Source organism: Phyllobates terribilis, unplaced genomic scaffold (genome assembly GCF_046119375.1).
Source record: "Phyllobates terribilis strain yellow unplaced genomic scaffold, ASM4611937v1 Scaffold_9__5_contigs__length_417890890, whole genome shotgun sequence".
NCBI classification, from domain to species: Eukaryota; Metazoa; Chordata; class Amphibia; order Anura; family Dendrobatidae; genus Phyllobates; species Phyllobates terribilis.
Genome location: NW_027362769.1, coordinates 320,848,961 through 320,921,049, shown reverse-complemented (window position 1 = coordinate 320,921,049; position 72,089 = coordinate 320,848,961). Strand labels below are relative to the sequence as shown.

General features: G+C 44.8%; 2 protein-coding genes across 2 annotated transcripts; one reads left to right on the top strand and one right to left on the bottom strand.

Annotated features, from left to right (window-relative positions):
* Positions 1 to 9,584: 9,584 nt before the first annotated feature.
* ZP2 (zona pellucida glycoprotein 2) lies at positions 9,585 to 16,766 on the bottom strand. Its single transcript, XM_073645772.1, has 17 exons — positions 16,718 to 16,766; positions 15,252 to 15,338; positions 14,544 to 14,629; positions 13,935 to 14,072; positions 13,643 to 13,681; positions 12,834 to 13,004; positions 12,666 to 12,762; positions 12,344 to 12,525; positions 12,156 to 12,273; positions 11,898 to 12,076; positions 11,062 to 11,153; positions 10,787 to 10,914; positions 10,520 to 10,709; positions 10,141 to 10,276; positions 9,933 to 10,029; positions 9,773 to 9,862; positions 9,585 to 9,700 (listed from the first exon to the last, which is right to left on the bottom strand). Exons 1-17 carry the CDS (start codon positions 16,728 to 16,730, stop codon positions 9,585 to 9,587), a joined length of 1,959 nt encoding a protein of 652 aa, XP_073501873.1. The 5' UTR covers positions 16,731 to 16,766.
* Positions 16,767 to 30,695: 13,929 nt separating this feature from the next.
* Positions 30,696 to 69,772, top strand: ANKS4B (ankyrin repeat and sterile alpha motif domain containing 4B). Its single transcript, XM_073647958.1, has 2 exons — positions 30,696 to 30,961; positions 64,269 to 69,772. The coding sequence occupies exons 1-2, from the start codon at positions 30,798 to 30,800 to the stop codon at positions 65,332 to 65,334; spliced, it is 1,230 nt and encodes a 409-aa protein (XP_073504059.1). The 5' UTR covers positions 30,696 to 30,797; the 3' UTR covers positions 65,335 to 69,772.
* The last annotated feature ends 2,317 nt before the right edge of the window (positions 69,773 to 72,089 follow it).

Here is a 72,089-nt window from a genome sequence, read left to right as displayed (position 1 = left end):
CACCTCCACAGCACAGTAAAGGCAGGAGAGGCATGGCTCATATAGACCTCAACTCCCTATGCCATTTTGGTGGCCATCTTAGATGGAGGAGGACCAAAACACCTGTGTCCACAGAGAAGGCAGCAGGAAGAAAACGGAGGCTGGTAGGATGACTATACTTGACAAATGTATGATCACGTTTTAGCGGCAGGGTATTGGGTCAATTAGTCAAGCAGGCAGGATCTGATTCAGGAAGCCCGTGGTTTGAGCACCATGAATCATGACAGGTTCCCTTTAAAGACAGAAAGGGCCATGTATGCACTTACACAGTAGTTTTCTCATTATGGGCCCCCCGCCCTTAGTGGTCTCGTTCATCAAGATACTCCTTGGCCATGAAAAGCGTATGATGCCAAAAACAGCGTCCACCACACAGTATGATACCCCTGTCACAGCAACAATGGGGATTTGGGGGGTGGGGGAGCAGCCTCATGTCACAGATGAATGCCATCAGAGGGAATGAGGTTACAGACCAGTTAAGAGTATGACAAGATTCTCCGGGTTTTTTATTTTTAGATGGCAATACATATTTATACAGTATCTTTTGGAGCATAGCAGAGAGATTAGATACAAAATGTAAACATCGTATAGGTTGTATTAACAGCTTACTACTGATTGTTCAACTACATAGAATTAATTATAACCATAGTCTCAGAAATTCAACATAAAACTCTTCTGGACACACCATATTAAACCGAAAATTGACCACCACCACGCCCTTCCAAATAAAATTTCCCCACATAAACAGCATAATGACCCTATAGACTAGAGGCAGCTGATATTAGTGGTATGTTATGGATTTAAAAAAAAAAATAAAAATAAAAAAAATAAAAAAAAAACCCACAAAATTAAAAGGCGTTTGATTTTGATTACAGATTGGAGCTTTGAATCACTCATAGTCTGTGTGCCCCTTTGCATGGAACAAGCTGTGTCCAGCAGCTGGCACCTTCCTGTAACAGCAGCAACCCAGAGATCATGCCATTTAAATGGCAGTGATTGTTAGTCACCGACAGCAGCCATTAAATGGCAAGATTTGTGATGCACAAGGCTGTGTAACTACCAATTTTTTCCCTCCTGAAAGCTTAGCCTATAAGATTACTCTACCCCCTTGATGAGAGCCATATCTATCCTGGTGATAGTGAGCAGACGCTAAAGTCGGACCACTCATGAGAACAGGGGTTTCATGTCCCCATTTGACTAGAGTGGTAGGTGACGCGCCCCCTGGGCCGTGGGGGTACCCGGAGCCGGGCCTGTAGACGCTGGGGGGTGTAGTCATCGTGGCGGTGACCCGGTCCGTGACCCAGGGCGGTCAAACCAAGGGTAGTCTGTGTGTGTCTGTTATATATAGTCCGACTACGCCACCTGTGGAATGCGGTTAGTGGGAACCGCCGCTGCGGAGCAGTCCACTGAAGCTGATGGTGTGTGCAGCAAGGTGATGTAACTCCCCACAGGAAGAGTGTAGCTTCAGGGCAGCGTGTGTAGATGATGGTGGTTATGGTGCAGGTAGTCAGTAATAAGACGGAGTCAGATAGTGCAGTCCCAGGGTCTTTACTCACGATTATAGCAGTTCCAGTTACAGGCGCCAGTGCAAGGCCCACGGCGTCCTGTGTTCACGCAGTGAGGGGTTCAGCCGACCCTCAGGTATCTCCAGAGTATTTAGCAAGACCCCCTTCTGTGTGTCCTTTCTCTGGCCTCCTTTCCTTGTACCTCACATCTAGCGGTACTTCTGTCCGGTATCCTCGGGCCTTAGCGGGCGACGTATGTTCCGTCCCCTGGGTCCTATGTGGCTACTTTCCTAGTGGCTGGTGTGGACGGCCTGCTGTACCTAAAGTCCTGCAGCCTCCGGTTCCCAGTTGAGCACTGTAATCTCTGCTGGTTGGGGGACCCGGTTCCCCTTCTCTGGCCTGACCCCCCTACTCTTCTAGTAGCGACAGGCATACGGGTGGCTTGCTGCACGGCCCGTACCCCTAGGGTCCCTTCGGTTCCTGGAGCCTTCCTGCTCCCTGTCCTCTCTTCTCCTTCCAGGCTCAGGCCTCCTGACTAGGCCCGCCTGTGGAGCAGAGCTCATGCAGAGCCTCTCCTCCTGTCACTTCTCCTCAGACTGTCTGACTGGAACTCAACACTGATCTAAGATGGTTCCTCCCTCTTATACCTCCTACTCCAGTGCTCCCAAGATCTACGTCCTCCACCCACCCACTACATAGTTCCCCCTCTCTAGGTTGTTCCTCCCCACTCCAGCCAGGGATCAGGGACACTTGTGCTCTACTGTAGGAGCATTATCGCCCTGTCCCCCGGAAATGTGGTGCAGTGGATGTAGTGTTAGGGTCCTGAGCCATACTCCTTCCTTACCTGAGAGTGAGATACCACACCTCTGGTTGAGATGCAATACCTCTGTGGCGATCGAACCCTCAGGGGCGCCACACACCCCCCTGGTAAAACACAGCACGTCCGCGGGCTGGAACAGAGTAAAAACAATTTTAAAGACATGCAAAATTTTAGGACATGTCCGCATACAAGATCATAAGCAATTCTTCTTCCCTTTATGGGAGGCATACCTCTTTAACGTTGCTGCAAAACATTATAAGTGCACTTTTAATAACACTTCCCTTCACATATAAAACATCATAAAACTTTTCTCTAGTATAAGCACATTGGTGTATATAAAACATTCTCCTTCATAAACACTTTTTAAAAAGGTTACAGTATTATTTGCAACCAGGTGTCCATTTTTCCTGTAAAGTGCAAACTTGCAAACACGAACATGAGGGACCCGTCCCAAACCCTCAACGAAGGCCCTGGGGTGGCTGCAGGGCTTAGACGATCCAGAAGCTGGAACTCGTCTTCGGCCACCTCCAACGGGTTTTTGTTCTGAGGTTACTCGTTGTAATTTTTCTTATAAAACCAATAAGGGGCACTTTAAGAGGTGCAACTATTTACAAAAGGTGGCTGTTCCCAGTCCTCAGCCGGTCAGTCTTTGGACCCGTTACGGGTAACATCACAAGAGTTAACTGGCAGTGTCCCTGCATACCCTGACGGGTAACTATTTACAATAACAGTTCAGTCCCACTTACTGTGCTTCAGTAAGGGTGCTCCCTTTCGGGGAGGCTCTGGTCCACCGCAGGCTGACCCAGCCAGGTCTTCAGCACGGTAGGGTGTTGTCTCCACCCGGTGGACATTGAGAGCATACCAGCCCCTCTCGCCTCGGTGCCTGGTGTAGATGACGTGATCACCAGGGTACAGGTCTGGGGTGTGAGCGCCCGGGATAAGCGGTTCCGGCAGGGGGACCAGGGACGGTGCAGCGCCAGCTGCGTCCGAGACAGGGACATCACTCCCACCCGCTCCCGCGACCGCTTCAGCTCGGCCTATCACCTCCCGATCCATGAGCAGCTCCGCCAGGGCCTGGGCGCCGCCGATCACTTGAAGAGCCGCCCCCGGTATGTATGGCATTGATAACGGCATTACCGTGGCAGCGGCCACGCCTGAAGTTCCCTCCATATTGGGCGTCTTCTTCCCCCCTAGTGAACCGTGGCCTACCTTCTTTGACTTTGCTTCCATAGGCCGCAGTTCCGCAGGCGATGGTCTCCTTTTAGGACCTGGCGTCGCACGCGTCTGACGTCAGCGCTCGCTGGGGCTCCTTCCAGGACCTGGCGCTGCGTCAGTGCGTGGGGAGGGGCTTTGGACTTCATGCATTTTCAGCGATCACGCCCCTCTTCTTCCCACGCGGCGACCCGAAAATGGCGGACAATGGTGGGAAAACGGCATCAGATGGCGGGAAATCTTCACCACGGTATGCGACACAGTCTGTAAAGGCGCACAGTACCCGGTGGCAACGGGCACGAAATCCTGCCAACTACGCCAAAGTTGACGCGCCCCCTGGGCCATGGGGGTACCCAGAGCCGGGCCTGTAGACGCTGGGGGTTGTAGTCACCGTGGCGGTGACCCAGTCCATGACCCAGGGCGGTCAAACCAAGGGTAGTCTGTGTGTCTGTTATATATAGTCCGACTACGGCACTTGTGGAATGCGGTTAGTGGGAACCGCCGCTGCAGAGCAGTCAACTGAAGCTGATGGTGTGTGCCGCAAGGTGATGTAGCTCCCCACCGGAAGAGTGTAGCTCCAGGGCAGCGTGTGTAGATGATGGTGGTTATGGTGCAGGTAGTCCGTAATAACACGGAGTCAGATAGTGCAGTCCCAGGGTCCTTACTCACGATTATAGTAGTTCCAGTTACAGGCACCACTGCAAGGCCCACGGCGTCCTGTGTTCACGCAGTGAGGGGTTCAGCCGACCCTCAGGTATCTCCAGAGTATTTATCAGGACCCCCTTCTGTGTGTCCTTTCTCTGGCCTCCTTTCCTTGTACCTCACACCTAGCGGCACTTCTGTCCAGTGTCCTCGGGCCTTAAGGGCGACGTATGTTCCGTCCCCTGAGTCCTATGTGGCTACTTTCCTAGTGGCTGGTGTGGACGGCCTACTGTACCTAAAGTCCTGCAGCCTCCGGTTCCCAGTTGAGCCCTGTAGTTTCTGCTGGTTGGGGGACCCCTCCCCCTACTCTTCCAGTAGCGGCGGGTTTACGGGTGGCTTGCTGCACGGCCCATACCCCTTGAGTCCCTTCGGTTCCTGGAGCCTTCCTGCTCCCTGTCCTCTCTTCTCCTTCCAGGCTCAGGCCTCCTGACTAGGCCCGCCTGTGGAGCAGAGCCTCTGCTCCTGTCACTTCTCAGATTGTCTGACTGTAACACACTGATCTAAGATGGTTCCTCTCTCTTATACCTCCTACTCCAGTGCTCCCAGGATCTACGTCCTCCACCCACCCACTACATAGTTTCCCCTCTCTAGGTTGTTCCTCCCCACTCCAGCCAGGGATCAGGGACACTTGTGCTCTACTGTAGGAGCATTATCGCCCTGTCGCCCGGAAATGTGGTGCAGTGGATGTAGTGTTAGGGTCCTGAGCCATACTCCTTCCTTACCTGAGAGTGAGATACCACACCTCTGGGTGAGATGCAATACCTCTGTGGCGACCGAACCCTCAGGGGCGCCACATAGGCAATAGTGATGAGCGAGCATGCGCGCCACTGCTCAGTACTTGCCCGAGCATCTCAGTACTCGAGTTGCTCGGAGCTCGCCGAGTACTTGCGAGATGCTCTGGCGGGAGCTTGGGTCCCCGTCCTACATGTCTGGTGCTATTTAGAGCACCAATCATGCAGGGATTGTCTGCCACTCACTGTAATGCCACAGCCATGGTGGTTGTGGCATTACAGTGATTGCCCAAATTGATGGGAACAGTGTTCACAGTGAAACATGAAACGCCAGCAATTCAGCGGCATACACCGGTACCTGACAATTTAGAACAGAAAGAATAGAGCATCACACATAATATCTATCTAATCTATGTGACTGACATGTTTCTAAGTACAGTGACAGTGTTGGTCACTGTACTTGTCATTTAGTGTTAAAATAAATGATTTATTAAAAAAAAAAAAGAGGCATGGGGTTCCCCATAATTTTAGTCTCTAGCGGAGGTTAAGCAGACGGCTGGGGAGATGTTTGAAGCCTGGGAAGGAGGGTAATACCCACGGAGCTTCCCAAGCTACTATTATCAGGCCCCAGCTGAATACCTAGCCCTTACTAGCTATTAAAATGGGGGACCACAAAAAAAAAAATAAATAAAAGGGGGCCCCCCCTATTTTAATAGCTAGCAAAGGCTAGGCAGACAGCTGGGGGCTGATATTCATAGCCCAGGAAGGGTGCCATGAATATTGGCCACTTCCCAGGCTAGAAACCAGCCGTCAGCCGTCCCAGACATGGCGCATCCATAGGATGCTCCAATTCTGGCACTTAGCCTCGCTCTTCCCACGGCCCTGTAGCGGTTGGAGTGGGGTAATAGGGCTGGGGTTAATGCCAGCTGGCATCAAGCCCAGGTTAGTAATGGAGAGGCGTCTATATGACACCCCCATTACTAACCCCATAGTGAAAAGGTAAAAAAAAAAAAAAACAAAAACACCCAGACTAAAGTCCTTTAGTTGAAATAAAGACACAATACTTTAATGTTCTAAATTAAACTGTACTTTTCGTATTGCCCATTCCAGCTGAAGCCAGTGATCTCCTGCAATAAAAGTAAAATAATAAACTAACCTCATCCTTACCATGGTTCCCAGGACAGCTTCAGCTCTGCTACATTGACATGACAGGCTGGATCGCAGCAGAACGCTGCCATCCAGCTTGCCATGCTGCAGACACTGAGCAGCTCCTCAGGGTCTGACTGATGGCATCCAGATGAGCTGAGTTCATGTCCAATGAACTCGACTCACCTCATGCACGTCCTTGACAGCGTGGGAGAATTCTCCTGCGCTCACCGCTTGAGCAGGAGAGTTCTCCCACGCTGGGATGGCATTGAGATGACAGGCTGGATCGCAGCTGAGCGCTGCCATCCAGCTTGTCATCCTTCAGAGACACTGCAGAGCGCAGGCATGCTTGTGCTCTGCAGTGTCTCTGAAAGATGACAAGCTGGATGGCAGTGTTTTGCTACCATCCAGCCTGCCATCTCAATGCCATCCCAGCATGGGAGAATTCTCCTGCTCAAGCGGTGACATCATTTGCCAGCACCGCTTGAGCAGGAGAATTCTCCCACGCTGTCAGTGACGTGCATGAGGTGAGCTGAGTTCATTGGACATGAACTCGGCTCATCTGGATGCCATCACAGCCAGACACTGAGGAGGTTGGTTTATTATTTTATTTTTATTGCATGAGATAGTTGGCTTCAGCTGGAATGGGCAATACAGCAAGTAGGGTTTAATTTAGAACATTAATTGAAATAAGACACATTCCTTTAAAGGACTTTACTCTGGGCGTTTTAAAAAAAAAATAAAACAGAAATAAAACATACTTTCACTATGGGGTTAGTAATGGGGGCGTCTCCAGTTTCCCATAGACTTACATTGGGCTCGTTGCTCGGGTCGAGCACCCGAGAATTCTAATGTGCTGGACCTGAGCATTTTAGTGCTCGCTCATCACTAGTAGTCAAACATACATACTGCTACTCCATTCAAGTTATGGGATTGCTCAATCTAAGTAAAGTTTTTCCTTGCGGCGAGTGACACGTGTTAAGCACGTCAAGGTGAGGAGACTGAGCTGCAATGCGCCTCTGGGAACTAGCCTTCCTCTCTGAAGAGAGAATCTGCATAAGTGCCCACGATGCAGAAATGATGCTGATTTTTTCTGCATCTCCCTGGCTGGAAAAACACATGCATGGTAGAAGCGTTTGTCAAGTGTTTTTGTATGCAGGCTATCAAGCGCTTTCCCTAGCGATTTTAGCATCATTTGGAAAAGTGCTTGACAACTTGGTCACACTATATAAATCCATGCAACCGGCATGATTTTATATAGTGTGAGCAAGTTAATAGTGGGAAAAAAAAAATAATTTATACTCACCTTCTCATGAAGACCCCACCGTCTTCTCTCCGGTGCGTCTGGTGTCTTGGTTGGCTCGCAGTGGTATAAAAGGACCTTCCATGACGGCATTAAGTCATGTGACAGGTCACGCAACTGCCGACTTCTGCGGTATAGTGACCTGTCACATGACTAAATTACATCATGGAAGGTCCTTTTACACCAGCGCGAGCCACGATGCACCGGAGAGAAGACTGCTGGCCATCAGAAGGTGATTATAATGTATATTTAAGAACTTTTTTTTAACAGGTACCATGGTACCCAGGTCTGGATTAGAGTCTCCTCCTGTCCAGACCCGGGTACCATCCGCACATTGAATCGCTTAATATCTGCATGTGGTCATGCGGATGTTAAGTGACTCAATGCAAGTCAATGGCAGCAATTACGCCGAGTTTCCACAAAAATAATGGACATGCTGCGGATTTTTCTGCAATGATAATCCACAGCGGAAATTTGCACAGCATATGCGGATCATTGGGGACCATGGGGCACGTATTACCAAGAGTTTTCGCTGTGGAAATTCTGCGGCAAAACGCTTGAAACACAGTGGGCACGCAGCCAAAGAGCACTAGAACTCTAGTGCCACCCATAGGGAGTAAATCCTAAAAGTCAATATTGACCCTTTAACGAGCCTTGTCACATGACTTGGTTTTTATCCTAAGACCAGAAATTCAATTTGCAGACAGTGTTTCAGGGTACTGCCCCTCATCAGTGCAAAGTGTGAGTTCTGGTTTGGCTGGGTGAGGGGCGTCAGACCAATATCTAAGAAGTAATGTTTCTCCTTGCAGAGAGTGACATGCTAAACACGTCAAGGGATTGTGGAAGTCGCTGCTCTCCAGTAGTCCCATAGCCTAGTTCACGCTAAGTATGCATGCATACCAGGCCAGTCACATGGTGGAGCAACAGCCCCTCTGTTCTTGTGATTAGTAGGGCTGCAAGGGTCAGATGTTTAAGGGCAGGGGAAAATTGTTGTCATGGCCATTTGAGAACCACAAGTCCAACTATACAATTAGCAAGTTCAGAATTTATAACTTTTCCTGCTTCTTCTAAATCTCATATAGACCCCATTTGAGTGGCAAAATGTAATTAAGTGGGGTCATCAATTGCAGCCACAGAAGGTGCGACCGGGTGTGTGGAGTCAGGGAGGCCATTGATGCCAAGATGTATATTGTGGTAAAGAGTCACTGGCTCCCTGCACCCCAATAATTATACTCAGCCAGTCAGGGAACAGCAGCTGACATCATATGATACCACCATCATGGGCTGCAGGAGGAGGCTACTGCTTGCCATGGAAGTGGAGGGTTATATTAAAATAAAATTATGAGTTGTAAAGATACATCGCCAGGTCAGGGGTCATTACATCTGATCAACATGTGCCCACCCCTTTAAAGTTTTGCATTGGGGCCCATAAGACGCCACTGGGGATTGTGTTTTTTGGCAGATGGGACAAGGGCATGTTTGCATATTCAAGACTGGCTTAGATCTAGGCACCATTTAAAAGCGTGTGATGTTAGTGTGGGCACAGCCACAGCATGCACGGGTCTGTTTTACAGACTTAGGCTTCCTTCAAACATTATTTCTTTGCCAAAACATGGAGTGATACAGAACAGGTGTCAATTTTGCAATTAGTTTTCTATGCAAGTTACACTCCTGATTTTCACACAGAGACTGGTGAAAAATATTAACCAAAATAGTGGTGTGAATGAGGCTAAAGTGTGCTTTTTTCAATACTGCTAGTAGTACCTAGCATGTGGATCAATCTGTAAAAGTGGATATGACTTGCTAGTATGTGAGTGTGTCCAACCAGTTACACTGACCCTTCCTGCATGTACATGCATCTACTCAACTGAAGTTGAGCCACTGTTAGAGATGTCTTACCTCCGTAGAGAACAAGATGGACATTAAGGCCAACATGCTAAAGTTTATCTGGCAATTTTAATTTGCTCCTCAACTCCTGGGCTTTGACTATTAAACAGTCCACAGCACTTTGGTGGACAACCATCTTAACCTTATGTAAAAACTTAATATTCTAGGTAAAATATCAACCCTAAACTATCACAAAAGACACAACTCATTTTTGTTACAACACAGCAAAATAGCCCTTTAATTCAAGGCTTTGATTTCCATCGGAAACTAATCAACAAAGCAACTAGAAAAATCACGGCAACCAGAGCGAAGGCAGGCAGCACTCCAATAGTAACTTGCTTAACAACATCTTGTTCATCTAGAAGGAACAGAAAGTAATTACTTATTTTCAATTAAACAGATCAGGCCAAACTGCAGGGCAAAATCTTACCATTAAAATTCAGGGAAGGCTCAGAATCCAACAGCAATATAGGACCAGGAAGGCTGGCCAAGTTAGAGTGCCTGTTCAGGAAGAGTTCATCTAGAAAGAAGAGTTCTCATCAGTATCTAGGCGTCATGTATGTGCACAAGTAGGCATTAAGAACACTTACCCCTTCTTCTCCTCCTGCCTGGGAGACACCTCTTAGTGCAGAGTTGAGAGTCTGGAGAATTGATGTTGCATATAATGGCACTGCAGTGAAAGTAGACCTATGAACAATAACTACAGATTAATAGATGTCTTAACGAGGGCCATGGATCTGGTATATATAACAATTCTCCAAGTCATTTCATGGAAAGGCTTTATAGTCTGATACTTACCAGATTGGTTGATAGGTCTCCACCCTGCATAAAAGCAAATGCCTTCACTTCAAACCGTTTGTGGTGTGTAGCTTTTGGCACAGCAGCATCAACAGGATGAAAGATTGTGAGATAGTTGTCTTTACTTTCTTGGCAACTATAAAAAAAAAAAAAAAAAAAAAAAAAAAAAAAAAAAAGTCAGAGTTGTGAAGTTGGGCAAAAGGAAACAGTTTTCCCTCAGAGGGCCAATAACAAAGCTTGAAGAGGCTTTATCGTACATTACAAGTGCAAACACTGAGCAAAGTTGTGTTGAGGAATCCTGCCACCACCTCTGTTCCCATTAAGACTTTGGTCAAGAAATCCAGATCTTTAGACAGTCAAATGTATCTGAATTACATACCCATCAACTATGACATTCCACTGGGGTAAAGCATTGGCATCTTGAGACATTGTTGCCCAGCAGTCATCCAAGACTAGCTCAATGTTTGGATCATTGCGATTCAGAACCTGCACTTCTAAGAAGATTGGATCACGCAAGACCTTCACAATGGGATATTGATCTTCACTATAGGGTCTCTGGTAAGACAGATCTTGAGAGAAAAATATATCTGTTGGCTTGTGCTGCAAGTATACTTACGCAAGAGGTGATCTTATTTAAAGGTCATACCTGGGTAGATATTGATCTCAAATAGAAGAGGGCCATCATTTCTGGTGGAAACTGGGGGTGGTAGAGTGACCACACTTGCATTAATAGTTTTCAAGTCAGAGCCATTGTAGAAACACCAGACAGTCTCCCTGTTGAAAATACAGTTTGCAATACATTGAGTAGACTTACATGGCATTTACAAATTACTTTTGCTCAGCGCCAATCCACTTACTGAAAAGTTACATGAAGTTTCTCGTGTTTGTAAGCAAAAGTTATTGATGATCTCTAGACAATACCTTAATTCACTGTCTCTTGAGATCATCCTAGGTGGCAAGTCCTTCCATAGGGCACTGACTTCATTTTCATAGAAGAGCCTTCCACCTACAACCTAAAGTTACATGTAATGTAGCAGATTCAGTGCATTTGTAACCAAAATCCAGAAGTGGACTAGTTAGATTGATACAGAACAGGATGGTTTTACAAAGGCAAACTAGGGCAAGTTTTAGCACAAGAGTAATAAAAACAGATACTGAGCTTTATTAAAGTAGTCTATTTAAATACCAAGGAGCCAATTCAATTGTTTTTGTATAGGTTTGTATAGTGTGAAAAAGTCTCCACCATGGGTAGGATTAATACATTCCAGATGTTTCACCTAAGTCACTTATAAAGTTGGAGCTTTTTTTGCTCAATTGTACTCTAGACCCTCAGTTTTATGCCAGAAATTTGGCACAATGACTTTAGTGCAAAATGCAGCATATTTGGCACCCAAGAGTTTAGTTTACTGTATGCAAGAGTCATGAACTGCATGTGCCATGTTGAAGAGTTTGCCATTCATTGCACCAATGTCACAAGACAAAGAAAAGTGAGCAAGTTAAACTGGGTGCAAAACCTTTTACACAGGCAGATTTCTTATCAGTAATGGAGTGCTAGAAAATGTAGCAAGTCAACTCTGATTTGCCCATTTTAGAAAAGCCAGGAGGTAATCCATGTCAACGACTAGATGTCTATACAATGGCCAATTTCTGTTTGACTAGAGGTTTGTACATTTTCTCCCTCCATACCTTTTGTGGGACAATTTCACATCCTCAACTCAAATAACCAGATGCAGCAAGTCTTGTAAACCACATTTTACCTGTTTAGTAGTACCACAGCTACTTAAAGGAAATTTAAATAAGATTCTGCTGCTGGTCCTGTCCTGTGGCTGGCACATACGATCTCTTATAGTGACCGTGTTCAAGTCCAAACTGGGTTTTGTGCTTGATGCAAAGACTTCAATTTCCATGAAACCATCTTTTGTGCACGCAGCCATTCCTGGTTAGAGGAGTAGTAGTTATTTAAAGCCATTAATCAGATTCACAAACCACTTGAGCCTCTTACTTACGAGAACTACTGGTGTTGTCGACAAAACACTCAAGACTTAGTGTCATCGGTACATTCAGCTCATCAATAATAAATGTCAGTGTTAGAGATGGTAAGCGATAAGAATTCCCTCCAGGGACTGTTGTAGACTACAGAAATATGAGAGATTAATATGGTTTATCAAATGTCACCACCAATAACAGTCTCAATTTACAGTACCTGCAGTTTAGTTAGAGCAATGTTCATCTGGACACCATTTCTAGTGTCCAGGGTTATTCCTTGTTTTTGAAGTGCAGAGGTGGTCAAGGGAATGTCTTGGTCAGACACAGCAATGTGCTGGAGATAACCATCAAAATGAGGAATCTGTATAGTCATGTGAGTTTTATTGCATGTTGGAGGTCCTAGGTTATAAGATTGAATTATTTTAGTATGCACCTTGTATTTCTATAGGGCTAAAGTTACACCCTTGTAAGATTGAATGTTAAACTATCAGTAGACCCATCACTATTCATGGAATATAGCAAGTAGGGTAGCCGATTACCTCTCGCACAAATAATTTTCACATCAATGGTAATCTTTGGGTTGCGCCTCTCCTGGAGGAGCAAAATGTTTCCACGGTAGAACTTTTGACCTTGAAACTAAGGATTTAGAATAGTCAGTAAAACCACGTGATTTCATTTCAGTCACTGACTCTTAGTACTAGACTTACAATGACTTCTTGAATTCCAAAGGCATCAAATCTACAGCGGATCATTAGGAAATTTCTATCACTTGTCAGGGTATATCCATAAGCATTAGCAGCCGCCACATTGACTTTTACGAGTGTGCCATTATGAATTCCAATGGTCCATGATGATGCTGGAGATGGTGTACTGATTATCTACAGAAGCAGGTGCACAAGAGAACTGCTTAGAAGTTACGAAAGACAACTAACTGCAAGTTAACCTGCAAAGAGGGAATATCTCTGTAGGTGGTGGCTACAGAAAGTTACTCCCTTTTGCTAGTTTATCATAACTGACAATATGAAGCATGTATAGGTTGCACAGGTAGTCCACATCAAGGATGAAATGTCCATACATTTGGAGATTGATTTAATTTCTGAAAAGTGCACTGTACATTTCAGTTACTGAGAGATCCTGGCTAATCTTCAGTGATTGAAACATTGGGTGATGTAAGGGGCCATTCTCACTTCAAGATTGTGAATGAACATTCCTAGGAAAGCTCATTACAGTTTAAAGAGGTTGCTGATCACCCAAACAAAATCATTTGTTGGATGAAGATTTTTTTTGGTTTGAACCAAAGAATTGTTCTTGGCAGATCATCCTGCACAGGACTGTGCACTGCCAAGAACAATAGCAGCCTGTTCTCTGAATTACTGTTTCAGATTGCATCTATAGTGCAGTCTGCCAGTGTGAACGGGATACTAAGTGAATCCCAATTGGAAAATGTTTAGTAATCTTAATAAGATCAGGCAATGTAAACCCACTTCAAGTTTACCCATCAGCCCACAAACCCTACCTCATCGTCAAAGCCAGTCAGCGTCCTTGGAATCATTGCCTGGAATAAAGTGTAATTTGACAGTAAGTTTAGGATATAATGAAACAAAGCTTAGAAATTATTAACTCTGCTTAGGGGTTTAGGAGATTATATACCAGAAAAGTTCTGATCACTCAAAATATAACCAGTAAATAGACCACCTGAGTATTGGGAAGATTTCTCAGAACTTGGGTTTTGTCTCCCAATAGTGCCAGTTAAGATCTAAACTTTGATCATCAATACCAAGAGATGGGATAAAGTTAAATCCATTTACCATAATATAGTCCTTGGTACATGTTATAATTGGTGTCATGTAGTCAGAGTCAGCCTGGTCACCATTACAAGATATTTGGTAGACCGTCTTATTAGCCATGTGCTCGTACAAGGATATGTGGGCAACACGTCTTCCAGTCTAAAAGAAAACTCAGTTAGTTGTTGAATTAGCGCAACTGAAAAAATAAGTGTGAAACCATGACCACATTATTAATATGAAGACCACATTTGGCCAATACACCCTCCCCCACACCTGAGAAGATGGACTAATGTCTCAGGTAGCTGTGTTTTAGCATCTGTATCACTGGTGCAAGTCATGGTCCAACTGAGTCTTGATCAGGATACCAATTCAGTTAGGATTACTCCAGTGGACTTTAGGAAAAGCCTCCAAAAGTCTGTAATCTACAGTTGCCCATATGCCGTTTTGCATATGGATTTACAATAGGGTTGTTCTGTAGTATTCAATTTAGTTGTAAATTGTGAAGCCTGAAGAGTAATAGACATGCTGCAGATTTCAAGATCTGCACGTAGAAGATGTAGACAGGATTTTTAAAGTGTTACAGGAACTTCTGCTGTACCTTCACCACAATATATCAAATGGCAATACTACCTCATGGTTCACACATTTTTCAGGGATGGTCAACAAGCTGCCAAGAGGAGAGAGGTGACAGGCATCCACTTCAAATCCTGAAGAATCTGTTTAGTTAAATGTTTAAGTATTAGCGAACGTGCCGACAAAACGCAAGTCCTACCTCGGTAGAGTATGCAAGAACCTAGTGCTAGACTTTATAAGAGGGTTGGGTGCAAGATCTCCCCCTGTATGAATATAGCCCCTCTAAAGACCCATCAAAAAAAAAAAAAAAAAAAAAGACACCCCATGGCCAACCCAACCTATGGTATATCCATTAAATCTTAGCTGTAAGAACGGTTGTACTGGTAAGAAGCCAGGCACCTAGCATGTAATGTCCAACTGTGGTGCATGTCGCAGGCCAGGCAAACCATCCTTCATGACCTCCATTAGGAGAGCATGCATATTTGGTGTGTACAAACAGTGGGTATACAGGTTGGTGGAGGTCACCTGTGCAGTATACCAGAGTGTGGCCCTACACAAGCTTCACCCTAGGTGCCTACACTAAATATGGTTCCCCCCAAGTCAGAAGCAATATATGTATCACACATTCTCCTGCAATTACAGAATATTCATATGCATTTGTTATTTAAATGCAGATTGGGAATATGCATAGTTTTATTTGCAGGTTTCCCTCCAAGAATTGGAATATTAAAGAAAAAGCCCGAGAACATATTTATAGCTACCTACCCACAACATGGAGTCTCTGCCATTCAAGCTGCTTAACATCTTTAGGTTTCTTTATTAAAATCTCACCCTCCAGACAGTAAGTTGCACCTAGAATAAAAGAGTGTTCATTACAAAACAGATTGCACACTTTGAAATTGGAACTGCTGATAAGAGGTAGCCTGAACCACTTGCCTTCTCAATTTTACTAAAGAAAAAAAACAAACTTTACACATGGATGTCTGAATTAGGCCTAAGGCCTCATTCACATGTCCATATTCAAACTTATGAGAAAAGAACAAAAACCATATCAGTGGTTTGCATGTAAGGGATAAATAAGGCTTCCCCTATTCTAGGCAATGTCTCTTCTCCCATTAGGTCCAGGACATCTCGATTAAAAACTGACTAGCTGAATCCTAAGGTTCATATAGAAACAGGAAGTCAGTTTCCCTTGCATGAGTCATCAGACACTGCAAAAGTCCCTGGTGAGGGGTTGGGATGAAAAGCAGCATCAAGAAACCTCCTGTTTCTACATAGAACAGAGTTGTCTGAGTAGAAGGGAAAAAAAAAAAAACCCACACAATTGTAAGTACACAGTGCTATACAAGTATGACTGCAATAAAAACTGATGGGAGTGTCTCTTTAAATTAGAGGCAGCATATCAATGCCAGCTGTGTGCTGTAAGTGGTTTTTTTTTTTCAGATTCATTGGCTTTTATTTGCACTTTTCATCCATAATACTGGAAAAAAGATGGACATATGAAAAGCCGCATAGACTATAATGGGTACTTGTATCTGTAAAAAGACAGATATCTGAATGCGGCTGAACAGTGTCAACATTGGCCATTAGTGCGTATTGTACAAAGACTCTCTACATTGCTGCAAGTCACCAGTTCCTGTTTTGTTTGTTTTTTGCCTGGATAAACCACATTAATATCTCAGGACTTTGTGATGTTATCACATGGCATAGTAACCCCTTCATGACCAGAGCATTTTCCATTTTTTTGCTCCCCTTCTTTCCAGAGCCATGTATAAATCAGCTGACACATGAACGATTCAGTGAGGGCTCGGCGCGGACGTGGTGCGTACTATTACGGAAGGGGTTAATACCATGCATATTTTACTTCGTAAGCCACAGTCAGGGTGTGACAAGGCTCGCTGACAAGCAGCTGGATGTGCATCGGAGGACACATTCAGCTGAAAGCTACTGTGGTGCAGAGACCCGCCAAGTCCCTGCATTGCAATACATGCTGCCGGCCATTCCGAGGCCAGCAGGCGGCTCATGGCAGTAATGTTATATGGCAGGCACGCCGATGTCAGCAGAAATTATATTAAACAGTGGATGAAAGTTTAGAAGTCTCTTTTATACAGTTAACTAAAGTTTCCAGGAATCAAAATTACCTGGGACGCAGATTTTAAAAACCCACAGCGTTTCAATATTATGTGCTGAAATTGTTGTGGATGGGACAGACACAAATCATGGCCATTTACCTGGAAAATCCATGGCCTTCAGAGCATCAGACCAGACAAACAGAAAACACAGAAGTGAGAACCTGGAAGAGATCAAATTAGAGAAGTTATTAAACTAGACCTGAGAGCTTGCAGATATATTTTTCTGGTTAGCCAATAAAGATATCACTTGGAGAATACTTTTGTCATTTTTTCCATAAAAGTATTTACATACAATTTTTGGCTAACATGGTACCGGTATATAACTTTGTATTGTACATCAAACTAGACCGTAAAAAGACTAAATTACAACCTCAGTATTTCATGAACAGCACATTACCTCATCACAAAATGCTTAAAATTCAGCATATGCATATTAGGACTTTTAATCCGGCACCCCATCAGGGCAACCTAACCCCAAGTCTCCCACAGCAGACACAGCTCCACCAAAACAGAAACTCAACTGAGCATGTGATGACCCCAACCGCAGGAAGCTTATATGAGCTCCATGTTCCAGGTCAGGTGCAAACAATTAGCTCACAAGCCATGACTCCAAATTAATTTATCATCATCCCATTTGGAAATGTCCTTGGCAATAAAGCTTTTTAGGCTGCATTCACACATAGCGGTCATGCTGCGGTTGAAAACATCAGCAGTCTGGTGCCGCTGCAGACTTTCAACTGATTCCCAGCATAATCACTTAGATCCCATTGCACTTTTTTGTGTAGTTTTTGATATTTTTGACCTGTTTTTCATTTGCACCTTTTCTTCTATATTATATGCATTCGCTTGTTTTTTGTTTTTTTTTTGCTCGTCATTGTTGACAGGGTTTTTTTTTTTTTTTTAAAAAAAAAGCTCCAAAATGTTTATGCAAATGTACTCCAGTCCCCCCTTGGATTGATTTTATGCACATCTGAAATTTTTAAGCTAAAAAGTTGCCAAAAAGCTTAAAGACAAAAATAAAAAAATTAATGAACCGCGCGTGCCATTTTGAAGAATTTGGCAGAAAAAAAAGTCACCGAATACCACAAGGCAAAAAAAAAGAAAAATAATGATGAAATCGGGCCCTGGATCTTGCAGGGAAACAGCTGTTCCATCGGCCAGACCACCCAACCGTTCACAGTTCCCCCATATTAAGTATTTGTTCATTGAAACTGCATAACCATTGTGTGTGAATGCAATCTTAGGGTTCATGCAGATGTCCAATTTTTTCCTCGGACCGAGTGGTCCCCTAAAAATACTGGAGACATGTCCAATTTTGATCCGAGGGGCAGATCAAAATCGGCAATGCAAGTCTATGGGTCCATGAAAATCAAGCCGCACTCGGATAAAATCTGAGTGTGGTTCAATTTTTTCATGAACTGTCAGAAAGGAGAAGGTGGAAAAATGTTCTATAAATTTTTTCTCCATGTATGAGAAAAACTAGTGGAATCCGAATGGGTCTAAATTTCTGTGACTTGCAATTCGACCCTATTTACCTGAATTACCCTGTGACACAGCAGCGCCGCATAGTGATCTTTAGCAGTGTGACCTGTGTCAATGCCAAAGCCACCAGTAGCCTCAGCTGTGGGGCTTGCTCGCTCACATGAGCATATACATCAGACAAGTGCTATCTGATCTTTTTTGGGATAGCACTTTGACCAATGTTATACTATGGGGCAGTGCAGATCAGTGTTTTTTTCTCTTTTTTCTCATACTGATTCTGAAATTGGATTGCACACACCCATTCAAGTCTATGGGTGCGTGGGAAACATCGGACTGCACTCATATGATATCCGAGGGAAGTTAGTTTTCAGCAGACTCACACAATGGAGAAGATGGAGACATTTTGTTCTCCATCTTCTCACTTGTGCTACGATTCTTTCATACGAAATAATCGTATCACACTAAGCTGACACAAAGTTTGATCCGACTGTCATTAACATAACCGATCTGATTCTCTTGGAGGAAAGTGTCTACGCTCGTGTGACCCCGGCCTTAATCAAGAGCTATATGGTGACATGTATTGCATTGCGACTTTACATGTAATGATTTCCTATGATGCTGTATTGCAACCTACCGTGACTGCGGCAAATTGCAAATGATTCTAATTGTGTTTGGTTTTCTGTCGTTGGTCGAAAGTTACACGTGTCCTACTTGCCACAAACTAGAGTGCAAGTAATATGTGACTGCGACTTGTCTGTATTTTTTGTTTTTTTACAGCAAACTCACAGTACTAAAATAGTCCCAGGACAGCAAATCACAGTCAAGTTGCGCAATTGTTTTTGGTCGTGCGACTTGACTGAGTATAGCTCCCACACAACACGTCATGGGGCTACACGGTGACTTTGGCCACAACACAGATTGCTGTCTACTGCTGCTAGATCATAGCATAATGCATGTGATTGGGGGGACATTGAGACCTGCCAGGTGCCGCGGTCAGCAAGATGCAAAAAAAATTCAACTGATTCAGATTGTTTTGTGACTTGCTTCTTGCCGTATGTTGTGGATCATAATGGGACATACCTCCATCTTTGCCTTTGCAACCTATTTCATGGCCAAAATCACCCTGTAGCCACAGCCTTATTTTTACTATACTGAGCGTATGTTTCCACGTTCAGATTTTTGATGCAGTTTTTAAAAATCTAAGCCAAAATTTAAAAAAAAAAAAAGATGAGAAATTTACTAATGGTTTTACATTGTTGACTTTTGGTGTGCACCATAATTTGCGACTTTCTACAGTTTTCAGCAGCTCCCGTAAACTTTTGGAAAAGCAGATGGGAGAGTTGGAGAGGGTGCTGTTTGACACAATTACTACAGTGCCAGAAAATGACATAAATGACAGGACACATTATCGTCAGCTCAATTTCGGTGTAGGTTTTTTCTTTTTTCAGTGCACGAAAGGCCAGAGATGCTCCTAATTTCATAAGAGTGTACGAGTGCTATCTGTGGTTTTCATGGATAGCACTCGTACCTGTGATAGTCCATGGGGCCATTCACATGTCCATGATTTTTCATAGACCGAGCAGACTGTGGAAAATTTCAGACATGTCCAATTTTAATTTGCGGGTTGGATTAAAATCAGCCATGTAGCTCTATAGGCAGCATGGTGGCTCAGTGGTTAGCACTGTTGCTTTGCAGCACTGGGGTCTTGGGTTCAAATCCCACCAAGGATAAAATTTGTAAGGAGTTTGCATGTTCTCACCATGTTTGTGTGGGCTTCCTCCTACACTCCAAAGACATACTGATAGGAAGTTTGGATTGTGAGCCCCAATGGGGACAGTGATGATAATGTCTGTGGAATATGAAGGTTCTATATAAGCATAATGATAAATACATTAATTATTTCTCCCCAAGGACTTTTCCTTACAAGCATCATTCCCCTGCTGATCCACTCCTAGCTTTGTCTGCATAAAAACATCATGGTATATTTTCACTGAGTATTTTTACATGGATTTATCTGCTTGAAAAATCCTTGCTAGACAAAACATGTTTTGAGGAAAGCTTTGGTATGGCTTTCTGACACGTTTTTTGTGTATGGATTTTTTTCTGCTTCAGTTGATTCAGTAGTCAAATTTGGAGGAATTTTCAAAATGGAAAAAGAAGCAATGACCTCCATGAGCATTGTACAACCCCTGGCAAAAATTATGGAATCACCAGGCTCGGAGGATGTTCATTCAGTTGTTTAATGTTGCTGAAAAAAAGCAGATCACGGACATGGCACAAAATTGAAGTAATTTCAAATGGCAACTTTAGGGCTTTAAAAAACACTAAAAGAAATCAAGATAAAAAATGTGGTACTCAGTAAAGGTATTTTTTTGCAGACCAAGCAGAGGGAAAACATTATGGAATCACTTAATTCTGAGGAAAAAATTATGGAATCATGAAAAACAAACACACAAAAGAACACTCCAATACATCACTAGTATTTTGTTGCACTACCTCTGGTTTTAATAACAGCTTGCAGTCTCTGAGGCATGGACTTAGTGAGTGACAAACAGTACTCTTCATCAATCTGGCTCCAACTTTCTCTGATTGCTGTTGCCAGATCATCTTTGTAGGTTAGAGCCTTGTCATGGACCGTTTTCCTCAACTTCCACCAAAGATTTTCAATTGGATTGAGATCCGGACTATTTGCAGGCCATGACATTGACCTTATGTGTCTTCTTTCAAGGAATGTTTTCACAGTTTTTGCTCTATGGCAGGATGCATTATCATCTTGAAAAATGATGTCATCATCCCCAAACATCCTTTCAATTGATGGGATAAGAAAACTGTCCAAAATATCAATGTAAACTTGGGCATTTATTGAAGACTAGATGGTGGCCCGATTCTAACGCATCGGGTATTCTAGAATAGGTATGCGGCCGACCGGGCGCAAGCAGTAGAGCGGTGTTTACATTTGGCGCCAAAATCGCTGATTGGTCGAGGCTGGTAACCGCGACCAATCAGCAAAGCGGTGTTAAAATTTGGCGCCTATATCGCAGATTGGTCACGGCCGGCGCTCGCGACTAATCAGCAGAGCGGGGTTTAAATTTGGCGCCAATAATACTGATGGGTCGCGTTCTCTGGCCGCGACCAATCAGCAGAGCGGGGTTTAAATTTGGCGCCAATACTGCTGATTGGTCGCGGCCGGTGACCGCGACCAATCAGCAGAGCGTTGTTTAAATTTGGCACCAAAATTGCTGATTGGTCGCGGCCGGCCATCGCGACCAATCAGCAGAGCGGGGTTTACATTTGGCGCCAAAATCGCTGATTGGTCACGCCCGGCGGTCGCGACCAATCAGCAGAGCGGGGTTTAAATTTTGCGCCAAAATCGCTGATTGGTCGCGGCTGGCGGTAGCGACCAATCAGCAGAGCGGTGTTTCAATTTGCCACCAAAATCGCTGATTGGTCGGGGCCGGCCACCGCGACCAATCAGCAGAGCGGGGTTTAAATTTGCCGCCCATGTCGATGATTGGTCGGGGCCGGCCACCGCGACCAATCAGCAGAGCGCTGTTTAAATTTGGCGCCAATCTCGCTGATTGGTCGCAGCTGGAGTCTGCGACCAATCAGCAGAGCGTTGTTTAAATTTGGCGCCAAGCTCGCTGATTGGTCGCGAGCGGAGAGCGCGACCAATCAGCGAATCGTATTGGTGAGGACCGGGGAGCGGAATCGTATTGGTGAGGACCGGGGAGCACCGCTGCCTGTGCAGGTACTTCCGCTGCGAGCAGCTGGGAGATGAGCTACTGCTCGTAGCAGAAGCATCCCGACCGGCGGCGCCGCTCCTCGGTCCTCCGTTCACACTTGCCGTCGGGAGATCATAGCGCTGTTTAAATTAGGCGCCAATCTCGCTGATTGGTCACGGTCGGCTGGCGGCCGCAACCAATCAGCAGAGCGCTGTTTAAATTTGGCGCCAATCTCGCTGATTGGTCGCGGATGGCAACCGCAACCAATCAGCAGAGCACTGTTTAAATTTGGCGCCAATCTCGCTGATTGGTCGCGGCTGGAGTCCGCGACCAATCAGCAGAGCGTTGTTTAAATTTGGCGCCAATCTCGCTGATTGGTCGCGACTGGAGTCCGCGACCAATCAGCAGAGCGTTGTTTAAATTTGGCGCCAATCTCGCTGATTGGTCGCGTCTGGCGTCCGCGACCAATCAGCAGAGCGTTGTTTAAATTTGGCGCCAAGCTCGCTGATTGGTCGCGGGCGGAGAGCGCGACCAATCAGCGAATCGTATTGGTGAGGACCGGGGAGCGGAATCGTATTGGTGAGGACCGGGGAGCGCCGCTGCCTGTGCGGATACTTCCGCTGCGAGAAGCCGGGACATGAGCGACTGCTCGCAGCAGAAGTATCCCCACCCGCAGCACCGCTCCCCGGTCCTCCCTTGACACGCTAGCCGCTGATGTCCCCACAGTATCCGCATGGTGTTACAAAGGTCCGGACATTTGTGTTAAAAATCGCTGATTGGTCGCTGGCGCTGCCCGAGACCAATCACCGATTTGGGCGCCAAATTTAAACATCGTCCGCGACCAATCACCGATTTGGGTGCAACATTTAAATAGCGTCCGCGACCAATCAGCACAGCGGTGTTTAAATGTGGAGCCAAGATCGGTGATTGGTCGCGGCCGAGATTTAAATTTGGCGCCCAAATCAGTGATTGGTCGCGGGCAGCGTCCGCGACCAATCAGCACAGTAGTGTTTAACTTTTGCGGTAAGATCAGTGATTGGTCGGGTCCGAAGACCGCGACCAATCATCGAATCGTCTTGGTGAGGACCGGGGAGCGGCGCTGCCTGTGTGGGTACTTCCGCAGCGAGAACCCGGGACATGAGCGGGCGCTCGCAGCAGAAGTATCCCGACCCGCAGCGCCGCTCCCCGGTCCTCCCTTCCGCATGGAGGTCAGCGACGCCGGCGGTCCTTCCGCTGCTACCGGCCGGGAGATGAGCGCCTCCAGGGGAGGAGTCCTGAGGAGATAATTTGCATATTTCCACTGCATTTTTGGGGTAAGTGAAGAGTCTCCGCGAGCTCAAAGAACACTGGATTTTGGCTGTTGGAGCTGAAAAGAGGACATCGGCGCGTGCATTTTGAAGCATTTTTCACTGTTTTCAGAACATTAACAGTAAGAACATGGAAGAGTCCAGGAGCCATTTGGTGAGCTGCATATCCTGCTACATGTTCACAGACTTGCCAGTGGAAAAGCCAAACTTCACATGCCAGAAATGCAAGCTTGTGTCCCTGTTGGAGGAAAAGTTGCGAAATCTAGAAGAGAGGTTAACTACCTTGAAAATCATTAAGGAAGGTGAAGAGTTCTTAGACAGAGCAGAATTATCTCTTCATGATTCAGAAAGAGAAGAAATTCGAACTGCACCTGACGAAACAAAGGAATGGAAGCATGTGACCCACAGAAGCAGGAGGATCAAGAGGCAGTCAGCACCCATACTGCTCAGGAACCAGTACCAGGCTCTCACGCAGGAGAACCTTGAAGAAATACAGCAAGATAAGACTTTGCCAGCAATGAATAACCTTGTAAGTCCTCAGAATCCTCCTGGATGGAGAAAGAAGAATGTTGTGAAGAAAAAACGAAGAGTGGTGGTCATGGGGGATTCCCTGTTAAGAGGAACAGAGGCCGCTATCTGCAGACCAGACATAACCTCAAGAGAAATGTGCTGTCTTCCTGGAGCAAAAATTAAAGATGTGTCTGACAGGATATCAAGACTCTTCAGACCTACAGATCACTACCCATTCCTGCTAATACATGTGGGGACAAATGACACCGCAAGAAAGGACCTGGAAACCATCTGCAGTGACTTTGAAGACTTAGGCAAGAAAGTGAAAGAATTGGGAGCGCAGGTGGTCTTCTCATCCATCCTCCCAGTGGATGACCATGGAACAATGAGGTGGAATAAGATTCTACAGGTGAACAACTGGCTACGTCGATGGTGCCGTCAACAAGGATTTGGATTTCTGGATCACGGGATGAATTACCTATACGATGGACTACTTGCTAGAGATGGGGTGCACCTTACGAAGACTGGAAAACATGTATTTGGAAGTCGCCTTGCTACACTCATCAGGAGAGCTTTAAACTAGAACAATGTGGGAAGGGAAGCAAAAGGCCAGAAAAAGCCATACAGCTGACAAATACTATTGAGATCTCTGCTACTGGAAGTGGAAAGAAAGAACAAAGACAAAAAAATCTAAATAAAAATATGGGAGGAAGAGAAACCAATCACAAACTAAAATGTTTTTATACAAATGCACAAAGCATGGGCAACAAACAAGGAGAATTGGAACTACTAATGCAGGAAAAGAAATATGATGTCATTGGAATCACTGAAACTTGGTGGGATGATACACATGATTGGAATAAAAGGCTAAAAGGATACAACTTATTTGCAAGAAACAGAATTGATAAACGAGGAGGAGGTGTCGCATTGTATGTTAGAAAAGCGTATATCTGCACAGAGATTGAAGCTTCAGAGACTGGGAGTTCTGTGGAAACTGTTTGGGTAAGAATACAAGGAGAGAACAATGGAAAGGACACCATTGTAGGCATTTACTACAGGCCACCTGGGCAAGCTGAAGATATGGATGAACTCTTTATGTATCAAATGACCAAGTTCTCAAAAAAATATGACGTAGTGGTCATGGGAGGTTTCAACTATCCAGACATTTGTTGGGAATCTCTCTCAAGTAAAACTAACAGGTCAAGCAAATTCTTATCCTCTCTTGCTGACAACTTTATCTTCCAAAAGGTAGGGGAGAAAACAAGGGTATCTGCTACTTTGGATCTAATCCTTATAAACAGGGAGGAAATGGTTGAGGAGGTAAAGGTGGCTGGGACCCTAGGAGGCAGCGATCATGCTATTATAGAATTTTGGATAACTAGAGGAGGAAGACATGTGAAGACTCAAACTTCAAGGTTAGATTTTAGAAAGGCAGATTTTAAGAGACTCAGAAAGAGAATAGGAGGGATCCAATGGCTGGATGTCCTTAAGGACAAAAATGTCCAGGAAGGATGGGAAATTTTTAAAAATGAGATTCTCAAAGCACAATCGTTAACAATCCCGAAAAGTAGGAAGAATGGGAAGCATTTAAGGAAACCAGGATGGATGAACACAGAACTTAAACACATGCTAAAAAGAAAGAAAGAAATGTTTATTAAATGGAAAGAGGGAGGCATATCTAAAGAAGATTATAATGCAGTCTGCAGATCCTGCAGGGCACGTATCAGGTTAGCTAAAGCTGACAATGAATTAAGGCTTGCAAGAGATGTCAAAAGCAATAAAAAAGGATTTTGGTGGTATGTCAAAAGTAAAAGAAAAGTCAAAGATGCTATAGGATTTTTACAGGATGAAAATGGAGAAATGGTAAGAGAGGATGTTGAGAAGGCCGAACTTTTTAATTCCTATTTTGCATCTGTTTTCTCTCAGAAAGAAAATGTAACATCAACTGATTTTCACTGTCCTTTTAAAGGAATAGAAGAATCCAAGTTATCTGTAAACAGAAAGATTGTGAGGGAATATTTAGCTAACATAAATGAGTTCAAGTCTCCAGGTCCAGATGAATTACACCCCAGAGTACTGAAGGAGATCGTAGAAGAAATTTTAGAACCACTCTCCATAATCTTTGAAAATTCTTGGAGAACAGGAGAAGTCCCAGAAGACTGGAGAAGAGCAAATGTTGTTGCTATCTTCAAAAAGGGGAAGAAGGTGGACCCAGGGAACTATAGGCCGGTGAGTCTGACTTCTATACCAGGAAAGATCTTTGAACAAATTATTAAACATCATGTATGTAAGTACCTGGATAAGAATGAAGTGATTAACCAGAGTCAGCATGGGTTTGTAACTAACAAGTCATGTCAGACTAACTTAATTTCCTTCTATGACAGAATCACTGACTGGGTGGATCAGGGAAATGCTGTAGATATAGTATATCTTGACTTCAGCAAAGCATTTGACAAAGTATCTCACACCATCCTTATTGAAAAAATGACCAAGTATGCAATGGACCAGGCAACTGTTAGGTGGATTCATAACTGGCTTAGTGATCGGACTCAAAGGGTGGTTGTAAATGGCTTCACATCCAGCTGGATGAATGTCTCAAGTGGGATACCACAGGGCTCTGTCCTGGGACCTGTATTGTTCAACATCTTCATCAATGATTTAGATGAAGGAATTGAGGGTAAACTGATTAAATTTGCTGATGACACAAAGCTAGGAGGGATAGCTAATACTAGAGAAGAGAGAGAGAGGATTCAAAAAGACCTAAATAAACTGGAGCAGTGGGCAGCAACCAACAGAATGGTTTTTAACAGGGAAAAATGCAAAGTACTACATCTGGGCAATAAAAATGAAAAAAGCATATACAGAATGGGAGGAATAGAGCTAAGCAACAGTACATGTGAAAAAGACTTAGGTATACTAATAGATCATAGACTGAACATGAGTCAACAGTGTGATGCAGCAGCAAAAAAGGCAAATACAATTCTGGGATGTATTAACAGAAGCATACAGTCTAGATCACGTGAAGTCATTATCGGTCTTTACTTCTCTTTGGTCAGACCTCATCTGGAATACTGTGTACAGTTTTGGGCACCACATTTTAAAAAAGACATAGACAAACTGGAACAAGTTCAGAGAAGAGCGACCAGAATGGTGACTGGTCTGCAAACCATGTCCTATGAGGAACGGTTGCAGGATTTGGGAATGTTTAGCTTGCAAAAAAGAAGACTGAGAGGAGACTTAATAGCTGTCTACAAATATGTCAAGGACTGTCACATTGTAGAAGGATCATCTTTATTCTCATTTGCACAGGGAAAGACTAGAAGCAACGGGATGAAACTAAATGGGAGGAGACACAGATTAGATATTAGAAAAAACTTTTTGACAGTTAGGGTGATTAATGAGTGGAACAGGCTGCCACGAGAGGTGGTGAGTTCCCCTTCAATGGACGTCTTCAAACAGAGGCTGGACAGACATCTGTCTGAGATGATTTAGTGAATCCTGCTTTGAGCAGGGGGTTGGACCAGATGACCCAGGAGGTCCCTTCCAACTCTACCATTCTATGATTCTATGATTCTATGTTTGCCTTTAACAACCTTCCCATGTTGTTTGTATTTGGTCCAGATTTTATACACAGCTGACTGTGAACAAATAACATCTTTTGCAACATTGCGTGATGATTTACCTTCTTTTAAGAGTTTGATAATCCTCTCCTTTGTTTCAATTGACATCTCTCATGTTGGAGCCATGATTCATGTCAGTCCACTTGGTGCAACTGCTCTCCAAGGTGTGATCAATCCGTTTTAGATGCCGACTAACGAGCAGATCTAATTTGATGCAGGTGTTAGTTTTGGAAATGAAAACTTACAGGGTAATTCCATAATTTTTTCCTCAGAATTAAGTGATTCCATAATTTTTTCCCACTGCTTGGTCTGCAAAAAATTACCCTAAAGTTGCCATTTGAAATTACTTTAGTTTTGTGCCATGCCTGTGATCTGCTTTTTTTCAACAACATTAAACAACTGAATGAACATCCTCCGAGCTCGGTGATTCCATAATTTTTGCCAGGGGTTGTATGTGTGTTTTCTTCAAATGACACGTTCGCACTAAGTTTTTCTATGTGGATTTTTAAGCAGATCCACCTCAAATTTCCACATCAAAAAACTTTTTGTGAACATGTCCCAAAAATATTTGAAGTTTTATTTATGTGGATTTTAGAGTAGAATCTGATCCAAAATCCACATAAAAAATTCTTTGTTCCAAAATGAAGGTCAAAAGGTTTTGCAAGAGCATACCCATCGCATATATTCACAACAAGTTTTTTTTATGTGATTATTGATGTGGCTTCCAAGTCAAAATCCACATAAACCTGCTTTAAGGACATGTTCCATTGTGTCTTTAAGACTGGCAGAACCACCAAGTTTTCCTAGGCAAAAATACTTCAGGAAACCCCTGGCGGTCATTTTCCTGAAGCATCTTCACCGGTGCCTTCTCAGCCATTTTCAGACGGCTCTGCTGCTGGCAACTTTGCACTGCACTTTCAAGTGTATAGAGAGAGGGCAGTTTCCAAATGAAGCCGCCTGAAGAATGAACATGTTACTTCTTTTAACCGCTTCAAGATTTCCGAACCCTGAAGGTGTTAAAAGAAGGCACATAAGATGAAACATGAGCACAGCAACTTATTATGAGTGATAAGGTCGTCAAATAGGTGCATAGGTTGGGAAAGAGGACTTTCACGATGAAGACAGACATGGAGGCTGTCTTTCTTTTGTTGCCAGTTCAGCTTAAGGCCACGTTCACACATTCAGTATTTGATCAGTATTGTACCTCAGTATTTGTAAGCCAGCCAAAATCAGGTGAGGAACAATCAGAAAAGTATAATAGAAACACGTCACCACTTTTGTATTTTTCACCCACTCCTGGTTTTGGCTTACAAATACTGAGGTCAAATATTGAACGTGTGCACGTGGCCTAATAGTTTTTATTTGTAGGGGTAGGCTTCCATGATCATATTTTCTCTCAAACTAGAGGTTTATTATGCTAATCACACTCTGATCAGACTCTGGGAGTTTGATCATAGTGTGATACAATTCTCCCAGTTGAGGAAAATGGCCAGACACAGTCCCAGAGGTAACCCAGTTGTGGCCAGACACAGTCCCAGAGGTAACCCAGTTGTGGACAGACACAGTCCCAGAGGTAACCCAGTTGTGGCCAGACACAGTCCCAGAGGTAACCCAGTTGTGGACAGACACAGTCCCAGAGGTAACCCAGTTGTGGACAGACACAGTTGGGTTACCTCTGGGACTGGCAGGCTTGAGGCACAAATACAGAATGATCAGACTCTGAGAGTTTGATCATAGTGTGATACAATTCTCCCAGTTGAGGAAAATGGCCAGACACAGTCCCAGAGGTAACCCAGTTGTGGACAGACACAGTTGGGTTACCTCTGGGACTGGCAGGCTTGAGGCTCAAATACAGAATGAAAAAAGTCAGAAAATCTTGGGGAGAAGGCAGGTACCATTGGAAGACTGGTCTACAATGCAGGCTCCTCGTCATTCTGTATCATCTTCTTCTTTTTGTACTGTGCATGTCAGGCTTTTTAGCGCATACGCAGTAGAAGTTATGGAAAAAGTCACAGATGGTGCTTTTTCTGCCAGACACTATGGTCAGAAGAAAAAAACACCTGTTTTTTGTAGACTGTCCATAAATTTATGGGCGGTTGACAAGTTAGCTATCTGGCTCTCAATCTCGAGGCCCACAGCCACTTTTCTCCTAGTTGCTGGACCTTGTTTCCAGTACAGTAGTCCTTGTCGAGAATAATGTTGCTTCTACTTGGTGGGGACTTGGCCTGCTTCACCATAGCATTTACACTGCAGACATCTCACTTTCAATCTCTGTGGGACAATGGCTGGAACTCTGACCTCACTATTTGTCCTTCAGCATTAATTAAGCAGACGGCTCTCCAATCTTCTCAGGATACTATTCTTTACCTCTTGTTCGCAGTAATAATTTTCTAGGCAAATTCATTTTGCTATTCCTCTTCACACTATCACGTCACTCACTACCAGTCACTCACTTATAGTATTGAACCACAACATATCACACATTCGACTTCAGACAGTATATAAATATATTTAAAACATAGAAGTGTTAATAGATTATATTTATAAATTAACTAAATGAAAAATTAATGAACAAAAGAGAAATAAAAGCCCATCAATATTTGGCATGACCACGCATTGTCTTCATCAATACTTCTAGGTACACAGTTTTTAGCGGAACTCTGTAAGAAGGTTGTTCCAAACATCTTGGAGAACTAACCACAGATCTTCTGTGGATGTCGCTTGGTCAAATCCTTCTGTCTCTTCATGTAATTTCAGACAGACTTGATAATGGTGAGATCAGGGCTTTGTGGGGCTAAATCATCACTTCCAGGACTCATTGTTCTTCGTTACATTGAAGATAGTTTTTAATGTAATTGACTGTGTGTTAGGGGTCGTTGTCCTGCTGCAGAATAAATTACTGTAGATGTCTCTCTGGTGGTATTGCTTGATGGATAAGTATCTGCCTGTATTTCTCAGCAGTGATGACACCAAGACATGAAGAACTATATTCAGCATAAAGAAGAACAAGGAAGTGATGATATGGCCACCGAAGAGCCCAGATCTCAACATCATCCAATCTGTCTGGGATTACCTGAAGAGACATAAGGATTTGCGCAAGAAAAGAAGATATGTGGACAGGGTAAGAATCTCTACTTTATTCTTTAATAATAACCTATACTGCTATATATAGGCAAAAAAGGAGTGCTTCTTTAGCAACGAAAAAAACAATAGGTCATCTTCTGACAGTACACTCCTTTTAAAGTCCATAAGTAGGTTAAATCTCATGATTGTCTAGCAGAGAAAGGACTTTGAGCCATTATTATCATCAAGCTGATTATTTAATGGTAGTCTCAATTAGTATCTTTCTATATAACGCACTTGGTTCCTAAGGTTTCCGCCCTGAGCTAAAGCAATTACTGGGGACTTTGACCCTAATCCGGCTGCAGTAAATGAGCCATTCCAGAGTGTAATTATTAATCAGCCTTTGAGCAGAAACTTCTTCATGCAAAGCCCTACAGATTGTGAGAGAACTCTCTAGGCTGGAGGAGCAGTAAGAATGTCCACCAGATATCACCAGTCCGCCATAGATGGCTACTTAGATATCCTGAAGGAAGCCACTAAAAAGGATATCAACACAACAGATGGTGATGGAATGACTCCCACCCTACTGGCAGCCTATCATGGACATATAGATGTGCTTGAACTGGTGTGCAACAGAGGGTAAGTAGACAGTGGTATCTGTCAGGAGATCAAGGCCATATCTCTCTTGTGTCCGTCTTTCAGAAGGGACAACCCCTTCTTCTAACCTAAGTTCCTTGATCCCTCATTTCTCTTTCGCCCTTTCCCAGGATACGAACTACTGTCCTAGGCTTGTCTTCATAGGAAATCGTCATTTCTTCTATATGCTTCAATACCGTAGATTGAATTATTGTAGGTGCAGGTCGACAGGGGGACTAAAAAATAAAGTAAAAATATAGAAAAAAATGTGTTTTATTTATAAAAGTTTGAATCGCCCCTCTTTTCCCAATTAAAAAAAATAACAAATAGACATATTTGGTATCACAGTCCGTTAAATTCTATGAAAAAGTTTAATTGATCAACCCATAGACTTTTAATACCTTAAGTAGAAAAAAAATCAAAATACTAGAATTGCTGTTTTTTCGTTCTTTGCATCTCGCGCAAAAATACAATACAAAGCTATCAAAATGTTGTATGTACCCCAAAATAGTATCAATAAAACTATCAGCTTACTATGCAAAAAATAAGCCCCCACATAGCTCCATCCATGTAAAAATAAAGTTATGGATCTCAGAAAATGGAGAAACACCAACCAATTTTTTCTTTTAAGTACTGATTTTTTTTTACCTTTAAAACATAAAAAACTTAATCATGTGTGTTGCTGTAAACATCCTGAACTGAAGATTCTTGTTATTTGTAATGCAAAATGAAGCCTTAAAAAAGAAAATAAAAAGAAAATATGATTTTTTTTTTCACCATTTTTATAAACGTGGATTTTTTTTTCCTGTTTTTAAATTCATTGTATGGTAAAATGAATGTTAATATTCAAAACCCCAACTCATCCTGCAAAAAAAACAAACCCTCTTACATCTATTTTGACAGAAAATAATAAAAAATGCATAAACAAAAAAATCATCTAGTCATGAAGGGGTTAAATTTCCTCTTTCTTTCTTTCTTTTTTTTTTTACCAATCGGTATATTATTTTATAGTTTGGTACAATCTGGATCCTACAAAATATAATATTGAGATTTTTGTACTAAGGTATCAATCAAAAACTGCTGCTGCTGTTAGTCAGTGCTTGGGGTGCGGTTACAGCAGCTGCTCACTGTATACAAAGTGGTGACTGAAACCGTGCCAGTGCCGCCACTATGACAGAGCGCTGAGTAAAGTTAATTTCCTCCTGGCAGCGGGGCTTTCGGTGAGGGTGTCGTATTGTTTCAGAACAGTATTAACCTGCAGATTAACCATGTATCTGCAGGTTAATAGTGCTTTTTACATGACAAGTTCCCTTTGGGTGTGGGCGTTTGGAGTAGGCTCAGGAGCTGAGTCCACATCACAGCCACCAATATAACCTTGGTGTATGTTCCAGCACCAACCAGTCTCTCAGGGACTTGACCATGCATTGCCAGTAGGTTGCCATGTTAGTACTCCTATGAAGCTCAATCACAGATCAAGTCCGCTTTGAGGAATAAAAAAAATGAAAAAAAAAGTTTTTCAAAATATATAAAAAAAAAACACCTAAAAGTTTGAATCCCTGATGAAGCATTTGTGAAACGCACGTCAGGTGTTTGGTGTGTGAGCTCTTATGTTATCTATTATTTATATTTATTATCTGTGACTTTTGACGTGGGCTATACATTGATAGGTATTATGATATGGTCACATCTATGGTATCCATGCTATGGATACTTATATATATATATATATATATATATATATATACAGTACAGACCAAAAGTTTAGACATGCCTTCTCATTTAAAGATTTTTCTGTATTTTCATGACTATGAAAATTGTACATTCACACTGAAGGCATCAAAACTATGAATTAACACATGTGGAATTATTTCCTCAACAAAAAAGTGTGAAACAACTGAAAATATGTCTTATATTCTAGGTTCTTCAAAGTAGCCACCTTTTACTTTGATGACTGCTTTGCACACTCTTGGCATTCTCTTGATGAGTTTCAAGAGGTAGTTTCCGGAAATGGCTTTCACTTCACAGGTGTGCCCTGTCAGGTTTAATAAGTGGGATTTCTTGCCTTATAAATGGGGTTGGGACCATCAGTTGTGTTGTGCAGAAGTCAGGTGGATACACAGCTGATAGTCCTACTGAATAGACTGTTAGAATTTGTATTATGGCAAGAAAAAAGCAGCTAAGTAAAGAAAAACGAGTGGCCATCATTACTTTAAGAAATGAAGGTCAGTCAGTCAAAAAAATTGGGCAAACTTTGAATGTGTCCCCAAGTGCAGTTGCAAAAACCATCAAGAACTACAAAGAAACTGGCTCACATGAGGACCGCCCCAGGAAAGGAAGACCAAGAGTCACCTCTGCTTCTGAGGATAAGTTTATCCGAGTCACCAGCCTCAGAAATCGCAGGTTAACAGCAGCTCAGATTAGAGACCAGGTCAATGCCATACAGAGTTCTAGCAGCAGACACATCTCTACAACAACTGTTAAGAGGAGACATTGTGCAGCAGGCCTTCATGGTAAAATAGCTGCTAGGAAACCACTGCTAAGGACAGGCAACAAGCAGAAGAGACTTGTTTGGGTTAAAGAACACAAGGAATGGACATTAGACCAGTGGAAATCTGTGCTTTGGTCTGATGAGTCCAAATTTGAGATCTTTGGTTCCAACCACAGTGTCTTTGTGCGACGCAGAAAAGGTGAACGGATGGACTCTACATGCCTGGTTCCCACTGTGAAGCATGGAGGAGGAGGTGTGATGGTAACTTGCGGCTTCTTCTCCAAACTCTTCTCCCCTTCTGAGCGCAATTATTCTATAGGAGACCGAGAGTTATTGGCCATTAAGCTGGCACTGGAGGAGTGGGGTTACCTGCTCGAGGGGGCTCTTCACCCGGTAATTATTTACACGGACCACAAGAACTTGGCTTACCTCCAGAGCGCCGAGAGACTTAACCCGCGCTAAGCCCGGTGGTCCTTGTTTTTTGCCTGCTTTGATTTCGTTCTTCATTTTCGCCAGGCAGACAAAAACATCAAAGCTGACGCCTTGTCCCGATCCTTCCTGGTGTCTGATCTAGAGTAGGAGCCTAAGCACATCATTGATCCCGCCAGAGTAATGCAGGTGGCCCCCGTGAATCTAAATCGTCTCCCTCCCGGTAAGACGTTCGTAACAGTACCTGATCGGAAGAAGATCCTACACTGGGGTCACTCGTCTAAGCTAGCTGGCCACGCCGGTCAGAAAAAGACCCTCCAGCTTATTACCCGGCATTGCTGGTGGCCTACCCTGCACAAGGACGTAATAGACTTTGTTTCAGCCTGTGTGTCCTGCGCCCGCAACAAGGTTCCGAGACATCTGCCAGCCGGTCGCCTCCTTCCTCTTCCAGTACCTGCTGCCTATTGGCAGCATATAGCTATGGACTTTATAACGGATCTCCCTGTCTCTGCCGGTTGTACGGTCATTTGGGTGGTCGCTGACCGCTTTTCCAAGATGGCTCACTTCATTCCCCTGCCGGGCCTCCCGTCTGCACCCGAGCTGGCTAAAGACTTTATCCGCCACATCTTCCGTCTCCATGGCCTGCCCCTCCACATCATGTCGGATCGTGGGGTTCAGTTCACCTCACGCTTCTGGAGAGCCACATGTAAGCTGCTGGACGTCACCCTGGACTTCTCCTCCGCTTACCACCCACAGTCCAATGGTCAAGTGGAGCGGATCAATCAGATCCTGACCATTTACCTCCGGCACTTCGTTAATGCCCACCATTCGGACTGGGTGGATCTCCTACCATGGGCCGAGTTCTCTTACAATAATCACGAGAGCGAATCTTCCTCCAAATCCCCGTTTTTTGTAGTCTTCGGTTAGCATCCTCGGATCCCATTTCCCGTCTCCACCTCGGTGGACAATCCGGCTGCGGAATCTCTCGTTAGCGAATTCTCCTCCATTTGGGAGAGTACCCGATCCACACTCCTTCAGTCGTCCGAGCGGATGAAAAAACACGCTGACAAAAAACGCCTGGATCCTCCACAATTCCGTCCTGGAGATAAAGCCTGGCTCTCGTCCAAGTATGTCCGGCTCAAGATTCCTTCCTACAAGTTAGGGCCTCGGTTCATCGGCCCACTGGAAGTTATCAAACAAATCAACCCAGTGGCCTATAAATTGAAACTCCCGGCCAACTTGCGGATCCCTAACTCCTTCCATGTATCTCTCCTCAAACCCGTGGTACTTAACTCTTTTTCCAAGTCTACAGGTACGCCTCCTGCTCCGGTTTCCGCTGAAAACGAGTTTGAGGTAGAGAACACTCTGGCCACCAAAAGGGTAAGAGGAAAGACCTTTTTTCTAGTGGATTGGAAGGGGTTTGATCCTGAGGAGAGAACTTGGGAGCCCCGGGAGAACATCCATGCCCCTCTCATCCTTGATAAATTTCTGTCTGGCCTAAAAAAGGGGGGGCCTAAAGGGGGGGGTACTGTAGCGTCGGCGTCCCTGCCTCCTGCTAGGCAGGGACGCTGTTCCCCTCACCTCTCCGCTCCGTGCCCGGCATCCTCCTCCCGCTCTGCTGGCAGCGCGCGTTGCTTCCCGGCCACTGTGCTTAGGGCGCGCGCGCTCCCCCTCTCTTAAAGGGGCCGCGTGCGCCGTCCTAAGGAGTCCCCGGCCAATGGCCGGAGGACCTTACCATATATAAGGCACCTCCTCCAAAATGGAGGTGCCCGAGCAATGTTGTTGCATAGTCTATCACTCTGCTTCAGCCCTCAGGTCCCGTTACCAGTTATCTGCCAGTTACCTGCCAGTTACCTGCCAGATTCCTGCTTGATACCTGCCAGATACTTGTCTATCTACTTGCATTCCTGCGGTCCGACAGTCTGCCTACCAGCCCTGCCAGTCTGTCTATGGATCTGATTGCCCGCTCACCTGGGAGCGCTCATCTGCTACCTGCCTGCTAGCCTACCTGGAGGCTCTGCCGTCACGTGCTGTGACCACCTGCCTGTCCAGAGACTCTTAACCGCTCACCTGGGAGCGTCCGCCTGCTACCTGCCTGCTAGCCTACCTGGAGGCTCTGCCGTCACCTGCTGTGACCACCTGCCTGTCCAAAGACTCTTGCCCGCTCACCTGGGAGCGTCCGCCTGCTACCTGCCTGCTAGCCTACCTGGAGGCTCTGCCGTCACTTGCTGTGACCACCTGCCTGTCCAGAGACTCTTGCCCGCTCAACTGGGAGCGTCCACCTGCTACCCGCCTGCTAGCCTATCTGGAGGCTTCGCCGTCACTTGCCGTGACCACCCGCCTGTCAAGAGACTGTTCCCGTCACTTGCCGTGACCTCCTGCCCCCCTACCCAGAGACTGTCCCCGTCACTTGCCGTGACCTCCTGCCCTTCTACTCAGAGACAGTCCCCGTCACTTGCCGTGACCTCCTGCCCTTCTACCCAGAGACTGTCCCCGTCACTTGCCGTGACTACCTGCCCGCCTACCCTGGGAGCCACCCGCTTCCCTACAAGGACTGCCCCTTTGTATCGTAGCTCAGAGGTTCCACCTCCCAAACCCGTTACAGTCACCACTGCTTCTTCCACTGTTGTGCGTGCAATAGAAACCCCTGTTGTGTGTGCAAGGCAATCCCCTGTCCATACTGCATGTAAAGATGCCCCCTCCTCTCAGTCTTCACTTGTTATGTCAGTTTCTCAAGAAACAGCATCAACGTCCACATCCACGTCCCACCGCAGCGTTCAATTGTCCATATCCCAGACCTTTGAACGAAAGCGGAAATTCGCAGCTAACGCCCCACAGGCCACAGTCCTAAATTCGCACATTTCACGACTGCTTGCGTTGGAAATGCTGCCTTTTAGGCTGGTGGAGACGGAATCCTTCCGCAATCTTATGGCGGTGGCCGTCCCTCGGTACTCGGTCCCCAGCCGACACTATTTTGCCCGGTGTGCCATCCCCGCACTACACAAGCACGTGTCCCAAAGCATCTGCCGTGCCCTCAACAACGCAGTTACTGGGAGAGTCCACCTGACAACGGACACGTGGACAAGTGCTTGTGGCCAGGGACGGTACATCTCTCTGACGGCACACTGGGTAAGCATAGTGGAAGCCTGGACCCAGTCGGACCTTGGGACGGAACACATCCTCCCCACACCGAGGATTGCGGGCCCTATGTCAGTCAGAGTTGCCCCCACAGTGTACAGCTCCTGCGCATCCTCCTCCTCCTCATGTTCAGCCTCCATCTCAGATATCACTACATCAGTTACAAGCTGGAAGCATTGCAGTACTGCCTCCACCAAACGGCAACAGGCTGTGCGGAAACTCATAAGCTTAGGTGAAAAACGTCACACTGCTTGTGAGTTGTGGACAGCTGTGAAAGAGCAGGCAGATCAAAATGAACAAGGGCTGGATTGGGCCAGACTTCTCATCACCACCAAATGACAGCAAAGTAACATAAAGTCAAATCCACTGTGTTATTTCGGGAGGTGTATTCACATGTACCGCTTCACACCCACACGTGGGTATACGCTTCCTCGTTTTGGCTGTTTTATCTTCTTCTCCTTATCCTCAGCCTCCACCACCACTATACCACCAGGGTGCCAGCATTGCAAGTTCCTCCGTCCTTATTTTTGGCAGCTTTTGCTTGCAAGGCATAAGCAAATACTATGGGACACCCACTCCCCAATAATGGGACTTATGTTTGTAATATGCTGTACTGCATGGCTCTTGTAAGGGGCATTGCAAGTTGCTCCGTCCTAATTTTTGGCAGCTTTTGCTTGGAAAGCATAAGCAAATACTATGGGAGACCCACTCCCCAATAATGGGACTTATGTTTGTAATATGCTGTACTGCATGGCTCTTGTAAGGGGCATTGCAAGTTGCTCCATCCTAATTTTTGGCAGCTTTTGCTTGCAAGGCATAAGCAAATACTATGGGACACCCACTCCCCAAAAATGGGACTTATGTTTGTAATATGCTGTACTGCATGGCTCTTGTAAGGGGCATTGCAAGTTGCTCCGTCCTAATTTTTGGCCGCTTTTGCTTGCAAGGCATAAGCAAACACTATGGGACACCCACTCCCCAATAATGGGACTTATGTTTGTAATATGCTGTTCTGCATGGCTCTTGTAAGGGGCATTGCAAGTTGCTCCGTCCTAATTTTTGGCAGCTTTTGCTTGGAAAGCATAACCAAATACTATGGGAGACCCACTCCCCAATAATGGGACTTATGTTTGTAATATGCTGTACTGCATGGCTCTTGTAAGGGGCATTGCAAGTTGCTCTGTCCTAATTTTTGGCAGCTTTTGCTTGCAAGGCATAAGCAAATACTATGGGAGACCCACTCCCCAATAATGGGACTTATGTTTGTAATATGCTGCACTGCATGGCTCTTGTAAAGGGCATTGCAAGTTGCTCCGTCCTAATTTTTGGCAGCTTTTGCTTGCAAGGCATAAGCAAATACTATGGGAGACCCACTCCCCAATAATGGGACTTATGTTTGTAATATGCTGTACTGCATGGCTCTTGTAAGGGGCATTGCAAGTTGCTCCATCTTAATTTTTGGCAGCTTTTGCTTGCAAGGCATAAGCAAATACTATGGGAGACCCACTCCCCAATAATGGGACATATGTTTGTAATATGCTGTACTGCATGTGATGCGCCCCCTGGGCCGTGTGTACACGTGTGTGGGATACCCGGTGCCGGGTCTCTGGGGTCTGTAGTCTAGTCTCCGTGGCGGTGACCCGGTCCCGTGGCTCAGGCTGGTCAAACCAGTGGCAGTCTTTCTTAGGTTTTGAGGTTAATTGTCCGACTGCGCCACCCGTGGATTGCGGTCAGGGAGTACCACCGCTGCGAGGCAGACCACTGAGGCTGGTGTTCTGTGCGCAGCAGAGAATGGGATAACTCCCCACGGGAGGAGTATAGCCTCAGGGCAGTGAGTGTGGATGATGGGGGTGATGGTGCACGAGCGCAGCAGGAACGACTCAGAGTCTTTGCAGTGCAGTTCAGGGTCTTTACTGATGATTATATGGTAGACCCTCCCGGGAGTACTGGCTAGCATTAGAGGCCTGGTCAGTCTGTGAGCAAGCAGGAGTTCCCCTGGCCAGGTGGAGTTGTAGGCCTCCCCGTCTGTCTGCACTCTTCCTGGCTACCTTGCTGTAAGCGGGTAGAAGTAGCCCACGTCCCTGAGTGTACCGTGTAGTGCTCACCCGTATGGCTGGTGACTTGGGGCCTTCTGTTAGCCTCCGCTCCACGACGGCGGTGCTGGTCCCTTGCTTGTGACTGAGCCTCCGGGCTTCTATGGCCAGAGGACCTGAAATCCCCTGCCGGCTGGTTTCTGGTGCTGGATATATAAGTCCTCACAGCCTCGGTTCCTATTGTCTTCTCCAGAGCGAGCTCTGCTCAGCTTCCAGCCCCTGGTCTTTAGCTCCTAGCTCCTACAGAGCTCCTTGCTGTTACTTTCCCTTGCTCTCACTCTGACTCTGACTGTTCTCTGTTCTCTGACTCACTCAACCCCGCCCCAGATCCAGTTTATAAGGGCAGAATTCTCCCCTCCCAGGACTGGGGCAGGAGGATGTTGCATGTTTAAGGGATCCTGACCAGGAAACCTCCCACTTGCTCTCCGACGTAATATCTCTATTACTGTGGTGACCAGACCCCTGGGGTGCCACACATGGCTCTTATAAGGGGCATTGCAGTTCCTCACAATTTTTGGAAAGCCTTCCATTCACTGCTTAGGCCAACAGTGCACAGGAGACCCAGTTGCTATAAATGGATAAAAAGGTTTAGTTAACGCCCTCTGACCTCCATGTCATTTCCAAGGGGCATTGGAGTGCCTCGAAATTTTTGGTAGGCATTGCACTCACTGTATGCCCTATAACTGTGTAGCCGAACCGCTCCTTTTGTTACAGAAACATATCCTACAAGACATATCTGGTTGACTGGCCTGATATTGATGTGAATGGTCCCTGTTCCTCCTGCTCTTTCTCCTTTGCCACTACCTCATCCATCATTTATCACCTGAAGCTTTGTTTTAACGTGAGTCATAGAACTTGGATAGTAGCAGGAAAACAACCAGCAATCCTCGGAGGAGGTAGGATATGCGCCAAAACGCTGACCACCTCAGGCCTAGCCGCTACTACATACATGCCCTTGCATTACAGCAAATCAAAGCAGATGCTAACTTCTATCATCCTCATCATGCTCCTCACCTTGGCACTCTCAACTCCCCTGATGGAGAAGCCAGGGCCCACCGGAGGAGTCTGATAGTCCGGTGGGCTCGGCCAATGCTGCCCTAAAGCAGGCCAGGCTAAGAAAAGTGTGGGAAAGGTTACCGGGACAAATAGGGGTGGCTGGGGACCGAGTATGGACACCCGGCCACCTCCTGGAGGCTGGGGAGCAAGCGGGGACACCCGGCCACCATGCGGCTGGAGACTGAGTATGGATACCAGGCCGCCGACACAGCCATGGCGTGGTGGCCAGATTTCGCCTCCACATGCCTAAAAGGCCTAATTTAAAGTGCAAGCAAGCAAGCAGTATGGTATTGCAGCCTGGGGGTGGGTGGGTGGCAGGTTGAATACTTGCGCTTGCATTGCAAGGAATGGGAGAGGTACAATTGAACACTGCCCTGGGACAAGGACTTGAATGGGGATAGTTGCAAGTCTGCAATGACAGGTGCAAGGTGGGAGGCATCTTCGCATGTACCATGAACAGAGGTTTGGCATGCACACACTACAGCGGAATAGGCTCTCCTTCCCACTAAATGCACTGGGAAGGGCACAGGTAATGTTTTGGTATACGCGCTTAATCTTATGTATAAGCCACACCAGGACAAATAGGGGCGGCTGGGGACTGAGTATGGATACCTCGCTGCCGAAGCAGCCATGAGGTAGTGGCCAGCTTCGGCCTCCTCCAAACTAAAAGGCCCCATTTCAAGTGCAAGCTAGCAGTATGGAATTGCAGTCTGGGGGTGGGTGGGTGGCAGGCTTCACACTTACACTTGCATTAAAAGAAAACATAGCAGATGCTAACTTCTGTCATCATCATCATGCTCCTCACCTTGGCACTCTCAACTCCACCGATGGAGAAGTCAGGGCCCACCGGAGGAGTCTGGTTCTCTGTTGGGCTCGTCCAATGCTGCCTAAAGCAGGCCGGGCTAAGAAAAGTGTGTGGGGGGATGTTCCAAGGAGAAATAGGGGCGGCTGGGGACCTTTTATGGACACCCGGCTGCCCCCAGGCGGCTGGGGACCGTGTGTGGACACCCGGCCGCGGGGCGGCTGGGGACCGAGTATGGACACCCGGCTGCCGGGCGGATGGAGACTGAGTATGGATTCCAGGCCGCCAACACAGCCATGACGTGGTGGCCAGATTCCGCCTCCACATGCCTAAAAGGCCCAATTTCAAGTTAAAGCAAGCAGTATGGTATTGCAGCCTGGGGGTGGGTGGGTGGCAGGCTGCATACTTGCGCTTGTATTGCAAGGAATGGGGGAGGTACAATTGAATACTGCCCTGGGACTAGAACTTGCATGGGGATAGTTGCAAGTCTGCATCTTCTGATGCGGCAAGGATCACTTATGATGGGCACACTTTTAGACAGTGACCTGGGAGTCAGAGATGCTTCCAGGGGTCTTCCCCATGCTGTTCCCATGTCTTTTCAGCACTGTATGCATGTGTCACAAAGCACATGGCCAGATAAGGTTGTAAAATGTTAAAATGACATTTCCCGGTGAATGCATTTGTCATAGTTGAAAGCAATGCAAAAGTGCAAAAACGCATAAAAAATGCTACTTGTGAACATAGCCGAAGGTGTGGAGGAGTATTTTTGTTTTTGGTCATTTATTTTAACTTATACACAAGTCTTTTCCCTGGAAAGGATGTTCCTTAACATATTTCACAGGAAAAAAGTTTCACTTTCGTTTTTGAACGTTTTATTGTGAGCCCGTAAAAGTGGCTTAATACCTCTGACCACGTTTTTGACAGCAGTGACCTGGGGGTCAGAAATGCTTCCTGGGGCGATCCCCATGCTGTCCCCATGTCATTTGAGCACTGTCACTATCGTTTTGGGCACTTGTTAGGCTTTTAAAAGACTGCCGGGGGTGCCACCGCAAAAATGCTCGAGTCTCCCATAGACTAACATTGGGCTCGTTGCTCGGGTCGAGCACCCGAGTATCACGGCGAGCTCGGCCCGAGCTTCGAGCACCCGAGCATTTTAGTGCTCGCTCAACACTAATCATAATCCAAAATGTTTAAACCTGAACAGTAAAGCAAAAAAAAGATGGAATCACCCACATTACCGTTTTTCTGTCACTTCTTCTCCCCCAAAAATGGAATAAAAAGTGATAAAAAACACCAAAATTATAGCAATAAAAGCTCTTACCCAGCAACAGCAGCAGAAGAATAAAAAGTTAGGGTTCTCAAGAAATGGCTAGACACTACAATTTTTTTTTTTAGCAAATTCTAAAAAAAAATTTCACCACTTAAAGTAACATAAAAAAAAATAATTTTCGTATCACTATTATCATACTAACCTGGAAAATTATGTTGCCAGGTCGTTTTTACCATACAATGAATGCCAAAAAACAAACCTCCCAAAAATCAATGGCCTAAATTTGGAATTTTTTCCTTTTTTTCTTCAGTACATTGTAAGGAACAATGAATGATTTCATTCAAAACTATAAATCATCCCTCAAAAAATCCAGCCTTCATATGGCTATGTCGGAAAAGTTATGGTTCTCGGAAGAAGGGGAGGAAAAAAATAAATGAAAGGACAAATTTTACCAAAGGCATTTGGTGCTGCTTTTAGTAGCCTTTACTGATTGAGGACTATGGACATATCTATGGATGAAAGCTGATAATAAACTTTTACTAAAGTGACATGAAATTTCAGAGGAGCCGTACACTCGTAATATATAGGATTGATTTGCAGGATCTGCAGGGAGGGTGGTAACATATGAGTAATTGTTATAGTTTTCCATTATTTCTCTATTTGAAGTCTTAAGACTCTCAGAGTGCATTATAAGGTACAAGCCACAGCATAAAAATTGGAAAAAATATCAAAATATAGTGAGTGCTGTAGATTTAAAAAGCAGCAAGGCCTTGGATCAGCCCAGATTTGTTCTGCCATGTGTGGGGTTTAGAAGAATCCCATTAACTTGCATCATACTGTGCAGAATCTGCACTGAAAATCCATAACAAATATGAACATGGCTTAAAAGGGTTATCTGGCTTAAGTTGTACTTGCCTTCAAATATCATGTTGTCTTAGATGCGCCCAGGCTGTACTTGGCCTCTGTGATGCTTTTACGTGTAATATTTCGTCATGGGATTGGATCGTCCAATAGCAGCTATTGAAACTTTTTTGGAGAACACCTATCTATTGGAGAACACAGCCACGTGATATGACTTTACATGTAGAAAAAAATATCAAACAGGCAAATTTTAAAATATTGTGACCCTGGAAGAAGAGGTTAATTTTTGGAGCCTAATTACATCCCCTTTCTGAAGGTCGAGTCCCTTTCCCACCCTTTAAACAGGACGTTACACAGGTCAAAAATGGTCAGTTTTTGCTCTCATTTTATTCCCAATGCTCCCTTTCTGTGTTTTATAAATCCGCCATACAGGTCCAGAGATATGGACATTTTTACTTGATGATCATTTTTATGATCTTTTATGATCTTTACCAGGTGATAATGCAGAGAAGCCTAAATAGACGACCCAGAGGATCCTGTGAGCCACGCTTCCTTGGTACAGACCATAAAAATTAGCAGTATTTGAAAAGGGCCATATTCCTGGTACTGTATGGTGGATTAAAAAAAAAAGAAGAAAACTCAAGCAAGCAGCAAGATAAAAATAAAATAAAAAACTAGCCACTTTTGACCTGGAGACAGGTCCTAATTAAGTGTGCCACTGGGTTTTGGGGTTTCGTTACTTCCCAGGAGTTTTCTGTGGCACCGAGGAGATTTGTCACCATTCATTCCAGAAGTCCTTGAGATCTCCCCTTTTTACGGCAGCCTTTGGACATTCTGGGAGAGTTGACAGTTTCAAAGAATAAAAAGCTGTGAAACGTATAAGTTATTAAAAGCCAGACGACCCCTACAGTTTCTTCTTAACAATCCCACCATTTTTTGAAGTGTAATAGGAGGCTGGATTATAGCACTCAGAACAGTCATAAGCTTTATCCATCATTTGCTGTAGAAGGGATTAGGGCCCAAAATCCCAACACACGGAACACAGACATTTTGGTTTTAAACACTTTTTATAGAAAAAAAATATATAACATCCATATAGTAACATCACCATTGGTGGAAGTGATGCAGAAGGCATGTAGATATCAATCCCTAGTTGATGATCATCTTCATCTGGATCAGCGCTTGTAACTTTTTTCATGATGATTGGTCCGGGTCCAGTCCTTATGTCCTATGGTCACATCAACTTAAGTTTCCTACTTTATCGGAGTGTTAAAAATCCCAGCACCCAAAGGGCTCGAGGGCACTACAGAGGACAATATCAAGTCAGTTGTCTAAGCTAATGAACAAAATAAGTTACCATTAATTTTCTGCCTGCTGTAATGAAAGAGCCCAATATGTGCACCCCATAGAGGCAAATGGTTCTATCCTACATCCATCTTGGACTCATTTATGTATATTTCGTTTTCTTCTAAGGGAGGGTGAGAGGCTACAGGAAGTTCCAATCATTTAATTCTATGGGACCCAGAAATGTATGATAGTTGCCAATAGAGTATTGGGGCATAACATGATAATAATTAGGATAATATAGGAGTTGTAGGATAATAATCTGGGGACCCTAATCAATTCACTATATGAGATCCACTTGATTCCTAATGGTCGTTACTCCTCAGAATATGACCTTTGACAATTCAGTATACGTATGTATTACCGTATATACCATTGACTTGTATGACTTACTATGCTATGGAGATTCACACAAAGTCTTGCTGATTAGTATTCCCATTGGGTCATTATTTATTTTCCCAGGAATGTAAACCCATCCATGTGATTACGAAGCCAGGATAAAATCTCGATTAATATAAATGAAAATGACAATATTGTCAAGGGGGGAAAACTGGGCAGCAATGCTGGAAATCCAGGTAAAACACCGGATTCTCTACCTGCAAACGTGTGACAAGGATAATTTCATTTTTGCTCACGGCATTCTGTGATAATGTACATAAGGAAAGTTCTGTGTCAGTAATTGAGACTCATAAATCAAGCTTGATTCTGTGACAATATTCCATCAGCAGGAGGCAAAGAAAATAAATTGCTTATGACATTTGTTGCATTAAGGCTTCCCCGAGTATATTATCCCTCACTTCTCTCTAAATTCTGTTTCTGGGATACAACAAATAAGACAATATTAACACAATATTAGGACCAACCAATATTACTATAAGGCCACGGACCCACTATCAGTATTTGGTCAGTATTCAGTCAGTATTTTTTCTCAGGAGTGGGAGCCAAACCAGGTGAGGAACAATCAGAGAAAAGGTATAATAGAAACAAGTCACCAATTCTGCATTTATCACCCACTCCTGGTTTTGGCTCCCACGCCTGAGAAAAAATGCTGACCGAATACTGATAGTGGGGCCGTGGCCTTACAAAGATGCCCACCTATCTATTGCAGTACATTTCCTAATGGTTAACATATATATCAAATGTATAGGATTCAGACTTGTATAGTAAAAATGCAGAGTCCTGTTAGGTGTGTAGCCCTTTGCTCCAATGCGCGTTTCACTTACATTTTTTCTTGGTTTGATGCACAAGATGAGTGTGACATGCAGAAGTAGTACTGTTGCTTTAAAAGAATTCAGCAACTATTAGAGGGGTTAACACAGTCACAGGAGAAGGGGAGTGTTTTTAGAAGAGCCCCAGGGGGATTGTGGGGAAGTTATTTACTGTCTGGCTGGAGCCGAAGAGAAAGGTGGTGTGTGTGTGTGTTCTGTATCTCACAGAAGCGCCCCTGCAAGTGAAAAGGATTCAAGTCAGGAGTGAAGCTAAGCACATGTCAGGTAGAGTTCCTAAACTAGCAGTACAAAGTATTGTCAGGGAGAAAGATAAGGACTGAAATAAAAATGATGTCACAGGGATAATCTCCCTCAGCAATTCCACCCCTCCTCCATCTCACTGTGCTGTAAAGAATGCTGTGTTCATTAATGTGCCTTTGCATTAGAACTGTGCTGTCCTGTACTACTGGGAAGACTGTGATCTGCTGTGCTGCTGTTTGTCACTGGAGCCTGTTGCTCATAAGACTTAACTTGCACTGGCTGTGCGGCTTCTTATTAAATGCTACTGTTCTACCGTTTATGAGGACTCTTGTCAAGTGTGTCTGGTCAGCAAGTGAAACAACCTACGTGTCTGTGCCTAGGGGTCAAAACCCATGTGTGACTGAGAGAAGCTGCTGCACATGGTCTATGGTCGCCCTGAGTAACAGTTCCCCCAGGATTCCAAAGAATTCATGTAACCTGTCTCGTCCATATCTGAACTTAGCAGCGTGCGTGTAACATGAGTGTTGCGAGATGACTAGCCTTAATCCTTTCAAGACCTGGCGAATTAGAGTTTGATCATAGTGACATTTACATTATCGGCCCAATTCTTTCGACAGCTGGAAGCCTTCCTTACAGATTGTCAGGTGATGAAATTGGCAGCACTAATCTTATGTGTTTGGACAGCTTTATATGCACACTGGGGTCCTTTTTGAGGCATGTTTCCGATCATGCCCTCCTGAAAAAAAAGATCTGGGAAATGCACATAAGAATGAGCATATTTCTATGTAAAAAATAACTTGCTTTGCATATGTTTAGAGCTCTTTTTAACTTCTAAAAGGCGTCATGTGCACAAACCCTTATTGCCCATTGAATCTGTTGGCAACTTGTTGGTACTCAACATACATCCCAAAGGCTTATTTTAAAATTGTTGTCCAGCCCTTTTTTTTTACAACTTGGCCCAATATGATTCACAAATAAAAAATATATAAGTTCACCCAGGCTTGGACTGGCCCACAGGAGAACTGGAGATTCCTCTGGTGGGCCACCACCCTCTTATGTGAGCAGTACTTGGCACAATATACTTGAATCACTATGTACAGACAACGGCTGGATCTTTTTCATTTAACAATCTACCCAGTTCATTGTTATATGAATTTGTGATTGATGATAATGTCACATTTTCATGTAGCTGAAAAGTGGGGCCCTGGAGTTGGTTACTGGTGGACCCTTGGTACCCCAGTCCGATACTTTTAATTCACCTACGTGACCCACCAATCCACTTCACACTGCTGCACGGGTCCTCAACCAGTCTTCTTGTTTCCTCTTCCGGCAGGGATGGAATAAGAAACAAAGGGACTGCATGGGGACCCAGGCAGAGGGTCTAAGGAATTACTGGCCACATTGGTGACCCCATGCAAAATTTGAAACAGACAGCCACCAACCATGCATAATTTTTTTTACTGGTATCATATGTGGCAAATAGAGTTTGAACCCCATGATTTAAAAGCCACTGCTGCCTCTGAACCCCCTTTACACTCATTGTATCAGTCCTAGAGTATATTCATCTACTCACACTAGAAATCAATACTCATACATTTTTATTAGTCCCATTTATAATACTTATGAATTCATCACTACAGAGATCAATGTGACCTGTTTTGAATGCTTCCTTTTGTTTGGCAGATCAATTTTCCGTGTTAAAATATTGGAAAGTAAACTGTTTAACTTCTTTTTAGCTGACAAAAGAGCAAAAAAACACTGAATTTGCTAAATGCGCTGGAAATGCTGGCGGGATATAAATGTAAAAGTGTTGAGATAATTCTATAAATGCAAATAGAAATTGCACTTAGAAGTATCATCTATTCAGAAACATCTAGTGAACATGCAGACAAAAGATAATTATGGCCGGCACTGCACTAAGTCAGGAAAGTGCCTCTGGCTCCAGTGCCCTCTCCCCTTCTGTGTACATTTGTGCGTCTTCCTTCCCACCCCACTGTATCCTTCTGGCTTGGTTTGCCCCCTTTAAATGTGCCCAATGTTTAGACAGTACGGCTAGTACAGCCCCTTGCTCTTAGTTTAAGAACCTGCACCGAGCCAGTCTCCTCCTCTTACCCTGTCAGGTCCTGGAGGTGCTCGTGGTGCAGCGCCATCTGGTGAAGAGTATGGCTGACCCCCTGATTGAGCTGTTGGCGAAGGAAGGTGAGCATTGGCTGCAAGCCCTCATTTCAGGGCTCAGTGATCACCCCTTCTTCCCCAGCTGCGGCAATGTCGGAAGGTCGGTTGTCCGCGGTTAAACATGCACCGAGAAGGGAGCTTAGCCCTACCGAGGGTATCTTCCAGGACATCCAGCCTGGTGCTTCCTCACACGTCTGTCCATCCTGATTCAGGAGTTCCTCCTTCTGTTGGAGTCTCTTCTCCAGAGACAGATGTCAGTGAGGGTGATTTATTGGAAGAAGGGAAAAGCGAAGGTTCCGGCTTGGCTCCTGCCCTTAAGGCATTATTGGAGCAGTTATCTGCGCCAGGTAGTAAAATAAATAATGATAATAATGTCGTACGCCCTTTTACTAGCATATATAAAGATTATTTTTTCTGTGGGATTAGCCCTCTTGGCTCTCATTTAGATGATGGGACTAGGAACAAAATTTGGTGCAATGAATATATTGATATTTGGTCATTAATATCAGTAGATCAACATACAGTTGTCAAGGAAAGGAGACCTATTGGTAAACCATTTGATAGATATAGGCAAAAGGTAGCAAAAACCATGAATAATTGGTTGCAGGCATTTGCTGATTTAGGTCGTATTATAGGCCAAAGCACCCGGAACGCTATTCTGAATAATTTAAATATCAAGATATGATGTATAACTCCTACAAATCCCATGGCGGCACTGCATGGTGGTGTTATGATGAGAAGCTCCGGAGGCAGCTGGCAATGCAACCTGGCATGGGCTGAGGGGTTAAAGCAACCAATGTTTGGCTTCACCTCATGTCCCAAAAACACCCCCCTTTTCAGCAGCAGCTACTGGTCAACTCTCAGCAGCAAGCCAAAATTCAGTGGTCGTACGGAGACCCAGGGCCTGATGGATGTTTAATGAGGGACACTGACTATTTTTTGGGTTGTATAAATATAAACACAAGTGTTATGCATGTAGGGGTGCCCACCCTGTGGCCCAGTGCTCCCATGCCACAGGTAAATTACCAACCAAACCCCCTGGTGAACACGAAGACCCCAAGGACGCCGGTGAGAATAACCCCGATGAGTCCTTGGTTAGATCAGTACCCTAACAAAGATGCGGCTGGCCAGCTTTGCTTCGGTTTCACCCACAGTTTTTTCATCCCATTTAGTTTTAATAGTTCCCCTAATTTTGCAAGGAATTTACAATCTGCTCGCAAACACCCCAAGACCTCAATAATGAAATCAAAAAAGAGGTTGAGTTAGGCAGGATAGTTGGTCCTTTTCTTATTCCCCCTTTCGGAACTTCAGAGTTTCCCCGTTGGGTGTCGTTCCAAAAAAAGACCCAGGCACTTTTAGACTTATTTACCATTTATTCCACTCCAATGGGGATTCGATCAATGATGCAAGTACATTGGTAAATGCTTCAGTTTCCCCTTCGATAGAGCGGTTGTGCTGGTCCGGGAGGCTGGAGCTGGAGCTCTGCTGGCAAAATCCGATATCAAGTGAGCTTTTCGTTTATTACCAAATCCACCCTGATTGCTTCCACCTACCTGGTGATAGTTATTATTTTGACACATATTTACTAGTGATGAGCGAGCGTGCTCGACACTGCTGGGTACTCGCCTGAGCATCTCACTACTCGAGATGCTCGGCACACGGCGAGTATTTCCGGGATGTTCGAGCGGGAACTCGGGTACCTGCCCTGCATGTTTAACGCTCTTTAGAGAGTCAGTGAACAAGCATGGATTGCTTGCCACGCACTGTAATGCTGTAGCCATGTTGGTTGTGGTATTACAGTGATTGGTTGGCCGCACAGCATCATCAGGTCTATATAAGATCTGGTGACACTAGGCTCGTCACAGTCTAACCTTCAGACAGGCAGAGTAGGGAGAGGTGTGTGAGGGATAGAATTTGCGGTGTAATAGTTAGATATAGGTATTCCACAGCAAGACACAGTGCCTACAAGTAGTATTCAACCCCCTGCAGATTTAGCTGGCTTGATAAGATGCAAATAAGTTAGAGCCTTCAAACTGCAAACGAGAGTAGGTTTTATGAACAGAAGCATAAATCTTACAAACCAAAAAGTTATGTTGCTCAGTTGAATTTTATTAAATTTTAAACATAAAAGTGTGGGTCAATTATTATTCAACCCCTATGTTTAATATTTTGTGGAATAACCCTTGTTTGCAATTACAGCTAATAATCGTCTTTTATAAGACCTGATCAGGCCGGCACAGATCTGTGGAGTTATCTTGGCCCACTCCTCCATGCAGATCTTCTCCAAGTTATCTAGGTTCTTTGGGTGTCTGATGTGGACTTTATTCTTGAGCTCTTTCGACAAGTTTTCAATTGGGTTAAGGTCAGGAGACTGACTAGGCCACTCCAACACCTTGACTTTTTCCCTCTTGAACCAGGCCTTGGTTTTCTTGGCTGTGTGCTTTGGGTCATTGTCTTGTTGGAAGATGAAATTACGACCCATCTTAAGATCCTTGATGGAGGAGCGGAGGTTCTTGGCCAAAATCTCCAGGTAGGCCATGCTATCCATCTTCCCATGGATGCGGACCAGATGGCCAGGCCCCTTGGCTGAGAAACAGCCCCACAGCATGATGCTGCCACCACCATGCTTGACTGTAGGGATGGTATTCTTGGGGTCGTATGCAGTGCCATCCAGTCTCCAAACATCACGTGTGTGGTTGGCACCAAAGATCTCGATCTTGGTCTCATCAGACCATAGAACCTTGAACCAGTCTGTCTCAGAGTCCTCCAAGTGATCATGAGCAAACTGTAGACGAGCCTTGACATGACGCTTTGAAAGTAAAGGTACCTTACGGGCTCGTCTGGAACGGAGACCATTGCGGTGGAGTACGTTACTTATGGTATTGACTGAAACCAATGTCCCCACTGCCATGAGATCTTCCCGGAGCTCCTTCCTTGTTGTCCTTGGGTTAGCCTTGACTCTTCGGACAAGCCTGGCCTCGGCACGGGAGGACACTTTCAAAGGCTGTCCAGGCCGTGGAAGGCTAACAGTAGTTCCATAAGCCTTCCCCTTACGGATGATGCTCCCAACAGTGGAGACAGGTAGGCCCAACTCCTTGGAAAGGGTTTTGTTCCACTTGCCAGCCTTGTGACCCTCCACGATCTTGTCTCTGATGGCCTTGGAATGCTCCTATGTCTTTCCCATGTTGACCATGTCTGAGTGCTGTTCACAAGTTTGGGGAGGGTCTTAAATAGTCAGAAAAGGCTGGCAAAAGAGATCTTTAATCCACACATGTGAAGCTCATTATTCTTGGTGCCTGAACTACTTCTTAATACTTTAGGGGGACCAAACAGAATTCTTGTGGTTTGAGGGGTTGAATAATAAATGACACTCTGAATTAACTTTTAACGTTTTTAAAAAAAAAAACAAAAACAAAATTTGCTGCAGTGCATTTCCCACTTCCAGGCTGATCTACAGTACAAATGTCACAATGCCAAGTTAATTCCGCATGTGTCAACCAGCTAAATCTGCAGGGGGTTGAATACTACTTGTAGGCACTGTATATATACATCTGAACTAACAGTCCTTTTGAGGACTAAGCCAGCTACATATATTCAGTGGTGATAGCAGGAGTTAGGCAGGCAGAGATTGTGAACACTATACAGCACAATAGTGTCCATTGCATGTTCTGTCAGCTCCTGCTGTTACAGATATCTGTACACATAGCCCCAGATATAAGGGGCCAGAGCTAATTTTTTTCATCTTAATCCTGATTATTTTCTAAAAAAGTAATAGAGTCCAACATTTTACTGCTCCATTTGCTTTTTAGCACAGCAGAATACAGCCAGATCTTTTCCAACATCAGAGCGTGATCCCATATTACAGCTATAAAAATCCAGAAATTTGTAGTTACCGTGTAAAATATTGTCCTCCATTTACAGTTTGTAGCAGTGTGTCAGTGAAGCTATTCACACATCGTCACTCTGAATAATAGGAAACTACTAGGCAGCTATTTAAAACTGTGGGTGTCCATCAGACATATCACATACTGTATAACTGTGGCACAAATCGAGCCGTTTGTAGCGACTGGGGAAAATATTGTCCTCCATTTAAAATAGGCAAGGCGCATGGCAAGGAACAGGGAAGTGGACGTGATGGTGATGGTGCATGCAGAGGTTGAGGCCAAGGCTGTGGGCAAGCTGAAATTGTGCACAACAAACACCCACATCTTGTCGCCCGACCTTCCTGTGCCATTACTAGAGGACCGCATCACACCACTATTGAACCCAGAGCAGTGTCAAAAGGTTTTTGGTTGGATAGCAGATAATGCTTCCAGTCACTTTGCCACCAGCACCACCCTGTCTTCCACATGGTCAAGTCTCAGCCAGGCAAGAGGAGATCGCATGTAGTGATGCCCAAATGTTTGAGCAGCCATGGTCACATGAAGGCAGCGGTGGGAAAATGCAATTACTGTCACAAGAGGTGGATGATGATGAGACACAATTGCCAGAAAGCCAGGAGGAGGACCAGGGTGCGGAAGTGGAAGACGAGGTGGTGGATGATGAAGTCACTGAGCCAACCTGGCAAGGTGTCATGCACAGCGAGGACAGTAGTAAACAGGGGGATGGAGGCGTAGCACCACAACAGGCAGGAACAAGCAGTGTGGTGGCCGCAGACACAAGGCGGGCAACCGTTCCCCGGAACACAAATATGACGGAAGTTGCCAGTAAAACTGTTAGGTCTTCCCGAGTCTGGTTGTTTTTTAAAGACTCTGCAGATAACTCCAAAAAGGCTATTTGCACCATCTGCCAGGCCAGCATCTGCAGGGGTAGCAAAACTAGCACCCTGACCACCACCAGCATGCTCAGACACATGACAGCAAAGCACCCGACTAGATGGGCCGAACGCCAGGGTCCAGAAACAGTGTCTGCGAGTGACACCACTGCTTATTCCGCTGTTGTGCGGATCCCCAGTCCATGGCGCATGCGAAGATGCCTCTCACTCTGCACCTGTCGTTCCACACTCGCAACTGCCACCATCAGCAACCACATCCACGTCCTTGTTCTCCTAAATTTAGGCAGCAGTTTCAGTCACTGCAAATTCAATAACTGTATAGCAGAACCACTCCTTTATAAAGGGAACATTTTGTTACTGAGGCCCTCCTCTATGTGTCTTTAAATTGATATTGGGTATTTCCCAAATTTAGACAGCCATTCTAGTCACTGCATACGCAATAACTGTATAGCAGAACCGCTCCTTTATAATGAAAACATTTTGTTACTGAGGCCCACCTCTATGTGTCTTCAAATTGGTATTGGGCATTTCCCAAATTTAGGCAGCCGTTGTAGTAACTGCATATGCAATAACTGTATAGCAGAACTGCTCCTTTCTTATGGGTACATGTTGTTACCGAGGCCCTCCTCTATGTGTCTTTAAATTGGTCTTAGGGTTTTTCCTAAATTTAGGCAGTATTTGCAGTCACTGCATACGCAATATCTGTATAGCAGAACCACTCCTTTATCATGGGAACATTTTGTTACTGAGGACCTCCTCTATGTCTCTTCAAAAGGGTATTGGGGTGCGTCCACATATTTGGCAGCCCTTGCAGTCACTGCATATGCAATAACAGTATAGAAAGCCCACTCTTTAATAATGGGAACAACAAAGCATAGGCGGCTAATGGCCTTCTAACAATAGTAAGGGCCGCCTGATGGCCCTATAAAAATAGTCTTTGTGACTTTCAGAGTCCCTCCTTCGTGAATGAAACAGGATGTGTCTGATCATGTCTTACACACCACATGGGAAGATAAAGTAGTAAAATGTTAAAATGACATTTACTCGTAAATGTTTTTTTCACCATTGAAAGCAATGCAAAAGTGCAAAAACGCATCAAAAACGCTACGTGTGAACATAACCCAAGGTGTCGAGGATCATTTTAGTTTTTGATTATTTATTTTGCCTTACACACAAGTCATTACCCTGGAAAGGATGTTCCTTAACATTTTTTCCCAAGAAAATCTATTTTGGTTTTATGTATGTGACTCGCCCCCTGGGCTGTGGGGTACTCGGAACCGGGCCTTCTAGTGTACGGTGCTGGTGGGGGTAGTAGTGGCAACCCGGTCCCGTGGCTCAGGGTGGTCAGACCAAATGCTGTGGCAGTCTATTAGTATAGTTATGAGTGTCCGACTACGCCACCCGTGGATTGCGGTCAGAGTGAACCGCCGCTGCAGGGCAGACTGCTGAGGCTGGTGTTGTGGGTGCAGCAGAGAATAGTATAACTCCCCATGGGAGGAGTGTAGTCCCAGGGCAGTGAGCGTAGATGGTGGGGGTTGTGGTGCAGGGCGTCCCAGTACCGTTAGTGCTGGCGCGGCAAGAAACACAGAGTCAGTGATGCAGTCCAGGGTCTTTTACTCACAGTTGTTATCCGAGTCACTTCTGCAGGGAATGTCTGCCCAAGCCGTGCTGCGTCCACCAGGTGAGGAGCTCGGTCAACCCCCAGGCAATTCAGGAGTATGGCACAGGACCCCCTTCTGTCCTTTCTCTGGCCTCTCGTGCCCCACCAGTGACCACACTTCAGTCCAGCTGCCTTGGGCCTTCTCTTGGTGAAAACTGTCGCCGGTTTCCCTGACCCTATGTGGTGCCTTCCTAGTGGGTGTAGCAGGGGGGTCGCACCAATAGATGATCACGACCTCCGGTCTTTGGCTGAGGGATGATTTACCTCCACCAACTTGGGAATCCGGTACCCTTATTCTGCCCGACCCTTCACCCGTTATCTCGTGGGTTCTTAGGGTCCCTTCTGCCTTCTTGTTCCTGGAGCCTTTCTGCTCCTCTTTCTCTCCACCTTTCTTCCTTCTCCTTCTCCTCTTCTCCTTTCAGGCTCCGGCCTTTGTGCTAGGCCTGCCCAGGGAGCAGAGCCCATGCAGCAGCTCTGCTCCCTGCCATCTCCTCTCACAGAACTCCCTCCTAAGATGGCCCCCACCTTTTTATCTGCTTCACTGTGTCTGAGCTCAGGTGACCTGCAACCAATGAGCTCCTTCCTATGCTCCAGAAATCGTCCCCTCCTGCTCCTACATCACTGGGTTCTCTCCCCCCTCCCCACTCCAGCCAGGGACATGGTCAGATGTGCCTGCATATATATATAAATGGGAGCACCGTAGAGCTGTCCCCCGGAAATGGGGTGTGTGTGGTGTATGCAGCTAACTGAGCCCTGGTCCATACTCCATCCTTACCTGGGAGTGGAATATCACACCTCTTGTTGAGGTGCAATACCCCTGTAGCAACCGAACCCTCGGGGCGCTACATATGTTTTTTTGTGAGTCCGTAAAAATGGTGTAATACTCTGATAATATTGTTCATAGCAGTGACCTGCGAGTCAGAGATGCTTCCAGGGTTCTTCCCCATGCTGTTTCCATGTCATTTGAGCACTGTTCCCATCCATTTCAGCAATTTTAGCCCCCTGCAGACCTCTGGGGAGGGCCACCAGAAAAATGCTCGAGCTTCCCATAGACTTACAATGGGCTCATTGCTCGAGTCGAGCACTCGAGCATTCCAATTTGCTCGACTCGAGCAATGAGTACCGGAGCATTTTAGTGCTCTCTCATCCCTAGTGTTTACTTATGGGTTGTTCCATTTCCTGTTATTACTTATTTTGAACTTTTCAGTTCCTTTTTAGATTGGGTTGTCAAGTCTGAATCTAGCAGTAGGTCTATTATCCATTATTTGTATGACTTCTTTGGGTCCAGAAGATTCAAATTTTTGCCAGTATTTACTCAACGGATTTAAACATACTGCAAAATGTATTGGTGTTCCATTGTCCGCAGAAAAGACCGTTGGTCTTGTTACTACCCTGTCTTTCCTAGCAATAGAAATTGACGAAGTAGCAATGATCTTCCATCTGCCTATGGATAAGATTGAGAAACTCTTGCACCTGATTGACGGTTTTTGTTCCGTGAGGAAGGTAACCCTACTATACATGCAATCGTTACTGGGCTTATTGGTTTTCGCTTGTCGGGTTATGCCCGTTGACAAAATATTTTCACAGTGTTTGTCATTAACAACTACAGGGGATTCCCTTCCTACTTATAAAATTAGAATTAACCAATCTTTGTTTGCAGACCTAGAAGTTTGGAAGACTTTTCAAAGGTCATATGTGTTTTATGTCCGCGGAGGTTTCTAACCAGGATTTAAATTTATTTGCTGGACCTACAGGGACCGCCAATTTCGGAACAGTTTTGGAGACCAATGGTGCGCAGGTACATGGCCTGATTCGTGGAAAGAATAAGGATTGTGTAAAATTCTCACCTTACTAGAGTTTTTCCCTATAGTGGTAGCGGTTGAACTTTGGGGCAGGTATTTTTCAAATAAGAAAGTTTTAGTGTGGTTCATTGTATTTATCTTCATCTTCTCTTCCTTTGCTTAGTCTTCTCCGTTACCAAGCCCTCTCGTGCCTACATCAGACCATAATTTCGGGCTCGGCACAACCCTGAAATTAATAATACCATTTCTAAATCATTGTCACTTATTTCTCGGACATAGAGAGAAGAAAAAAATTCTCCACCTTCTCCATTCTGTGAGTTCGGGAGTATCAGACCACACTTGAATGTTTTTTCATGGACACATAGATTTGCATTGCCGATTTTGATCCAACACTTGGATCAAAATCTGACATGTCTACGATTTTTTCTGCAGACCGCTTGGTCTGAGTAAAAAATGAGACATGTGCACAGCCCCATAGAATATCATAGGTATGATTGCTCTTTGTGAAAACCACAGGGGGCTCTCATTCGAGAAAATAGATTGTGTGCACGAGCCCTAAGTAAGTAGTTCACTGCTGAGACCTTGCACAAGGGTCCTCCAGAGTTTATTATTATTATTATTTATTTAACGGCATTCGGCTTGATTTCCAGCTATGGCGACTTGATGGATGAACACACTATACGAAGATCAATCTTGTGCAAGCCTAAATAGGTCCACCAGGGTCTTTTCCACCATTATCTTGATAGTATCAAGCCTTTGTCATGGCCGGTTTGCCTTGTTCTTCCAACCATGATGTCCTTCTCCAGTGATAGCTCTCTTTGTATGATGTGTCCAAAGTAGACAAGTCATAACTTGGTGATCTTTGCTTCGAGTGACATGTCTGACTTGATTTGTTCCAAAATTGATTTGCTTGTTCTTCTTGCCATCCATCGCACTGATAACATCCTTCTACAGCACCACATTTTGAAGGCATTGATTCTTCTTCTGTCTTGTTTCTTTGTCATCCAGTTTCGCATTCATATGTTACCACAGAAAAGACCAGACTATGTACGAGCTGTGTTTTCATTGCCAGTGAAATGTTCCTTGATTTGAAGACCTTGTCCAGTGACTTCATTGTTGATTTGCTCATAGCTGTTCTCCTATAGACTTCCGGTGTTGTCACTGCAGCTTGAGTGATCATCCAGAGTTTAGGTACACTATATGGACAAATGTATTAGGACTCCTACATGTAACAAGTACAATAGCCTTATGACATCTCATTCTAAATTCATAGGCATTAATATGGAGCTGGTCCCCACTTTGCAGATAAAGCAACTTCCATTCTTCTGCGAAGGCTTTCTACAAGATCTCTAATATTTTGGAGGTGTTTGTGGGATTTTTTTCCCATTTATCAAGGTCGGGCTCACAATCTCCATTCTAGTTCATGCCATAGGTGCTCCATAGAGTGGAGGTCAGGGCTCTGTAGCGGCTAGTTAAGTTTTTCTACAATAATCTTTATGACTTGCTTTGTGCACTAAAGTATAGTCAGTAAAGAATGTTTCCAAACTGTTCCCATAAAATTGGAAGCATTAAGATTTTTTTTACTAGAACTAACGGTCCTCGGCCAACTTCTCCAAAACAAACCCATAGTGTTACCCTCCTCCACCAAGCTTTATAGCTGGCAAAATTCAGTCAAGCAGATAGCATTCTCTTGGCATTCCCCAAAAGCAGACTCGCTCATCAAATGCCAAATAGAAAAGCATGATCTATTACTTCACAGAACACGTGTCCACTGCTCCAGATGGTGGCGGCTTTACACTCCATCCTATGCTTGGCATTGTGCTTGGTGATGTAAGGCTTGTATGTAGCTGCTCTGTTAAGGAAACCCATGCCATGAAGGTCTTGGAGCAATTTTGGACTATGCAGTTATGGAGTCAGAAGAGCATTGGCGACTTTTATGCCCTCTGCTCCTCAGCACTTGACCCCCCGCTCTGTAACGTTACAGGGTCTCCACTTTGTGGCTGAGTTGCTGCGTTTCCTTCCACTTCTCAACAATATCACTCACATGTGATGGTGGAATATTTAGGAGGGGCTGGAGATTATACACCGGGCGGAGCAAGGGGCCGGATGTTATACACCCAGGGGCGATGGGAATGAATGAAAAACCAGCATTAAATAATTAAGTTGTGTCCCAATACTTTTGTCCTTACAGTATAATTTTGTAGTTGAACTGCATTATGTAGTTGCAGTCAAAGGTAAAGGTCATGAATATGTGATCTCTCTTTATTAACTTAGAACTTCCTAACAGAGTATTTGATCAAAGGTTTTCTAAACCAACGTTTTTTAATGCTGCACCTACTCTCCAGAAATAATAAGTTATACGCGATCCTTAAATCTAAAAGTAGCACATCACATAAAAAAATGTCATGTGTAATCAATCATAGTTTTAGTCATGCTTATCTTGAACTTTCCTCCATTAGTGGTGTGATGGCATGTTCATCTTGAAATTACTAGTAATTATATCAATGCAGTGTCCCTTTCACAAGAGTGTAAATTGCACTCATTCATTAACCTATTGAAAATCTATTTATACCTTCAATATTTTTAGGAATAGCAACTTAACTATTATACATCTTTATAATCATTTTTTACAGAATGATCCTGTCTTACATTGCAAATTTTAGTGAATGCAGTTAAAGGGAACCTGACAGCCGATTCAAGTGCAGCATGTATGAAGCATTGGCTCCATGACTTCAGCAAAGTATGTTTGACTATGAAATGGGGCGGCGTTTCAGAGAAAAATATACTTTATAAGCCGCAAGAAACTGAGCCGCACGGGAGACTGAAGTCAGACAGGCGGGTTCCTGGTGGCTTCTCCCCATCCACTCCCCTTGAGTGATAGGTCTTTACATGTATAGAGAGAAACCTGTCACTCCAAGGAAGCCATTGGGAAGAAGCCAGTGAAGACCCACCTGTCTGACCAGCCTTCTATGTGGTTCAGTTCCTGGTGGCTTTTAAAGTATGTTTTTTCTCCGAAACGCCGGCAGCGTTTCAAAGTCAAGCATATCTAGCATAAATTATGCAGCCAGTGCCTCAGCATGTAACAGCTGTCAGGTTAAAACCAGGATTTGAACCGCAAAAGAGAAGAAGTCATTCATTGGCACTTTTCTTCAGTTTTGGATCTATTCCTGCTGTTGGATAGAATGCCCATACCAAAATTGCAGAAAATCTGCATTGTGCAATAAGGCTTAACGTTTCCTAAATATATGAGAGCAAAGTCGCCCAAACTCACAAATTTTAAAAGGACTTTCCCAATTCTCCTCCAACAGATAATGTCAGCGGTAAGAGGGATCAGGGGTGTTAAACTTCAATGCCCAATGTTTTTATTCTACTAGTGGTTAAGCTTCTTTTTGAGATGTTTACAGACATTAGTTTACTCCATTCTCCCCTTTCGGAACAAATGTATACCCTGCTGAGCCTAAGCCAAAGATGCAAGAGTATGGGGGTGGAAGAGGAATAGGTATTGGATGAATGAGTGTTTTCTGGACAGTTATTAAAAGTACTAGATGGTGGCCCGATTCTAACGCATCGTGTATTCTAGAATATGTATGCGGCCGACCGGGCGCAATCAGCAGAACGTTGTTTAAATTTGGCGCCAAAATCGCTGATTGGTCGCGGCCGGCAACCGCGACTAATCAGCAAAATGGTGTTTAAATTTGGCGGCAATATCGGTGATTGGTCACAGGTGGCGGCCGCGACCAATCAGCGAACTGTGTTAGTGAGGACCAGAGAGCTTGTTTAAATTTGGTGATAAAATCGCCCAATCAGCAGAGTGTTGTTTAAATTTGCCGGCAATCGCGCTGATTGGTCTCGGCCGGCACCAATGACCAGAGCGGTGTTTAAATTTGGAGCCAAAATCGCAGATTGGTAGCGGTCGCCGGCGGCCGTGACCAATCAGCAGAGCGGTGTTTAAATTTGGAGCCAAAATCGCAGATTGGTAGCGGTCGCCGGCCACCGCGACCAATGAGCAGAGCGGCGTTTAAATTTGCAGCCTATATCGCTGATTGGTCGCGGCCGGCCACCGCGACCAATCAGCAGAGCGGCGTTTAGATTTGCCGCACATCTCGCTGATTGGTCTCGGCCAGCCACCGCGACCAATTAGCAGAGCGGCGTTTAAATGTGCCGCCCATCTCGCTGATTGGTCGCGGCCGGCCACCGCGACCAATGAGCAGAGTGGCTTTTAAATTTGCTGGCCATCTCGCTGATTGATCGCGGCCGGCCACCGCGACCAATGAGCAGAGCGGCGTTTAAATTTGCAGCCTATACCGCTGATTGGTCGCGGCCGGCGACCGCGATCAATCAGCAGAGCGGCGTTTAAATTTGCCGCCGATATCGCTGATTGGTCGCGGTGGCCGGCCGCGATTAATCAGCAGAGCGGCGTTTAAATTTGCCGGACATCTCGCTGATTGGTCGCGGTGGCTGGCCGCGACCAATCAGCAGAGCGGCGTTTAAGTTTGCCGGCCATCTTGCTGATTGGTCGCGGTGGCCGGCTGCGACCAATCAGCAGAGCGGTGTTTAAATTTGCCGCCCATCTCGCTGATTGGTCGCGGTAGCCGGCCACCGTGACCAATCAGCAGAGCGGCGTTTAAATTTGCCGACCATCTTGCTGATTGGTCGCGGTGGCCGGCTGCGACCAATCAGCAGAGCGGCGTTTAAATTTGCCGCCCATCTCGTTGATTGGTCGCGGTAGCCGGCCGCGACCAATCAGCAGAGCGGCGTTTAAATTTGCCGCCCATCTCGCTGATTGGTCACGGCCGGCCACCGCGACCAGTCAGCACAGCGGCATTTAAATTTGCCGCCCATCTCGCTGATTGGTTGCGGCCGGCCACCGCGACCTATCAGCAGAGCGGCGTTTAAATTTGCCGCCCATCTCGCTCATTGGTCACGGTGGCCGGCCGCGATTAATCAGCAGAGCGGCGTTTAAATTTGCCACCCATCTCGCTCATTGGTCGCCGTGGCCGGCCGCGATCAATCAGCAGAGCGGCGTTTAAATTTGCCACCCATCTTGCTGATTAGTCACGGCCGGCCACCGCGACCAATCAGCACAGCGGCGTTTAAATTTGCCGCCGATATCGCTGATTGGTCGTGGTGGCCGGCCGCGATTAATCAGCAGAGCGGCCTTTAAATTTGCAGCCCATCTCGCTGATTGGTCGTGGTAGCCGGCCACCGTGACCAATCAGCAGAGCGGCGTTTAAATTTGCCGCCCATCTCGCTGATTGGTCACGGCCGGCCACCGCGACCAGTCAGCACAGCGGCGTTTAAATTTGCCGCCCATCTCGCTGATTGGTTGCAGCCGGCCACCGCGACCAATCAGCAAAGCGGCGTTTAAATTTGACGGCCATCTTGCTGATTGGTCACGGTGGCCGGCTGCGACCAATCAGCAGAGCGGCGTTTAAATTTGCCGGCCATCTCGCTTATTGGTCGCGGTAGCAGGCCGCGACCAATCAGCAGAGGGGCGTTTAAATTTGCCGCCCATCTCGCTGATTGGTCGCGGAAGCTGGCCACCGTGACCAATCAGCAGAGCGGCATTTAAATTTGCCGCCCATCTCGCTGATTGGTCACGGCCGGCCACCGTGACCAGTCAGCACAGCGGCGTTTAAATTTGCCGCCCATCTCGCTGATAGGTTGCGGCCGGCCACCGCGACCTATCAGCAGAGCGGCGTTTAAATTTGCCGCCCATCTCGCTCATTGGTCGCGGTGGCCGGCCGCGATTAATTAGCAGAGCGGCGTTTAAATTTGCCGCCCATCTCGCTCATTGGTCGCGGTGGCCGGCCGCGATCAATCAGCAGAGCGGCGTTTAAATTTGCCGCCCATCTTGCTGATTAGTCACGGCCGGCCACCGCGACCAATCAGCACAGCGGCGTTTAAATTTGCCGCCCATCTCGTTGATTGGTCGCGGTCGGCCACCGCGACCAATCAGCAGAGCGGCGTTTAAATTTGCCGCCCATCTCGCTCATTGGTCGCGGTGGCCGGCCGCGATTAATCAGCAGAGCGGCGTTTAAATTTGCCGGCCATCTAGCTGATTGGTCGCGGTGGCCGGCCGCGACCAATCACCAGAGCGGCGTTTAAATTTGCCGCCCATCTCGCTGATTGGTCGCGGCCGGCCACCGCGACCAATCAGCAGAGCGGCGTTTACATTTGCCGCCCATCTCGTTGATTGGTCGCGGTGGCCGGCCGCTACCAATCAGCAGAGCGGCGGTTAAATTTGCAGCCCATTTCGCTGATTGGTCGCGGCCGGCCACCGCGACCAATCAGCGTCGTATTAGTGTGGGCCCAGGAGCGGCGCTGCTTGTGCGGCTCCGTATTAGCGAGGACCGGGGAGCGGCGCTGCCTGTGCGGCTCCTTCTGCTGCGAGAATCCAGGAGATGAGCGGCTGCACGCAGCAGAAGCATCCCGACCGGTGGCGCCGCTCCCCGGTCCTCCGTTCACACTTGCTGTCGGGAGATCAGCGGGCCAAGCCGCTGATCTTCCGACGTTAGCCGCATGGAGGTCAGCGGCGCCGGTCGGGGTAGCTGTGCTGCTAGCGCCGCTCATCTCCCCGCTGCATCGCCGCTGACCTCCGTCCGCCAGATGAGCCGCTAATGGCCGCCATCTTTTTTCAGAAATCCCGCGGCGCTGATTGGCCGCTCCCGGACCAATGAGCGACGCGGGATTTCCAGGACAGACAGACAGACAGAAAGACAGACAGACAGATAAACAGACAGACAGACAGACTGGATAAGACAATTATATAGTAGATTGTACATATATACACCTTCCGTGGGCGTAACACTACTCAGACAACACAGGGTGAGGGTAAAACAGTGTGGCAATAGTTTATTGAACAACAAAGCAGACAATAAACAGATAGAGCAGTACCAGCAAATACCCAAGATGATACAACATTACACAGTCCTCACCCTTCCGCTAGCCTGCCAAGAATAGAGTAGCTGCGATTTTGGGGCTTCCAGGGCCAACTACTTCCACGAGTTGCACCCCGCTTTTGGCAGGCCCCCAAAGAGAGAAGGTAATGACAAGCTTAGGAAACTAGCTAGGAGCAGTGAAGTCTGGGACCAGGTGACCTGATTATCCCAACCTGGATTCTTCAAGAAGACATCTCTGAGGGTTCAGCAATGGTCAATGGAGCCGATCTGTATTCCTCCAGCTAGGGCCAAAGTTCCCTAAGCTAACATGCTGTAGAATGACACCGAATGGTGGCAGAGACCTCCTTTTTATAGATCACAATTGTCCTTGCAGCCATCATTCACAGGTCAAGGGCCAGGGATGAAGGTGGAAGGAGCTCATGACTCATTGTTTGAACATTTAATCAACTTGCATAGTTTGTCATCCATTGCTCAGCAAATCAACAACTCCCTGGGCTGGTATAATACGTAATCAGCACATTATCAAGCAGTATTGCTCCATGACCCTATCTTGCAAGATTTGCAGACAATAAGTTGCAGTACATCTTAACTCAAGTGTCAATATTTAGGATTATTAAAACAATAGCCTGTGTTAATCAACCAAAGAAGAACACAGGTTAAAAAACGTCAACATAAAAATAAAGGCATATTGATCTTGGCCATCAGAAAGTATGTCTAGCATAATTAAGAAGAAAAGCTGTGTCGTCACAACACCTTTCGTCTTACTGAGGTGAACTAAAACCCAAGAATACAATAGTTCATGGATAAGGTCTCTAAGAAGCTCTGTGTGATGTCAATAAAAAGGGTCGTCGATTTTGCATATTGGGTGTTTTGGTTGTGCATCTTTTTGGTGTTCATTTTGCTATCATAGACTGGTTTATAGGTTTTGTGCCATTTTGACGCAGTCCTATAGTTAGTGGAAGTTTAGTTACAGACCATTAACATCAAGATCTAAAGGTTCTCATTTGAGGATAATTACTGATCCTTATTTGTCCATTTGTCTTTCAGAGGAGATCCAAACAAAAGCGATATATGGGGAAACACACCATTGCATCATGCAGCAGAGAAAGGCCATACTAACTGTGTGGTATTCCTAATTAATTTTGGAGCAAATATTTTTGCACTGGATAACCAGCTCCGTTCACCACTGGATGTGGCTATCATGAAAGACCGTAAAGAGTGTGTCAAAATCTTGGATGGAGCAGCCAGTAAGCAAACATCCTTGAATCCTAAGAAGGTCTCAAGGTTAAAAGATCAGGCTATGAAAGATGCAGAACGTAAGATCAAAGAGTGTGAGAAGCTCCAAGAGAAACATCAGAGCCAGATGAACAAAAACTTCAACAGGAACAAGACGGGTACAGTAAATGCATCGAAAGGAACCTTCTCAGGCTCCGTAGGCACCCAGTTTTCAACGCCATCGACCATAAGCACATTGACCAGGGGTCTGAAGGACACATTGCAGTTCAAATTAAAAAGGAAAGATAAAAACACAATGGACAACAATACAATGAGCAATGTAGTGTTTGCCAAAGATGAAAACACTAGTGGTCAACGTATGAAGGCCACCGATGTCTTCAATGAACATGAAGAGGGGGATATGGATTCAGAGGAGAAAGAAAAGCAATCTATTTTTAATCGTCCTGGTCTTGGGAACATGGTTTTTGGAAGAAACAAGATATCAGGTATTAACACTGATTTTGGTGACACTTTGACACTTGAAGATGACATGGCCTTCAAAGTCAACAGTGAATTGTTTACGGCTGTGGCGAATGATGACAACGAGAATGGTAACGATGTTGACGACAATGAGGCCTGGATTGTAGATGACATGGAACTAGACACAGAAGAAGAAAGTTCCTCTCTTCAGGTCTTCTTGGCATCGAATGGCTTACTTGAATTACATGTCACGCTTCTGAGAGAGAAAATTGATTTAGATTCTCTTCTCATGTGTTCTAATGAAGATCTGCAGAGTATCAACATCCAACTTGGACCAAGAAAGAAACTCCTTAATGCAGTAGATAAAAGGAAAAATACACTGAACAAGCCAGGAGAGATTACAGACACAAAGCTATAACCATATTTCTGTGGAGGCACTACATCATGTATATATAATAAATGTATTACTCTCACATTGGTGTCATTAATATCAACACTAGACTGTATAGAGTAATACATTAATACAAGTTGATGCTGGTTTTGTTGATATGCCATAAATGTGTAAGATCTAAATGACCCTTTATAAATGTTCAACATATGCCTGTGTGAACGCCAACTAAGTGTAATTTGCAAAAGAATATTAAATAACTATTCCTTACTTATATTATTAAAGAAGTTAATAACTAAAAAGAAATAATAAATGCCATCTTTAGGATCAGAGTACAGTGATCCAGAGCCCTGGGAGCCTTCTCCCACTTGCCAGAGTCTCCAGCACATCTTCTGATTAGCAGGCCCAGAGTGACATCATCGTTGCAGTGTGACACGCGCATTACATGGTGCCAGGCCTATTAAGCAGAAAAGGTGATCTTTTTGCTCAACTCTACTACTAAGTCATTTACTAACCATGCCAGCGCCATTCTAGCGGTGTCAGCATTCGCGTTCTCGGGGCTCCCGTGCGGTTTTTGTAACATGTGACATCGGCACCCAATCAGCGCTGGCGTCACTGTCCCCACCTCCTGTCGAATTGAACATGAAGAGGAAGTCCGGGCTGCAGCTGATCTCGGACTTCCTCTTCATGTTCGATTTTGACAGGAGGTGGGGACAGTGATGCCAGCGCTGATTGGGTGTCGGGGTCACGTGTCACAACAACAACAGCACGGGAGCCCTAAGGAGGGCGAGTGCCGACATCGCGGGAACGGCACCAGCACAAGAGGTGAGTATAAGTGTTTTTATTTTATTGGGGTCAAGCGTGAGGTATGACAAGGAGTTGACCAAGTATTGGACAACTTCTTTAATATCTACTCTGCATGCTATGGTAACACAAATAAGGTTGTATCTCAGATTCAGAGAAGTTATAGGGACAGTTAAGGAGGAAGAATCAGAAGAAGACAGGATTCAGTTGTTTAAGTAGGTAGCACAATGATCCTGTATGTAGTTGGAGCACATCACTGGAGTCATAGCAGTGGAGAGAAAGAGATGACCACAACAAAGAGGTGACAGTGATGAAGAAGTGACAGAAAGAGAGTGGAATTGTGAAAAACAAAGACATATTGAAACAAATGGGAAGATAATCCAGCCCAGCCAAATATATCCAGAGAAACCTGAAAGGTTCCAGAGTGTGACTGGTGTACCAAAAAGAAGACTAAGGGTATGTTCACACTGAGCTTTTTATGTGGATTTTTGAGCAGTTTCTGATCTAAAAATTCTTCAAAAACTCTTTGAATAAGCTTCATATTGCCTTCAGTTGAAAACAAAGACTTATAGTCCACATGGTGCTGTTTTTTTCCACATTTTTTTAAAAATTGAACAAGTAGCCACATGTCAATTCTTGAGGCATTTCTGCTTAGATAAACACAGTAAATGTACAATTGAATTAATAGAAGAAGAACAAACACCCCATGCCCAAAAATCATTTAAAAAATACACCCCAAAAAACTTGCATTTTTTAATTTGATTTGTGCATATGGATATTTTTTCAGCTAGAAAAATCCACATAAACAAAACTGAACATACCTTAACAGGAAGTTTAGACTGTGCTGGTCTCATTAAAGCTGCAGATTATTCAGGACCTGTCACTTGTTAAGAAAAAATGAATTAAATACATTGTAAAAATTCCTGAGCTCCCCTGCTTCTGCCGCTGTTTCCCATTTTGCTCTGTGCCAACCTATTGCAGAGATACTCACATTTGGGGGTATAGTAGCACAGTATGTGAAATTTCTGCTTGCAGTCCAACAGGGTGTTTCTTCTTCCTAGTCTTCTATGGAGGCGTATGCTTTCACCCCTCCCTTCCAAATGTTGCCAATGACAACTCGGAAGCTGATGTAATAGTCTAGCGGTCTCAGACACTGCCGAGTTGTGATTTTCAGAGTTGGGGAGGGAGAGGTGAAAGCACACACCCGAAGAGAAGACTAAGAACACCGTACAGTTGGCCTACAAACCGAGATCTCACATACTGTGCGCCAGAAGAAACAAATGTGCTGTGGGGCAGCACAAAGCAGAAAAGAGTGGCAGAATCAAGGTAGTACAGGGATTTTAAAAAAGTATTTAACTAAATTGTTTGAGCGAGTGACAGGTCCTTTTTAAATATTAAAGACTTTGTATAGCCTTGAAATAAGAAGATTCCATTATTGCTATTGAGAGACTGCTAATTGTGAGTGATTGCTACATACTTCATAAAAAATCCCACCATCATTGTGCAAAGAGTGATTGTTATGAGAGACCATTCCCATAATTTTCGGACACTACAAGATGGGGGAGATCATGATGGTAGCTCTCACCTGTAAGGGTTGTGTAAGGACATAACATCTGTAGAAGTCATATGTGTCGTAACTGCATCCCATGGCTGGAGGAGAGTATTATCCAGATAGCAGTTTGGCAAAGCAGAGATTATCATGATGTACGGGCTGCGCTCATGGAAAGGATGAGATCCAGAAAGGATAAGCAAGGTTTTTAATACAACCAACGCGTTTCGGTCCCAAGATAAAAAAAACAAGATAAAAAAAACAAGTGTCAACAATTTTTTTTTTCACCATGACAAAGGCGCCGGTCTGGTGCTGAAACGCGTTGGTGTGAATAAAGAAAACCTTGCCTGTACTCTCTGGATGTCATCCTTTCTATGACCGCAGCCAGCACTTCATGATAATCTCCACTTTGCCAAAGTTTATGAAAGTGGAAGTAGCATTTCAAATCAGTACACACTGTGTTTGTGACGCCTATTGGGAGAATACACTCATAAGGTATACCCCTGACAGCGTCCGCAGTCTAGATTGATGCCTTGGCAGCCATCCACCATAGAGAGCCATCAGTATGGTATCCGATTTTATGGACACATTACAATTCTGTAGCACAGGAAATTGTATATGGTCTTGTAAAAGATTCATAGCTGCTGAGTAAAAAAGTGGATTGCACATGGAGGACAAGTCAGAAAAAATCCTACCACTCTCCTGGATGGGAATAGGACCGATTATTTGTACACAAGCGTGAGTGATCCCTTACGCTGATGCTTACCAGCTAGATGGTGCCAAAAGAACCATAGAAATTAAAATGAAAAAAAATCCAGCAACTGCCAAGGAAAATCTAAAACATCAAATTTATTGGAGTTTATTACAATGCAATAAAAAATAAAGGATTTAAAATACATATTAACACTAAGTCAAAAGAATACATTAATGTCCTCCGCCTTGTATGGGAATGATAGAGTACAGTATATGTCGGGAAAGAGTCACAATGCATGAAAGAAGTCTTAAGAGAAGTTGAGTGTTCTGATGTGGCAATACACATTGGTAAAAGAGCTACAATATTGCATTTCTTCTACATATCAAATCATATAACAAAACATGAAAAAGACAAGCATATATTGCATTAAGGCCGAGTGCAGGTTTGGTGCAGTCGTTGCAAGTGAACCAATCTGTACAACTTAAATCTGGATTAAGTATGGATAAGTAAATTGTTTTATAACTCCTTGTATTATATGCAATAATGAGATTCAAGACCTGTAGAATAAAGGCAATTTGTGCATTTTGTATAACCGCTGTCATTAGCTCAATATGGAAATGACATTCCTCATTAACGCAGCCATATGTATAGAGTAAAATTGTAAAAAATGTAATAAATAAAATGCATCTTGGTATTAATAATGTATCATAAGGAATGTCGAGTCAGATAAACTCAGAGTTAAACACTTACATCCAACTTGATGGAAATGTATGTAAATAACGTGGAAATTAAGAAAGATATGAAATACTATAAAAGCTTATAGAAGCTCAAACATGCTCAGCAACTTTATGGCCATCCATTTAAAGGCACACTAAACATGCTATAATCACCTAAAGCAATGGTGGGTAACTGCCACCCTGAGAACCCCTATATATCTGTGCTCAGCTCAGCACACAGCTCCATGAGTACGCTCCGCTGTTCTGCCAAACACTCCGCATTAGAGGGGCAAGTCATGTGCAACATTGCAAATAAAATCAGTAATAGAGCACCTTATTACTTTGGTGGTAGAGGAGAATTTGCTACCTCTGCGTTCCCTATAGCTACGTCTCTGCACTGAGTACATTTATTGTCTTGTCCCACTACTTGGGAATCATGCAGTATTGTATTGCCATTGTATTTTTGCTGTTACACTGCTATGGTATCAGTTTGCCTTTTATAAGTTTGTCCTGTCTCTCTCCCTGTAGCCGAGCTCGGATGTAAGTAACAACTTCCTCCTGTGTCAGTGTTCATCAGTCATCTTCGTCTGAAGTTCATATCTGTATAGCTCTCATTCAGAATTGTCTTTTTACCTACTGCAGCTACTGCTATTGTGCATAATACAAGAATTCAGCCTGAGAATAAAACTTCTTCTGGAATCTTCATACATGCCTCTGTAGTCGAGTTAAGCTTTAAGATGAAATCACTTAGTGTGAGTACTGGTTCTATAAAGACATCCATAGAAATGCTGTCTCCAGAGCCCCACACTCGCAGCCGAGTTATGGAGTCAGAATATTTATTGTTCTAAGTCACACAATTTGCAAGAATAAAACTTCTTCTGGAATCTTCATACGTGCCTCTGCAGTTGAGTTAAGCTATCAGATGAAATCATTTAGTGTGAGTACTGGTTCTATACAGACATCCATAGAAATGCTGTCTCAATAGCCCCACACTCACAGCCTAGTTATGGAGTCAAAATATTTATTGTTCTAAGTCACACAATTAGCAAGAATAAAACTTCTTCTGGAATCTTCATACATGCCTCTGCAGTTGAGTTAAGCTATCAGATGAAATCATTTAGTGTGAGTACTGGTTCTATACAGACATCCATAGAAATGCTGTCTCAGGAGCCCCACACTCGCAGCCTAGTTATGGATACAGAATATTTATTGTTCTACAGTAAGTCACACAATTTGTAAATTATATTTATGGAAAACTCTACAGCCTATTGTCTGTAGATTTCGATTTTGACTTCTGGTGTCAGGTAGTGACTGTTTGGAGAAACAAAAATGTCTTTATTATAGTACCATTTGGTAGCAGAAAATGACCAATGGAAATGTGACAAGAAAGAATAACACAATTCGATCAAAACAAATCATTTACCAACTGTACTTATTGGGTCATTAGTTACTTTATTATTAATGATGAGCGAGCACTAAAATGCTCGGGTGCTCGTTGCTCAGGTCGAGCACATTGGAATACTCGGGTGCTCGACCCGAGCAACGAGCCCATTGGAAGTCTATGGGAAACTCGAGCATTTTTCAGGCTGCTCCCCCTGGCGGTCTGCAGAGGGCCTAAAAATTGCCCAAATTGAAGGGAACAGTGCTCAAATGACATGGGGACAGCATGGAGAAGACCCCTGGAAGCATTTCTGACTCCCAGGTCACTGCTGTCAACAACGTTGTCAGAGTATTAAGCCACTTTTACGGACTCACAATAAAACATACAAAAACGAAACCAAAATGGATTTTCCTGGGAAATATGTTAAGGAACATCCTTTCCAGGGTAATGACTTGTATATAAGGCAAAATAAATATACAAATACAAAAATGCTCCTCCACACCTTGGGCTATGTTCACATGTAGCGTTTTTGATGCGTTTTTTCACTTTTGCATTGCTTTCAACCGTGACAAATGCATTGACCAGGAAATGTCATTTTAACATTTTACAACCTTATCTGGCCATGTGGTGTGTGAGATATCCTCAGACACATCGTGTTTCATTTATGAAGGAGGGACTCTGAAAGTTACAAAGCCTATTTTTATAGGGCCATAAGGCGGCCTTTACTACTCTTAAAGGGCCAGCAGTCGGCCCTCACTATTCTTAGAGAGCCATCTGCCAGCTATGTTTTATTGTTCCCATTACTAAAGAGTGGGTCTCCTATACTGTTATTGCATATGCAGTGAGTTCCATGGCTGCCGAAAATTAGGACGCACCCCAATACCACTTTGAAAATTTGGATGCACCCCAATACCCCTTTGAAGAGACTTAGAGGAGGGCATCCTGAAAACAATGTTCCCATTATTACGAAGTAGGTCTCCTCTTGTGTTTACCTATGCAGTGAATGCAAGGGTTGCCAAAAATTTGGAGGCACTCCAATGCCCCTTGGAAGAGACGTGGTGGTCAGAGGGCCTCCTGAAAACAATGTTCACATTATTAGGAAGTGGGTCTCCCATTGTGTTTGCCTATGCAGTGAATGCAAGGGTTGCCAAAAATTTGGAGGCACTCCAATGCCCCTTGGAAGAGACGTGGAGGTCAGAGGGTCTCCTGAAAACAATGTTCACATTATTAGGAAGTGGGTCTCTCATTGTGTTTGCCTATGCAGTGAATGCAAGGGTTGCCAAAAATTTGGAGGCTCTCCAATGCCCCTTGGAAGAGACGTGGAGGTCAGAAGGCCTCCTGAAAACAATGTTCCCATTATTAGGAAGTGGGTCTCCCATTTTGTTTGCCTATGCAGTGAATGCAAGGGTTACCAAAAGTTAAGAGGCACTGCAATGCCCCTTGGAAGAGAGGTGGAGGAGGGCCTTATAAAAAAATGTTCCCATTAGAAAGGAGAGGGCCTCCTATACTTGTAATGCTCATGCACTAAGTGTATGGGCTGACAAACATTTACCCCTGGGGGGTATACATGAACATACTGTATAATTTTTATTTTTTTTATGGGCATCATAAACACCCTTTAAAAAAATGATGTGCGTGTTG

Bases quoted from the DNA above. Each gene is read 5' to 3' on its own strand.
- ZP2 (XM_073645772.1), bottom strand. The intron at 14,073-14,543 runs GTAGTATTGCCA...GTTTTCTTTTAG, and splicing joins AAAAATGTGTGAACCATGAG to ACTGGAAGACGTGTTGCCCA. The intron at 11,154-11,897 runs GTAAAATGTGGT...ATGTAACTTTAG, and splicing joins GCTGTGGTACTACTAAACAG to GTTGTAGGTGGAAGGCTCTT.
- ANKS4B (XM_073647958.1), top strand. From the start codon at position 30,798: ATGTCCACCAGATATCACCAGTCCGCCATAGATGGCTACTTAGATATC. The intron at 30,962-64,268 runs GTAAGTAGACAG...TTTGTCTTTCAG, and splicing joins GAACTGGTGTGCAACAGAGG to AGGAGATCCAAACAAAAGCG.